This window comes from Miscanthus floridulus, chromosome 4 (genome assembly GCF_019320115.1).
Source record: "Miscanthus floridulus cultivar M001 chromosome 4, ASM1932011v1, whole genome shotgun sequence".
In the NCBI taxonomy this organism is placed as follows: Eukaryota; Viridiplantae; Streptophyta; class Magnoliopsida; order Poales; family Poaceae; genus Miscanthus; species Miscanthus floridulus.
This window is the reverse complement of record NC_089583.1, coordinates 121649237-121710184: the sequence shown is the minus strand read 5'-3', so window position 1 is coordinate 121710184 and position 60948 is coordinate 121649237. Positions and strand designations below refer to the sequence as shown.

Here is a 60948-nt window from a genome sequence, read left to right as displayed (position 1 = left end):
CATGACCGATGATCCAAGAATGCTCAATTCAATCAATGAAAGCAAGAGCAATGGGATTGATAGTATCACATTTGGTGACAATGGCAAAGGCAAGGTCAAAGGGCTTGGTAAGATTGCAATATCCAATGATTTGAGCATTTTTAATGTGCTACTAGCAGAGAGCTTAAACTTCAACCTATTGTCGGTAGCTCAATTATGTGATCTTGGTTTCAAGTGCATATTTGATGTGGATGATGTAGAGATCATAAGTGTAGATGGCTCTAACTTGATATTCAAAGGATTTAGATATGAGAATCTATACTTAGTTGATTTCAATACTAGAGAAGCTCAATTGTCAATATGTTTGATCACTAAGTCTAGCATGGGTTGGTTATGGCATAGAAGACTTGGTCATGTTGGAATGAAACAATTGAACAAGTTGATTAAGCATGACTTAGTTAGAGGCTTGAAAGATGTCACATTTGAAAAGGATAAGCTATGTAGTACATGTCAAGCCGGAAAACAAGTTGGTAATACACATCCCAAGAAGAGCATGATGAGCACATCCAAGGCATTTGAGTTGATGCATATGGACTTGTTTGGACCAACCACATATACTAGCATTGGTGGAAACAAATATGGATTTATGATTGTGGATGATTTCACTAGATACACATAGGTGTTCTTTCTTGGTGACAAGAGTGATGTGTTTACAATATTCAAATCATTTGTCAATGGTATTCACAATGAGTTTGAAACAACCATCAAGAAAATTATAAGTGACAATGGTAGTGAATTCAAGAACACTAGGATTGATGAGTTATGTGATAAATTTAGAATTAGACATCAATTCTCGGCCAAGTATACTCCTCAATCAAATGGGCTAGTTGAAAGAAAGAATAGAACCTTGATTGATATGGCAAGATCAATGTTGAGTGAGTACAATGTGAGTCATTCATTTTGGGCCGAAGCAATCAACACGGCTTGCTACTATAGCAACCGACTCTATTATCACCCCATGATAGAAAAGACACCTTATGAGCTATTGAATGGAAGAAAGCCCAACATAGCATACTTTTGGGTCTTTGGTTGTAAATGCTATATATTGAAGAAAGGCACTAGATTGAGCAAGTTTGAAAAGAAATGTGATGAAGGTTTCTTGCTTGGTTACTCCACTACTAGCAAAGCTTATAGAGTTTGGAATTTGGCTAGTGGTACTCTTGAGGAGGTTCATGATGTGGAGATTGATGAAATAAATGGCTCCCAAGAGGAAGATGAGAATCTAGATGATATAAGAGACACTCAATTGGTCAATGCAATGAAGAACATAGACACTGGTGATATAAGGCCTAGAGAGGTGATAGATGTTGAAGATGATAAGAATCAAGTACTCTCTAACTCAAATGTGCAAGCTAGTGGTTCTCATGATCAAGTCCAAGCAAGCACTAGTGATGGCAATATATAAGATCAACAAATGGCTAGTTCATCATCTCAACCTAGTGATAAATCAAATGCAAGTAATTAAGTGCAAGTGCTCCAACCAACCAATGTTGCAAGAGATCATCCATTGGATACTATCATTGGTGATATTTCAAGAGAAGTGCAAACTAGATCAAGATTGGCCTCATTTTATGAGCATTTCTCATTTGTGTCATCCATTGAATCTAAGAAGATAGATGAAGCTTTGAGGGATGTTGATTGGATCAATGCTATGCATGAAGAGCTAAACAACTTCACAAGAAATCAAGTATGGGATTTAGTTGAGAGGCCTAAGGATCATAATGTGATTGGAACCAAGTAGGTCTTTCGGAACAAGCAAGATCAAGATGGGATAGTAATAAGGAACAAAGTAAGATTAGTGGCTCAAGGTTACACTCAAATTAAAGGTCTTGACTTTGGAGAAACATATGCCCCGGTTGCAAGATTGGAAGCAATTAGGATCTTGCTAGCTTATGCTTGTGCTCACAATATCAAGTTGTATCAAATGATTGTGAAAAGTGCATTTCTCAATGGGTACATAAATGAGCTTGTGTATGTTGAGCAACCTCCCGGTTTTGAAGATGAGAAAAAACCCAACCATATCTACAAGTTGAGAAAGGCTTTGTATGGATTGAAGCAAGCACCTAAAGCATGGTATGAGAGATTGAGGGATTTTCTACTCTCTAAGGGATTCAAGATGGGAAAGGTTGACACCACTCTCTTCACCAAGAAGCTTGGAAATGACTTGTTTGTAATGCAAATCTATATTGATGATATCATCTTTGGATCAACAAATCAAGAATTTTGTGAGGAGTATGACAAGATGATGGCAAGTGAGTTTGAGATGTCTATGATTGGAGAGCTTAATTACTTCCTTGGTCTTCAAATCAAGCAAATAAAGAATGGCACATTTGTGAGTCAAGGAAAGTATATCAAGGACATGCTCAAGAAGTTTGAAATGGATGAGAGTAAAGCTATTAGTACACCAATGGGGACAAGTGGAAGCTTAGATAGTGATGCTAGTGGCAACATGGTGGATCAAAAGATGTATCGGTCTATGATTGGGAGTCTACTCTATGTGACCGCATCAAGGCCGGATGTGATGCTTAGTGTATGCATGTGTGCTAGATTTGAAGCCTCACCAAGAGAAAGTCATTTGAAGGAGAATATTGAGGTACTTGAAGCATACACAACATATTGGATTATGATATCCCAAAGGAGCAAGATTTGAGTTGATTGGATATTCAGATTCCGATTATGCGGGATGCAAAGTTAAGAGAAAGAGCACATCAGGCACATGTCAACTATTAGAAAAATCACTTGTATCTTGGTCATCAAAGAAGCAAAATAGTGTAGTACTTTCAACCACTGAAGCGGAGTACATTTTGACCGGTAGTTGTTGTGCTCACTTACTTTAGATAAAGGCTACTTTGAGTGACTTTGGAATCAAGTTCAAGCAAGTGCCATTGCTATGTGATAATGAAAGTGCCGTAAAGCTCACCAACAACCGGGTTCAACACTTAAGAACAAAGCATATAGATGTTCGTCATCACTTCATAAGAGATCACCAACAAAAAGGGGACATTTGCATAGAGAGTGTGGGCACCGAAGATCAACTTGCCGATATATTCACCAAGCCACTTGATGAGAAGAGATTTTGCAAGCTAAGGAATGAATTGAACATACTTGACTTCTCCAATATGTGTTGATGCACCCCCATTTTATGACATGCCTCTCCTTCGAGCAATCCAAGGTAAAAGTTAATTGGCATGATTAGTGCATCTAGACATATTTCACATTTGAATAGGCTCATTCATGAAAATCAAATGAATTTGATGCTTATATGGTACCACTGTTGCTTGTATGTTTGAAATGATCTAGTGGTAGCATATGACATGTTTGTGGGCTTGTAAACCTAGTGTTTGATTTAGAAAATGAGCTATAAAGTGTTTAAACTCAACATGGTACAAGATAACCCTTATTTGGAGGTGTGAAGAAGCTTGTCCTTGGATCAAACCAAGTTAAACATCTTTTGCAAGTAATCTAGATTGAACCAAATTGGAAAAATGATCCTCATTTCACATGGTTTCACCCCAACATATCTATAATTTGAGGTCACCTTTTGTGCAAATTGTTGACATTAATAATCCTAACCCATATATACTTTAAGCCTTTGTGGTCATTGATGACAAAGGGGGAAAAATAGTGCACAAAGATAATGAAACAAAGGAGGAGAGATAAAATATGACAAAGGAAGGGGTTCAATTAAAATTTTGAGCATACAAATAGGGGGAGCAAGCTCATGAACTCATATGGTAAATTTGAATGTGCATTACATATGTTTGCTTGCATGGCATAAGTTTTAATTTTAAATATCCATGCTTGTGTGGTGTATGCTAGTTGTAGGTTTGAATGTTGAAATGAAAAACTAGCATGCATAGGCTATAGTAACTAGACCTATGTTCATTCTATGAAAACTAGACCCTTATTTGTAATATTGATCTCATAGGGTATTCTAGTTTTTGTGTATGTCTAGTTACTAATGGTGCTAAGGATGGTATAATGGTGCACTCCGATTGGTATCACGCTTCAAAAGTCCATCTCTTATACCTTAGTATCATTTGGTAGAAATTGACTCCTATATTTCCTATCTAAGCATATGTGCAAGCTTCAATCCAAACTCTTAGCACATATGTAGGGGGAGCAATTGCTATCATATGGAGTTCATAAAACTTGCTCATATCCTTCACACATGGTAAATATGCTTGGGCAAGCAACATGGATTCAAATGTACTTTAATTAATATCTTTGTATAAGGGTTGTCATCAATTATCAAAAAGGGGAAGATTGAAAGCTCTAGTTTAGTTTTGGTTAATTGATGAAACCCTAAGTGCTAACCTAGTTTATCAAAGTGATTATGAGATAGGTAGCACTACTCTAAGTGATGAAGCAAAGACGAAGATCATGACAATGGTGATGGCATGGTGATGATCAAATACTCAAACTTGGAAAAGAAGAAAGAGAAAAATAAAAGGCTCAAGGCAAAGGTATAAAATGTAGGAGTTATTTTGTTTTAGTGATCAAGACACTTAGTGAGTGTGATCACATTTAAGATAGATAGTCATACTATTAAGAGGAGTGAAACTCGTATCGAAATACGGTTATCAAAGTGCCACTAGATGCTCTAATTCATTACATATGCATTTAGGATCTAGTAGAGTGCTAACACCCTTGAAAACATTTGTGAAAATATGCTAACACATATGCACAAGGTGATACACTTGGTAGTTAGCACATTTGAGTAAGGGTGAAGAAGACAGAGGAGATGCCAGCGTCGATCAAGTGACCGGACGCTGGATCTGAATGCACCGGACACTGACTGCCTGCGTCCGGTCACGCTGACCTGTCAGTACAGTAGCTAGGGTATACCACCGGACGCTGGGCTGTGTTTGGTCAAGGTGGACCGGACGCGTCCGGTCGAAGAAATACGCCTTGGGGAGCTTACTGGAAACGACCGGATGCTGGGGCTTCAGCGTTCGGTCAGTTTTGCCGGAGCGTCCGATCAGCTTCGTAGCCATTGAAATATGACGAACAGCATTTGAAGCAAGTGACGCGTGGCGTCCATCGGGCGACCGGACGCTGAGGGACAGGGTCCGATCAGTATGACCGGAGCGTCCGGTTAGAGCACGTTTTGCCCAGTGAAGGGGTATAACGGCTCTATTCTATGGGGGCTTCTATTTAAGCCCCATGGCCGGCTGAAGCTCTAACTCTTGCATATTTTCATTGACATAGCAACCTTGTGAGCTTAGCCAAAGCCCTCCCACTCATCTCCATCATTGATCCATCATCATTGTGAGATTGGGAGAGAATCCAAGTGCATTGCTTGAGTGATTGCATCTAGAGGCACTTGGTATTCGTGTTGCGCTGCGGATTTTGCTTGTTACTCTTGGTGGTTGCCACCACCTAGACGGCTCGGTGCAACGGTGGAGGATCGGCATGAGTTGGTGATTGTTCGTGGCCGCCTTCGGTGATTGTGAGGGGAGTTGTACCTTCCCTGGCGGAGCGCCGAAAGGTAACTCTAGTAAATTGCTCGTGTCATTGAGTTACCTCACTTGTGGGTCGGTTCTTGCGGTGTCCTATCGTGTGGACGAGGTTTGTGAAACACCTCTTAGCCGCCGAACCACCAAGTGTTGGTCGACACAACGGGGACATAGCGTGTTGGCAAGCACGTGAACCTCGGGAGAAAATCGATTGTCTCATGTCTTTGGCATTCTCCCGGTGATTGGCTATATATTCATCTTGTGATTGGTTCATCCCCTACACGGCGGTATAATCACCCCACTCACCTATTTACATTCTTGCAAACTAGTTGATACAAGCTCTTTAGTATAATTAGAATTGAGTGCTTGCTTTATCTTTTACATTCATCTAGTTGAGCTCTTAGTGAGTAGTTACATAGCAAGTTTGAGTGCCTTAGTAGCAACTAGAATTGTTGGATAGGTGGCTTGCAACCCTTGTAGAGCTAGAGCAAGTTTGCATTACACTATTTGTCATACTAATCAAATTGCTCTAGTTGATTTATAGATTTTTAAATAGGCTATTCACCCCCCCTCTAGCCATATTAGGACCTTTCAACGGCAACCCAGCCAACTAATCCTAAGCAATTCCCAAACAAACAACGACAACCCCCAAAGAGGGAGCCCATAGTTGCACGTTGTCGCCGAGCTCATCGTAGAAGTGATGAGCAGCTCTGACACCCAATGACGGACAACAACCAATGCCTCCAAACACCACTACACCTAGAAGGAAAACGCAGCACGTCATCGTTTTCTAGCATCGTCGTGTCCCACAACGATGACCTCAAACCAAGGATAACATCAGCACACCGCATAACAGTCAACGATCCTAGGAGACGTGGTCTGGTCGAAACACACCATGTCACCATGCCTCTAGACGAGTATTAAAACGTTCCACTTAAGGCCCTGTTTGGATGCATATGTATTCACTTCAATCCACATGTGTTGGAGTGGAATGGAATGGAACTTAGTTTAGTTCCACTCCACTCCACTTCAACACATGTGGATTGAGATGAATACACGCACCTTATTTGGATGCATGTGTATCCACTTCAATCTACATGTGTTGGAGTGGATTGGAATGGAACTTAGTTTATTTTCACTCCAATTCAACACATTTTAGATTGAGATAGATACATGTGCATCCAAACAAGGCCTAAATCGACCACTACACCAAGGCACCGCGGAACTCCAAGATGACGCCTCTCTAGGGAGAGAAGGATGCCTCGCGTTGCCATCATCCGCCGGAGCAAACCTAGGCAGAGTTTTCTCTGAGAAGAAAGTGCTTTCGACAATGCTTATAAGGAAGAAACGGCATCCATGGTCGTTGCCATCGATGGGTCTAGTAGAAGCCGCCGAAGATTTCGTGCTAGGAGCTCTTTTTATCTCGTGCTAAGAGCTTCCATGCTGTTCTTAATCTGAATTTTGAACAAGGTAGCATGGAACTGCATATATGCAGTATACTACCTACACTAATTTATTCTTAGAGCGAAGGTAACTTATCATGCTCTCATTAGTCAATGGCTGGAAGCTTTTGTGTAATTTTGCTAATTTTCTTTGTTTTCTTCTTTGTTTCATGAAGCCATGTACCAGGTTTCTTGTTTTCAAAAGTTTTAATAAAATCAGTAGGGAAACCCCTCCTGTTTCATCCAAAAAAAAACATACACTATTTTTTTTTAAAAAAAACAGAGCATGCGTGAACGTCGAGAGTTGATTTAGCCCAATCACATCGTGGAATAACTGAGCAGAGCATCAACACAAGACACTGATCAGAATAACCGAGTTTGATACATTTTTATCAAATGGCAGAGGCCTAATTTTCAGTAATGTCATGCCATGCCATGTTATGTGACAGTCAGACACAGGAGAGGGCATTCCCATCAGCACTAGACCAAGTGAAGGATGACAAAATTAAACACCAGCACACACAACTAGACAATCAGAGACCCATCAAGGCCACAAGACAAGGATGAGGCCAACTACTAAGACAAGAATAAGTTCGCAGTGGCAGCACTGTCTGGACGAAACACCGAGCCTGGAAGAACAATTAATTAGGAAATTAACCTACTACCCATCATCTTGCCATCTCTTCACCGCCATGTCCGGCCGGTCCGTTTTCAGGAGCTCGATCGGGTTAATTTGCCCGGCAGCCTTGACACACTTGGTAAAGTAGAAGGACGATGAGATCAGGCGCCCCAGACGGTTATCCCCTGCATCATGCACTTGAACTCGCCGAAGTCGACGCGTCCGTCGCTGTCGCGGTCGACGTTGCAGATCATCTCCCGGACGTTGGCCATGCTGCTGGCCTCGGGGAGTCCCAGCTTCTTGAGCACCTCCTGCAGCTCGGCGGCGGAGATGAAGCCGTCGCCGTCGACGTCGAAGACCTTGAACGCCTCCCGCATCTCCTGCTCGTCCTCCTCGCCGCCCTTGCCGCCGTCCGCCCCGGCGGCGGCGGCGTCGTCCTGCTGGTCCGCGAGCGCGCCGAAGAAAGCGTCCCCGAGCGCGCGGTGGAGCTTGTCGAAGTCCTCGAAGCGGAGGCCCACGGCGCCGTCGGGCACGTAGGCGCCGACGGTGGCGGCCAGGCCGGCGCGGTCGGCGTCCAGGCCCAGCGCGTCCAGCGCCTGCGCCAGCTCGTCCACCGTGATCTCGCCGTCCCCGTTGCGGTCGAACAGGTCGAACACGCGGCGGAGGCGCACCGCGTTCAGGCTCCCGTTGCGGAGCCGGAACGACGCCGACGGTGTCCCCTTCGCCAGCGCCGGCTTCACCACCGCCACCACGCCCTGGTTCGTGTCCATCCTTCAAGCTCTAGGTCGACCTCGACGTACAGATTCTCTCGCTCTCCCCTGCTGGTGTGCTTCAGCGGAGCCGCGCTCTGGCTGCCCTGCGTTCTCTTCTCTCCTTTAATTTGTGTGGTGTCAAAATCGCTTCTTTTATTTCGGGAGGTGCGCGAGGACCGCGCTGGCTGTTTATAGCAGGGACAGGGACCAGCAAGGGGAGGGAGGAGCGCGTCCGGGGGACGCGGACCGAATTGCCCGTGTGCTTCGAAGTCCTCTCTGCCGGGAAATTGATCGCCTACCAAACCAAACATACTACCGTTAAAACTTCCATGCATGATGCATTATTGCATGCAGACGAACGCGCGAATCAAATCGAAGCACTGTTCAGTTTGTTTGTACTGCGTTTCGTCGCAGCTAGGCCCGGTCCAGCAAGCATCTACCGCAAGCTGGCCGGGGTTAGGTGAGGAGGCATCTTTGTCTCGCCGAGAGACCAGATCAAAGCGTCTTTCCAATCCATGGCCACGCCCACGCTGACTGCCATCGCTGCGAATGCTTCTTGTTCCGGAATCAGGCAGCTGGCAACACAGGCGTAATTGGCACTACAGCAGATCGATCGACAGTTTTTGTTTTTCACGTGATGTGCTGCCGCCGATGGCCGATGGTCCAGGCAATTTCGTCGCATTTCCGCCCGTGCTTGGGCTGCTGAGGAAACGAGTGAAGACTGAAGAAGCTAGAGCACAGGGTGGCCACATGCGAGGACGCTCCGGAAAACGTGTGTCCATAACTCCATATATCTCTGTAGTCGTAATTGTATCGACTGAGACTGCAGACTGGTGACCACGACAGCTACACGCTGGGATGAGGGATGTCTGAATCGCGTGCAAAAGCAAAACTATTGTTTCTTCTAAAACGAATCTTTACCGGCCACTGGGCAACTGGGTCGAGTTCGTAATTGTTGACTGACGCCCTTTTCTCGAGGTCATCCGCCCGGTCATTGTTTAGTACGGTTATATATGGTCTCCTTTCTTTATAAGCTCTCCGACAACTGGTTGGCATTTTATACTATGATGAAAATTGATTTGAATTGGGGCAGCATGTGTATCAATTTGTCTAGCTTGATTTAGTCCAAGTTGGTCAGTGTATGGGAAATGCATATGTAATTTTTTTTGGTGATTATAACATAACATAGCATAGCTCATCGCCAAAAATCACAGAAGTGATGTTTGCTAAGAACGTGCAAGGTTAGAAACGAGGAGTGAAGTAACTGAATTCAGAACAAAGAGTAATGAATTAGACTTGCCACATTAATTTTAATGTCATCGAGTGGGATGTATATAGTCATGTAGAGCTCTTCGCCATCTTTTTTGTATCATCGAAATAAAAATCTGAAGTTAAAATTTACACCCAAAAATGCATGCTGATGGTCTGTTGAAATATAAACAATAGGCTAACCAATATCCACAAAAATGAACATGCTGGATAATCAAGCATTCACAAGTTTTTTGTGGGAAGATCGTTCAGCAATCACTGTCCATTAAAACGATGCACTAGTTACAAAAAAAAAAGGTTATGACATATTTTCTCATTTCCACTTATTCAGTGATGAATGGTTTTGGACATCGTTGGATGAACTACTGCACCCTAAGGATGTCGCTCACTTCCATCGAGAGATCAAAATATTCTCTCTCTCTCTCTCACCACAGTGCCGTCGTTGTTCATAACCGGCGCAGGCTTCTTGTTTTGTTAAGCTCTCGTAGCACATTATCAGGCGTGATTGATACAGCGAATCGCCAGATTTTCACGTGAGAAGCGCCCAGTTTGGGCAATTTCATACTCATCAGTGTGGCCATATTTCAGTCGCTATCCAGTCGATCGTCTCAGACTACCGATCAACGATCACCACAACTACGCGCTGAGATCGACGTCTCTCAATTATGAGTTTCTTCCTAACTTCTGTCCACGCGAAAAGTGTCGTTTTTCTTAACGAATCTCTGCCGAACAACAGGAAACCTGATCGAGTTTGTAATTGTTTACTTTACCTTTTCCTGAAGGTCATCCGGTATTTGTTCAGTTTGGCCTACCAGCTCCCATCTTTAAGCAACAAACTGGTGAACCTTTTTCATCTCTGAAAGTGCTTTGAGATGAAAGGGGGCATCTATCGCCATAGTAGACTCTATTCGTACCCAACGTGGTTAGGCGACGACATGGCCATAACTGACAACCTTCAGCATGGAGTTTATGTAGCTACTATGTCAGGTAAGTTTCAGGTATCGGCAGGTTGGGATCAGCAAAGCATTTTTCTTCAGAATTTCAAGGAGTGGATCTGTGGATGCATACATATACAGTCTTTGACGCCAACTTTATGCATTGCTTGGATATGGACTGGCGACGAATCTTGGGTCTTTGGAAAATCCGAGTTGTCCCAGTTCCGAGTCTGAATAATGTAAGAAAGCTGTGTTCTGAATGGACAATTGATGGAAAAAGTCTGTGGTGGAACCGTGGAAGTCTGAATGTCTGATCAGTTTGGGCAGAAGTTTATTAGCGTGTTTCCTTCTTCAATCAAATATTGCAAAAAGCTTTTGCAACACTGGCTCGTCAGGAAGCCCGTGGAGGATCGAGGATCTGAACGTTTACTGAAGTCTCATGTTTCACTGATACTGCAGACAGGATTTGCAGAGCCATTTATCAGAAACGAATAGGAAAACCCTTCTGGGGCCTTGGTTGTCTAGCTCACAAGTCGCTATCATTTCCCCATGAATTAGGAGTATATACTATCTAGAGTCCAGATCACGCCATTATGACCACACAGTCTTCACCTAATCTTGGCTCTCAGCTGCAACATCTATTCTTATCATCCCTGATTACAGGTACTTTAAGCAGACAGAAGAAAGTGCTGATCCAGAGAAGCCAGAATATGCTATGCTAGTATATATGCTAAGTACCATGGAAGTGCCTTTACTTAGCTGATGCTTGCAAATTGCAAACTGCAGCAAGGGCTTGCGTGCATGCGCCACGTTGAGTGTGTATTTTAAAACACAATCCAAATGGCAGAACGAGACAGAGACACCGGTCTGAATATCCCCTACATCTATCCTCCTGTCCAATCTGTACAATGCAATCGCCGTGACCCGTGCGTGACCCTGCAGATTATTAACGATTGGGCCGAAATTCCGTTTCAGCGAGGACCAACGTGGAAGAAAGGAATGAACGAGGTCAAGCCCACGGAACGACCAGCGGCATCAGGCCCAGCTAGCTAGCACCTGGGCTCCACGTTCCTGAGCACAAGCCGCACGCCGTGCTCGGGCTCCACGATGAGCCTGAGCGCCGGCGAGTGCACGTAGGCCGGCGACAGGCTGATCTGGAACCTGGACAGCACGAGCGCCAGCAGGACCTTGAGCTCGGCCATGGCGAAGGCCTGGCCGAGGCAGGTGCGCGCGCCGGCCTCGAAGGGGAGGTACGCGTGCGGCTGCCGCTGGTGGTGCCCCCGCGCGTCGTCCGCGAACCGCCCCGGGTCGAACTCCCCCGCGTCGGCGCCCCACAGCTCCGGGTCCAGGTGCACCGTCGAGACACGGGCACGTAGATGTTGACGCCCGCCGGCACGAGCACGCCTGCCTCGACACCACCGCGCCCGCCGGGTACAGCCGCAGCGTCTCCTGGATCACCGTCGTCAGCTGCAAGTGCAACAACAACACACTTGGTTGAGAGCACGTCGTAGCAAGCTGATAGCCTGATAGGGTACTGTGAGCGCGTGCGTGCGTGCATGCTACTGTGAGTGCTGGCGTGTAGTACGTCGTATGAATTTACCTTCTTCATCTTGTGCAGGGACGCGAAGTCCGGCGCGGCGCAAGCGCACGCCTGCCGCGCCTCGTCGCGCACCAGGTCCTGCCACTCCGGGTGCAGCACCAGGAGCATCATGCACCAGGCGGCGGTCACCGCCGTGGTCTCGTACCCGGCGAAGTAGATGTTCTTGCAGTTGTCCACAACGAACTCCTCCACCGCCGCCACGCGGTCGTCGCCGGCGGACGCCGCGGCGCTGCGGAGCATCGCGTTCAGCAGGTTCCTGTCGTCGTCCCGGCTCTCCCTGACGACGTCCAGCACCAGGTCCCGCACGACCCTGTTGAGCCTCCACGCCTCCCTGTTGGTCCTCGTTGGGAGGAAGCTGAGGCCGGTCATCTCGGCCAGCAGGTTGGGCTTGGACACCGCCTTCTGCAGCTCCCTGATCACCGCGAAGATCCTCTTGCCCTTGACGTAGCTGCTGCCGAAGCACGTCCTGGAGATGACGTCGGCGGAGTAGGCCCTGATGTCGTCGTCGATCTTGAGCTCCAGCTCCGCGCCACCGCCGCGGCCGCCGATCATGCTAATCCTGTCCTCCCACGCCGCCACCAGCGCCGTGGCCGAGCTGACCATGAGGTCCACCATGCCCTTGACCTTGTCCGGAAAGAACTCGGGCGCGATGAGCCTCCGCGCTGGTGCTCCCAGGCCTCGCCGCTGGACTTGAGGATGCCGTCGCCGAAGAGCGGCCGGTGCGTCACCTTCATGTAGGAGCTCTTGCCGAGGTCCAGCGACGACACGCAGAGGCCGAGGTTCCGGACCACGTCTGCCCGGCTGGCGTGCAGGAACACCATGCTCCCGATCGAGTAGGTGAAGATCGGGCCTGCACGCACACGATCAAGCACGCAGCGTATTGAGGCGTTATTAGCATGCAATCACCATCATTTCACTTATTAATTGGTCGCTAATGCATGCTTGGAAACACAAGACGATACATGATCATGGATAGGTCGATGGCGCTTGATGTGACAGTTGACAGGCAGACAGATGGCCGGAATTTGGTTTCGTGGCAGACCGAACGCCGAAAAAGGCAGAGCCGAGCTGACAGCTGAGCCGGCCGGGTCCGGCCAAACGATACTCTCCTCCACTCCAGTACTCCACTCAGGCATGAGCCATGGACGCGTGATGCGTGCGGGAATCGGCAAGTAGGAGTACGTGCTGCTTTTTGGCAGTGCGACAAAGTAGAGGAGAGGACATCAGATCCAAAGGCGCAGCAATCTCTGCCTCACTTTGCGCGGCTGGGCCGGCGCGAGACGTCGAGTCGTCGACGACGAGGACGGAGGAGGAGGAGGACCATCCAGAGCCAGAGGCGCCGAGGACAGGCAGCACCTTGTCGCTTGTGGTGGGCGTCGCGGAAGGGCGGATCGGATCGCTGGATGGACGATCAGATCAAATCTCTGTACCATCTCAGGTGAACCGCTCCGGGAAGATTCAGGTTCACGCAGAGGCAAGCCCGCCAACCGCCATGACCAATGACGGCTACTGTCTATAGGACGGTGATCCACGGCCAGTGCATGCAAGATGCAACCCACCGAGCTGCTGGCCGGCCAACCTGTAGCCAGTCTTCGGGTCCTGGTAGAAACACCGTCAGCTAAACATTGGGCAGACCGCCAGCCATGGAACACTGGGCCAAGTTGCGAGGGCACCCTCTCAGTTTCAATTTTTTTCTATATAAATCCGGTCAAAATTAGAAGAAAATTCATTTAGAACGGAGCTAGAACCATTTAATAATTTGCCGGCCGGGTAGGTCCATTTGGACAACGTAGTTTCAACTTTCAGGGAGTCTGAAGCCCTGGTTGCATCAGCTGAAACAAGTTGCTAGATTGCTTAAAAAAAGCACTACCTGATCCAAATAATCCAACTTACAGTCTATTTTGAACTATTCGACCACCCGGTTTATGAAAATCTATTAGCTGATTCTCACTAGCGATTGGAGTTTGTAAAAGGGTTTACCTGATCCAAACGGGACCATCGTCAATGCTCGATGATGATCTCTATCTATCAGATGACAGGCATTGACTAATAATAATCATTTCAATGGAATCCTCAAAAGAGTCCCACTCGCTTGGTGATAAAGATAAACTGAGTTCTATTTATCCGGCAAATCTGTGGGTTGTGTCCTGTCCTGTGTGCTTCTGTCCGGTCACGGAGGGAATGAACAGAACAGAACAGCTAGCTACGGCCACCCCTGCCCCTGGACGCGCTGTGGGGCGCCGTCCTCGCCCCCACCGGGCCGCGAGCCCGCCGCTCCGCCCACCCGGCACCCCGTGCTCCACCACTCCCTCTCCAGCCCTAGATCTGCCGCTGCCATCGCCACCCGCACCACCCCGACGCCCGCGACCTCCGCCTACGATGACGCCGACTCCTAAAAACACGGTTGCGGCCACTGCCCGCTCACGACGCCGCACCCGGGCCTGAATCCGGCGTCAAGGTACGATGTCAAGGTACGGGGGCGGAGGCCTGCGTGCGCAAGACGGCGGCCATCTCGGTCGTGCTCCAGGGGCAGGACTCCACCGGCGCCCCACCGCCCCATCCACCGCCGGAGCCAGCCGCGGCCGCCCCAAGGCCATGCGCGGAGGATCCGCCACCTGCGCCGGACGCCGTGCCAGCCCAAACGAGTTCCCCCGCCGGTGCCGAGCCCGTGGGCTCCACGCAGCCTCACCAAGGGCCCCGATCCGGCGTCACCCCACCCACTCCGCCCCTTCGACGCCGCCGGAGGCTGCTGCTGCCGTGGCCATCACCGTCGCGGCCGTCAAACGCGCTGAGGCCGCTAGGCCGGGTGCGGGCACCTCGGCCATTCGTGGGGAGGCCACGCCGCTGCCAACATCGCCTGTGGATTCCACTCCTTCCTCTACAGTGTTGACGGCGCCACCCATGCCGCCTCCGCCGCCGGGGGCGGTCACCGTTGACACGAGCTCCCCAGAGCCCTGCGGGGGAGCCGTCTCTGGCACCCCCAACCGCCGTCAGGCGCAGGCGCAGCCGCTTCCCAGCCCAAATCGTGGCTGGTGGAGGACGAGTCGCTGGTTCTCGTCGAGGACGTCACGGATGACGAGGACGCCTCGGCGCCCAGTTCGTCACAACGGCCTGATCCGGCGTCGGGGCTCGACATCTTCCTCGTGCACCCCTCCGCGCCCAACCCGTCGTCCTCTCTGTCCCCCCTCGCCTCCCCCTTCCACCCTAGGGATGGATCGATGGGGCGTTCCAAGGCTCGTCGTTGGGAGGATGAGGACCTTGACGACTCTGACGCAGAGAGGTCGCCCGTCACCTCCCCAACCTCCTACCTCGACGCAGTCCGCCAGGGGTCGCAGTTCCGGACGTCGCCTTTGCTAGAGCGTGCCAAGCCACGCCTCACTCGCGACAGTGCTGCTGCTGAGCGGGGTAAGCGCCCCCTGGCTGAGAGGGCCCGACCAGCCTACGTCGCAGGAGGTGCGCACAACAGTGCTACTGGTGCTGGCGTTCTGCACGGGCGACGCAACCGCAGGAATCGCCGGCCACGGCGCTGCCCCCAGCTGGTGCACAGCCTGCCTGCTCGGCCTGTGGATGGCCATGTCCCTGCCCGACAGCGCCTCGGACGTCGCGGAGGGGGCTCCGCCCGCCATCGCATCTCCGCTTCGGATGCCGACGACTGGCGTGAGGTCTTGTCACAGGAGTCGTTAAGCGGTGCCAGAGGGGCATGCCCCGCCCGCACTCCATCGGTGAACCAGTGGCCCCCTACCCGCTATTCGACGGATCTACGCGGGAAGTGCTTCAACTGTCTGTCCACCGCGCACTGGGTGGCAACCTGCAAGCTGCCTCCGATGCAAGGGGTTCCGACACCTTGCGCGGGACTGTAAGCAGCGGCGAAAGGTGCATACTTCCGGCTCCGGCACAGTTGGTGCTCCAGAAGGCCGGCAACGACGCCCTATCTGGGAGCGTATCTTGGGCAACCGACCGCGTACTCAGGGCGACACGTTGAGCGCGGCTGGGGCTATGCCGGGTGCAGCACCTGCTTTGCCAGGTGCGACCACGCGCGGTAGCGGTGGGCGCAGACGGCGGAGGCATTGGAGACGTTGGCGCCGACTGAAGGGGGACGACACCGCTACGGCAACGAGTGTCGCCACCGATAGTCACGGGCGGTCGACAGGGGCCACCCAAACGGCATCGGACTTCACCTCGGTCGCTACTGGAACTGAGGCAAGGCACGGTGGGTTGACCAACGTGACGGGCATGGTTGAACCCGACCCGTTGACGCTCACGTTGTACCTAGGCGCCACGCAGGATCGCGACATCTCGGAGGACCCGATGGTTGAGGAGTTCTCAGCCTCGCTCGTCGGCAGTCAGATCGTCGCGTGGCCTTCCCTTGAGCACCTCCCGTCAACTTCGGCGACCCCCAGCTTTCGGATGAGGCACCGACGGTGGCGGCCCCCTGCTGGAGGATGCGGTAGCCTCCTGTGTGTTGCGGACACCACCCCCACGCCCCATTCGGTGGGCAGTGGACTTGCCAAAGACACACACGGTCAACCTCACGGTGGATGACCCTTCCAGTTCATCACTAGGGGTTACCCATCAGGCCGTGGACAACGACGACTCCGCCAAACGACGCCTCGACAGCTTCATCAACAATGTCACGCGTAAGAGGGACTCTTCGCTGATTCGCGAGCCTCCCAAACAGCCTTCTGCTAAGCCGGTACTGCCGTGGCGGAGTAGGCGGTTGACGGCTCTGAGCCTCTCCCGAGTGCCAGCTTCCAAGCGAGTTGAGGTGCTGATCTTGCAGCATATGGGATACACCAGGGATCCATCTGCGCCATCCGCTTCGGAGTTGGAGGCCTTTGACAGGCTCTTCGACGGCAACCTGACTACATCCGAAGCCGAGGCGCTGGACAAGCTCTTCCTGGCCGTTGGAAAGGCACCGTCCAGGCAGCCGCAAAGACGCAAGGCCACAAAGCTGCATCGATATTGGTTGTTTCCTTTTATGTAATATCAAAACATGAGGTCTTTTGCTAGGATGGTCCAGCTTCGGCTGTGTTAAGTCGATCTCCTTTGGCGCTCGATAGAAGCGCGTGGTACGTTTCTTTAAACTCTTCTCCTTAATATAATGGCATATTCGAGAAAAAAAAAGAACAGCTAGCTACCTCAACACATTATCATATCATTTGCTCCATAACATTGCGCGCACTGTGGAATCATTTTATTTGCATTTGTCTCGCTCAAAAAGAGACGGCCAAAAAGATGGGATTCTGATTGAAAAGAAAGCCAAGCGTTGGCTACCATTCAACTGTTTCCTTACTGTCTTTTAATATATATATATATATTTCTCTCTCTTTTTGTAGGCACCATTCAGTGGTTTTCAGAAAGAAAAGCTCACCTTGAGTATATGACACTACTCCGGTCTGGTCAAAGAGATAAAAAGTGCGGCCTAGCGATATTATTAGCGCATTAACATTTGAAGATTTTGTTTTAGGGAAAGCGCATGCTAGCAGCTCAATTATTGTTCTCACTTGTTTTGGACCAGATTGTCATTTCACTTGAAGCATATACCTATCTATCTCTAGACTCGATGGTATAGCCAGAATAGTTCCCACCCACGCACTGTTCAATTATTGTTTCTTCTTTCGTGCTGATATATATCAGGTTGCTATACATTCCTGTTTTGATGAGTCAAACCTTTTAACGAGATGTACACAAATTATTATTATCAATATTTTGCATCTCCTGGTATGTTTATTATAAAATATATTTCAATATTAATCTAAGGGCATGTTTGGATTCTCCGTTCTAAAGTTTAGTTGAGAACTAAAATTTTAGACCACCTTTGTTGTATAAAATTTTGTGAGATGATCTAAACTTTAGATATCACTTTAGATCTTCTGTTTGAGCCTGAAAAGGTAGGGTGGTCTAAAGTTTAGTGGCTTTATACTATAAGATATGGGATCCAAAGAGGGCCTGATAGCACTTATCAAACAACATAAAATATTAGGATGTTATTATATATATTTCGTCAAACTTTAAAAGATTTTTTGACTTCTGAAAGCAAGATGTGTAGTTATTTTAGAACGAAAAGAGTAGTTTATTTGGATCGATAATGACACCATCCTAGTTACTTTGTTGCCTCCACAATCAAAATCTACTTGGAAACAAATCACTAAAACAAATCTACTTTAAGGCAACTGATCAAAATTTGTAAACAAATCATTAAAACTTTACACTTGCTACTTCCCTAGCTCCATCTTAAAGTGCTGCTTGATTAATTAGGCCCGTTTGGTACGGCTTTGGCTCTTAATTTGCCACAGTGCATGGAGGTACGATAGCCGGTGAATAAAAAATGGTGGCTTCACACGGATTGGAGGAGAAAGGAAAACAGTTTGGCTATAGTGCAGTATCGAAGAATCAGAGCCAGAGCTAGGGCCGAGCCATATGAAGTTGTACCAAACGGGACTTTAGCTTTGCCCAAACTCCGATATCAAGCTTTTTAATTAGACACCAAACAACATTAGCAGCACCAGCATAGTTTCGTCGTTCATCGTGTGCTATGAAAGTGCATCTAATATATATTTTTTATCCTTTTTTTTGTTAAAGTTGGGGAAAGTTCATGACCTATGATAATTTGCATGAATGGAAGGGATCGAGTAGTAATTTGCACCAAACCGTGGTCAGTTGAAAGTAACCGCTTGATCGCGAGCATTAACCGCCTAATAAGGCACCGTTCGGTTAGGCCATTCCTGGCCGTTCTAGGACACGAACAATTCCAAACTAATACAAATTATCGAAGAGATCGATCGGCTGGGAATCAATTCCCTGCAAAGGAACGAACGAAGCCTAAAGGGATAATAACAACCAACACACATGCACGGACGAGCGAGCGAGCGTTATGCATGCGCCTGCGATCGTAACGTACCGTACTCCTTCCTCCACCTCTCGTAGTGCGGGAACAGCGCCTGGCGGTAGTCGTGCACGCCGCCGCCGCTCTGAGCCGCCGCCGCCGTGGTCGTCGTCGTCATGGCCCGCCTCATGTCGGCGCGGTTGCCGTAAGCACGTCTCGCTTCCAGCTCGCTACCAGACAAAGGAATCGTCCTGCTGGAACCCTACAGTACTCCTCGGTCGGTTCCAAAAAAAAAAAAAAACGTTCCATTACTCAGGCAGAAATGAAGCGTCCATCCAAATGCCTTTCGTGACCCGCCCAATTTTCTGTTGGGGGGGGGGGGGGGGGGGGGGGGGGGGGGGTGGGGGGGGGGCGTTAGTTGTTCCGGTTTTGTTTCCTCTGCATGCATCTATGTGAAATACATCGAACTGCAAGCACCAACAAGCAGCTAGCTCACCGGCAAGTCTGAACCTGCTGATCCAGCTAGCACCTCCGTTCTCCGTGTGTTCATCAGCGTAAGTCAGGCTCAGTCCACAGGCAGGGGCACGCGTACGGCACCGGGTGGTGTGATATGCATGAGATCGAAGAGCCTGGGACGAAGTCCTCCACCACCGCCGACTTGAACGCCACCGAGCTCTGCCCACGGTACAAAGCGCCTCTGCAAAAACGGTCCCGTCCACGTCAAGTTACTAGGCCCTATGTATGTATATATAGGTGTGTTGGGCCGGAGCAGCTATGTGTAATTGCGTCGCCAATGCCCACGGTACGCCGCGCCTCTGCAAACAATGAAGAATTGAAGAGAAGAGAGACAGTAGCGTGCGTACCTCATGATGAGACGGTCGTACCACGAGAAGCCGGCGGCGGCGAGATTGGCGGCGGTGCAGGAGCCCAGGGTCTCTTCGTCCCTCCCAGTCACCAGGAACACCCTGAACCCTCGGCTTCTCAGCGTCTGGAACAGCCATTGCATCGCAGGTGTCCCCGGGCAGATCGCCCTGCTCGCCCACGCCCTGAAAGCCAAATAATCCATATCTAGACTGATAAGGCCGTGCGCGATGGAGGACAGCTAGGACGATTATTGTCCAGCTGTCCAGGCAACAGTAAGAAAGAATAATTGAAGACTTCGCTTCGAAGGCTCCTTTAGACGATAAGCATGAATGATACTCCCTTCGTGCTATAAAGCGAGACGTCGGGCGCATTCATTCATCATCGAAGAGCCAAGCATCGAACCGAAGACCACCAGCCTCAGACACGCACTCTCATCCACCACCCACTTCATCAACTCTCCACTCACACATACACCATGAAGACATGATCTCAGAAGAACTCTGAGAATCATCCACCTGTAATAGTAACACTCCGCTTATTTAGTAGCCACTCCACCGTTGTAAATTAGAGAATAAAGGAGGTCCCCGTGATCTTTCTACGCTTGTAAAGTAATTCCTAAGGTTTGTGCTAAGTGCTTGGGGTTTCCTGAAAGGAAAAGCCGTATGTAAGCTTGCTCTGTGAAAATAAATTAAGCTTTTCTATTTTAACCCCTGCCTTCCTTTAAGCTTGTTCATATGGGACGATGTCTCTATGCTAGGGACCCTAGAGGAGAAACCTCTGCGTGTGTTGTTCTCGTGTTAGCCCTAGTAACGGCGTTTGTAGAGAACCCTGTGTGCGCAGAGAAGTGTTCCCTTCGGGTGAAACTGTCTGGGGAGACGATAGAGCCTGAGTCTTGTGTGTGCGTGGCTGTGGATAGCGAGGGAGGAGACCGGGTTAGCTTGGTTCTGAAGCGAGCTAGTGATGCATACGGTGAGTACCGAGTAGAACTGTCACAAGCATAGTCGCACGACCGGCCGAACTGTTGGTCTCGCCAGCCTGCAAAAGATCCTGCCAAATATTTATCCGCATACGCATATTCGCTAATCGCGAAAGCGACATCCCACCATATTTGCAGAGGCCCATTGCCTTGAATAGTAAAGTGGTTGAGCCACTCTCGGATGAGTGCTCGCGTATTGTTCATATTTTGAATTTAAATAGTACCACGAATTTGAATAGTAGCCGTGAATTTAAATAGTGCTATGAATAGTAAGTCGAAATTTCAAAATTTGAATTTTGAAACCTTGGTGAGTAAGCCCCGTGTAGCAGTGGTGGTATCAGAGACTGGTTATTAAAATTTGAATTAAAGGGATTTACTTATATTGCCAAGTTTAAACAATTTATCACTGCTACATGGGGCTTACTCACCGAGGATTCAAAATTCAAATTTCGAAATTTCAAGTACTATTCATAGCACTATTCAAATTCGCGGCTACTATTCAAATTCGGAATATGAACAGTGCGCGAGCACTCACCCGGGAGTGGCTCAACCACTTTACTATTCAAGGCACCGGGCCTCTGCAAATATGGTGGGATGTCGCTTTCGCGATTAGTTAACCGCGATTAGCGAATATGCGTACGCGGATAAATATTTGTTAGGATCTTTTGTAGGCTAGCGAGACCAACAGTTCGGCCGGTCGTAGACTATGCTTGTGACAGTCCTACTCAATATTCTCCGTATGCATCACTAGCTCCCTTCAGAACCAGGCTAACCCGGTCTCCTCCCTCGCTATCTATAGCCACGCACACACAGGACTCAGGCTTTATCGTCTTCCCAGGCAGTTTCACCCGAAGGGAATACTTCTCTGCGCACACAAGGTTCTCTACAAATGTCACTGCCAGGACTAACACGAGAACAACACACGCAGAGGTTTCTCCTCTAGGGTCCCTAGCATAGAGACATCGTCCCATATGAATGAGTTTAAAGGAAGACAGGGATTAAAACAGAAAAGCTTAATTCATTTCCACAGAGCAAACTTACATACAACTTTTCCTTTCGGAAAACCCCAAGCACTTAGTACAAACCTTAGGGATTACCTTACAAGTGCAGGAAGATCATGGAGACCTCTTTTATTCTTTAATTTACAACGGTGGAGTGGCTACTAAATAAGCAGAATGTTACTATTACAGGTGGATGATTCTCAGAGTCCTTTTGAGATCATGTCTTCATGGTGTATGTTGAGTGGAGAGTTGGTGGAGTGGGTGGTGGATGAGAGTGCGTGTCTGAGGCTGGTGGTCTTTGGTTCTATACTTGGCTCTTCGATGTTGAATAAATGCGCCCGACGTCTCGCTTTATAGCGCAAAGGGAGTGTCCTTCATACTTATCGTCTAAAGGAGCCTTCGAGGCGAAGTCTTCAATTATTCCTTCTTACTATTGCCTGGACAGCTGGACAATAATCATCCTAGCTACAGTAGAATGACTATATATTCCTTTTGCATTATCCTCCATCGCGCACGGTCTTATCCTTCTGGATATGAATTATTCTTTGGTATTATCTTCCACGCCCGAATAATTGATGTTGCAAACATCAAATCAAGGGACACGGCAATGTAGCATTATCTGTTGTCTTCCCCCAGCCAAATTGTTGATAACACCTTATCAACATAAGGAATATATTTCCTATATAGAAATTTTCAGCATATTGAAATCTAATATTCTGGTCTTTGTTCATGACTACGGATATCCAATATCTCATCATCGTTTTCCTCATAGTCTGATATCTGTATATTCATTTTTGACTCATAATCTTTCTTAATATTTACTTCATAGTCTTTTATTATATTTTCAAAATTTTCATCTATTTCATCTTTTATTTCTTGTAAGATTTCTTCTTTTATATCTTTCTTCCATTGAAGAGTTATTGACTCTATTTTTTTTCATCTTAGTATTAACATATTCTTCATTCAATGGATTTATATCTTTTTTACCACCTCTTTATATGTATGCAGTCTAGACGATCATTCTTCTCTTATATTTGGCCCTGCCCATATTGGTTTTATTTTATTGACCTTCCTATATTTCTGGATATAATCTTTGGTTGCTGGTTCTAAGAAATAGTTTACTCCCAGAATACTTCTTGCATATGAAAGAGCTTGATCAACATCTAAATATTTTTTTTCAAGACACTCCTCCATCGTTTTCTTTTTCTATTTGCTGAGCTATAACTTCTTCAAATGATATATAAATTTCTGGTGTTTTTCCCCTATATATAACATATATTGATTTTTTTCTCTATATTGCTAGATGGTTCTTTTGGTTATATTTTTCTATTAATCATATGAAAATATTCAGCCAAACTATTTAATATTGCTAGCATATAATCTTTATCTTCTCTTTTATTGTTATATTGGAACAAAAAATTGTCTAGAATGCATTTTTGTATATCATCTAGAACAATATGGTCTTGAGGCTTTAATTTATAAGTATTTGGTGGAAAAATTCTTAGCTTATTATCAATTCCAAAGCTGAAACATTCACCCCCAATAGGGCTTATTCCTCTCTTCATTCCTACAAAATAGAAGATCGTGAAAATATATCAGGTAATGTATTATCTTTACCTTTTATATGCTCAAATATTACTTTATAGCTATTTTCAGTAATAATATCTTCAAATAAAACCCATCGTCTAGTTGAACTTTTCTTACTATTGACTTTATTGTAGTATCTGCATATAGCTTCACAGTCTGTCTTAACTGTGAACTCTTTAAATCCTAGATATAATCTAAAAGCATTTATTGTATTGATAACATCTAAAATTTCTCTATCCATACTGTTTATTGCTTTTAGCTTATATTTTTCTAAAGCATACCTGCATATTTTTTCTTCTAACTATGGAGAGTACTTTTATGGTTTTTGCTTTAATATTGCACCACATCCTAACTTGGATGCATCTGTCTCTATAATGAAATAATTATCATCTAAAGGTAACTCTAGGGGTTTTAAATCTTTGATCTTTTCTTTAATAGTTCTTACTAACTTTATATCTTCAGAATTAAAATGTTTTTGCCCATTTTTTTTCTTAATTTTGTATACAATGGACCAGCTAGCTCAGCTAAATTTTCAATATAATTTTTAGCATAATTTACTATTCCTATGAATTGTTGCAGTGTTTTGTTATCATTCATGATATCTGGAAATTCTAAGATTTTCTTTGTAATATGATCTTGTAAATAAAATTTTTCCTCTCCTATTTCATGACCTAAAAAATTTATCTTTTCCTTACATATCTCTATTTTCCTATTAGACAATATTAACCTATGTTGTTCTACCTTTCTAAAGAAGGTTTTCAGATGAGCTATATGCTCGTTATAGGATTTTGAGAAAACTAATAAGTCATCAATATAAACTAATATGAATTCTTGATTTTCATAAAAAATATTTTACATTTTTCTTTGAAATAGAACGGAGGCATTTTTTAATCCTAAGGGCATTACTAGCCATTCAAAATAGCATTGAGGACATGTGAAAGCAATCCATTGTATTGATTCTTCTGCTATTTTTATTTGCCAAAACCGAGCTTTTAAATCAAATTTTGAGAAATATTTACTTTCTTGTATTCTATTTATCCATTCTAGCTTATATGGGATATTATAAACATCATCTATAGTATTATCATTTAGTCTTTTATAATTAATAACCATTCTTGACTTTTCTCTAGCTATTTCAGAATGATTTCTAACTATAAATGAAGCTGATATATGAGGACTTCGGCTTTCTCTTATAGCTCCTAATTTTAATAATTCTTCAATATGCATCTTACATTCTTCTATATCTTTAGGTGTTGTTTCTATAGGGCTTATATTGATTATATAGTCAGGATTTATTATGTTAATTTTACATATTATACCATTTTTATCCCAATGCATTATTGGTATTTCTCTGATTATCTGAATAGCTTTCAATTTTCTTATAATTTTATCTATATCCTTTTTAGATTTTATATCTTTATACCAATTTGGTGCTAATGATTGCAGACTCATACATTATATGCATGAGTTTGCTATATGAAATTCTTCTATATTTTCACCTAGCTCTTCATCTATATGATTATTAGGGATCTTTTCATCAGATCCTTGGAGTTCTAGGTTGGTCTTTCCTAGATTAGAATTTATAATCTTTCATATTTATATTATATATGGAATGTTGTCTTGATAACGAATAAATGTTATACCTTGCTCATGTATGATGGTTGTTTGTAAAGAGAATTGTAAAAATCTTAATCCTAATATCATATCATCATGTATCATAGATAGATCTCTTATTGTAATTTCATCCATTATATATTTTGTGTTATTTATTTGTACTTCAACATCATAAGCTAGTTGATTATGAACCTTTTTTTATCCCAGACATATCAGTAGATATTTCTGTTTTATCTTGATCTATTGTATGAACTATTTCTGGGCATTTTATAAAATATTTATCATGTATAATATTTTTTGTACAACCGGTGTCTACTAATACTAATATTTTATAGGATATGTTAGGCATTAATTTAACTTTTACAGGTACTCTTATTCCTATAATCTCTTTAAATGGTAATCTAACTATATATTTGCTACCAAAGTTTATTATGGCTTATTTTAATTGTATTGCGTTATCATTTTTTTATTTAACATTGCTTGATCCTTTAACTTGGTAAGGCCTTTATAATTTTCTTCTCTATTATTAGCTTCATTGTTTTCTATTTTACTCTTTAGCTCTTCTAATTCTGCTTCTAAGCTATTTATTCTATTCTCTAAATTTCTGACTCTGCTTGCTAATAATTTATCTTCTGATTCTAGTTCTACTTTTTGTCTCCATTTTTGGTTAGTAATTCTTGAACATGAAGCACATGCTTGCTTTAAACATTTACTACATGTAAGTCTATTTTCTTGACTAGGATAAAATATACAAAAAGCATATTTTATATTATAATCCCCTCTTTCTTTTATCCAATCATGCTCACAGTCATCTTGATTCATCTTGATTCATTAATTCTATTTTTGTTTCTATGGGATTATTAATATTTTTAGATATTATATCTAACCCTTCCATTGCATTATCTAGATTGTGTAACTCTTTATTATCTAAAGAGTATAAAATCTTGGTAACTTTGAGCATTATTTTCTTCTTCTTCATAACTTTCTAATAAAAACTCATTATTAATCTCCCATTGCTCTTCTTCATTTGTAATGTATTCAATATTATCCATCTGCACAACTTCTTTGACTTTATAAGACTCTTTGTCTTTAGTTTTTAACTCATCTTTCTATTTCTTTATCACAACAGGTGTTTTAAAATATTTATTCTTTAGTTCTCTATCTTTCTTTATATTATCAATTCTATATATTTCTCGTCTAAAGTAGAGTTTTTTTCCTCTTATAGCAGACCATTCACATAGCATAGATGTATTATATTCTTCAGGAATCTTACTTAATTTTTTCTCATAATATTGAATCTGACTATCTAAAGTTTCCATTATAAATAAAGTATCTGACTGAGGTTGTACTGATAAATTGTTTAAACTTGGCAATATAAGTGAATCCATTTAATTCAAATTTTAATAACTAGGCTCTGATACCACTGCTACACGGGGGCTTACTCACCGAGGATTCAAAATTTAAAATTCAAAATTTTGAGTTACTATTCATAGCACTATTCAAATTCGTGGCTACTATTCAAATTCGGAATATGAACAATACACGGGCACTCACCCGGGAGTGGCTCAACCACTTTACTATTTTAGGCACCGGGCCTCTGGAAATATGGTGGGATGTCGCTTTCGCGATTAGCGAATATGCGTATGCGGATAATTATTTGTCAGGATTTTTTGCAGGCTGACGAGACCAACAGTTTGGTCGGTCATGCGACTATGCTTGTGACAGTCCTACTCGGTACTCACCATATGCATCACTAGCTCGCTTCAGAACCAGGCTAACCCGATCTCCTCCCTCGCTATCCACAGCCACGCACACACAAGACTCAGGCTTTATCGTCTCCCCAGACAGTTCAACCCGTAGGAAACACTTCTCTGCGCACACAGGGTTCTCTACAAACGCCGCTACCAGGGCTAACATGAGAACAACACACGCAGAGGTTTCTGCTCTAGGGTCCCTAGCACATAGAGACATCGCCCCATATGAACGAGCTTAAAGGAAGGCTGTGATTAAAACAGGAAAGCTTAATTTATTTCCACATAGCAAGCTTACATACGGCTTTCCCTTTTGGGAAACCCCAAGCACTTAGCACAAATCTTAGGGATTATCTTACAAGCGCAGGAAGATTACGGGGACCTCCTTTATTCTCTAATTTACAACGGTGGAGTGGCTACTAAATAAGCGGAGTGTTACTATTACAGGTGGATGATTTTCAGAGTCCTTCTGAGATCATGTCTTCATGGTGTATGTGTGAGTGGAGAGTTGGTGGAGTGGGTGGTGGATGAGAGTGCGTGTCTGAGGCTGGTGGTCTTCGGTTCGATGCTTGGCTCTTCGATGATGAATGAATGCGCCCGACGTCTCGCTTTATAGCGCGAAGGGAGTGTCCTTCATGTTTATCGTCTGAAGGAGCCTTCGAGACGAAGTCTTCAATTATTCATTCTTACTGTTGCTTGGATAGCTGAACAATAATCGTCCTGGCTACAGTAAAATGACGGCATATTCCTTTTGCGCTATCCTCAATCGCGCACGGATATATAACTACTACCCTGTAGCCGGCTACAAAATAACTTATTCTGTAGTCACTTTGAGTTACGATAATTACTATGTTAATTTACGAGATTATAGCAATTTCATGTTAAGTGGTTGACTATGACGTTATGGTAAATATGTCCATGCGTTATTGTAACCTAACTATCATAAATATGTATTGATATTATTGTAAATTAGTATATAAAACTATCGTAAATGAAGATGGCTACGGAATAACTTACTGAATATACTCCGTCAGCACTCAGCACGACGACAACTAGCTTGCTTGCTCTCGCTTTCATAGATCGATGCATGCAGTGCATGTCCTCGATCGATCGTACGTACCCGAACTGCTTCGTCGACGTCGAGCACCCTGGCGTCGCGGCCGTCGTTGCCACCGGCGGGCGGCGCGACCTGGGCGGCGTAGGCGGCCGCCTCCTCCGCGACGGCGCCGACGTCCCGGTAGTACTGGCCCCAGGGCATGTACCCGCGGACGTAGCCCACGCACTGCGCCGGCACAGCGCGCCACCCCTTGGCGTTGTTCGCCTCCACCATCACGCGCCATGTGAGACAGTACGGGTCGTCGCCGCTGATCGGGGGCCAGAACCACGGCGCCCCCTCGGCGGCCTCCAGCCATGGCAGGACCAAGGCGACGGCCAGCGTCGCGAGGAGAGCGGATGTCGTCATCATCGAGCGCGCCGCCATTAGAGCAAGTATTATGGTTCAGTCGGCTGCCGGCTGGATAAACACCAGTGTGGACAACATTTAATACAGCAGCAGCAGCATTGATATAACACATGCAGCCAACCAACGGTAAGTGCAGCAATAGCGTAGCCAATGAAGCTGCATGCGCGCGCATCCGCCGGCTTTCAGTCGACGTTTAGCTAGCCGCCCGCTCCACTCTCTCTCTCCTTTTCTCTCTCCGCCAGCAGTGATTTTTCTGACGTGGCTGTGCTCCCCGCCGGCCTTGCTGGCTCCTTAATACTTGCTCTTATTGGATTGGAATTGGATCGTCTCGAGCGCCGGACCTTAGCGACTGCTGCCTGCTGCTCCTATAATTCAGTGTCCGGCCGCCAAAGACGACAGACCTCAGCAAAACTAAAGCAAGCAGTGTACGTGCGCCTAGCTTAGCTAGCTAGCCGAGATCGATGAGCAAAGCAGAGCTGGTGATGCATGGGTTTTATAGAATAGGGTGGTGCACACTAAAGCTTGTTGCTCGACAAGGCTGCAGCATTGGTCGGCGACTTTGCCCGGTGCATTTGAAAGCCAGCAAAAGCAGGGGCTACGGCGTACCGCGTACGTGCGCGCGTACGACGACAGCTACTCTAGCAACACGTGGGTACGAGTACGATGCCTTTTGGATTAGGTCCAGTGTGTGAATCCACCACTCGCGGCGCCGGTCGTCCGTGACGCCATTGCTGCCGCGCGCGCGCCATTTGCTCGCTCCGCCGGCGCAACACGTGGGCACGCCCAGTGCCCTGCTACGTGCTACATCTTGACCTTCTTTCCTCTGCGAACAGTAAGATATGTACAAGTATTGTGCTGTAATTGGAGTACGTATCACATCGTGACGCACGCGCAATGGAAGCGAGCGAGCGAGAGGAGAGTATATACCTCGTAGTACTACTAAACATAGTAATTTGACCACCGAAAGACGGGTCGATACGACGACACCAAGGTAGTGGCATGCATTGGCGAATATAGTGGCATGCTAGCTTAACTGTGTGTTTCCAGATTAAAATTATACAATGGTGTCAGTGGACAGTGTCTATATGGTGCTCGACCACATGAATATGTATAACCTACCAGTAGCTAGCTACGTGACTACTGTCTTCCGCCTAAGTGTAAGTACAATAATAGTCTCCCGTGGAGGGAGAGAAGATTTAAAAAATAAAAAAGCCTAGCACCCGCAATGGGTGACTCTAGTAAGCTAGCTCTTAGCATTTTTTTTATATTTTAATAGGAGAGAGAGAAAAGCCAGCTTCTGGTTAAGAGATAGGCTCATACACATATTCTAAAAATACGTTAGTGTCATGTGGGTCTAATCATACTATATGCCATTGCTAAAAACTAATACTATTGGAGATATTGACTTAAAGCTAGTATCTGACTCTTAGTTTGGTGGGTGCCCTTAGAATGCACATCATAAAAGAATGTGGGGACAAGTAGGTCAGACCCTGTTAATTGCTTGGACAGCATGCGAGCTAATTGATTTATCCGTTACTAGCGTGTTAGTTTTACATGCTCTCTTTCTCCTCCATGTCTGACGTCAACTAGCTATTTGGACACCCATCGGAGGCATCCTTACAGCTAAACACAAATACTGATGCGGAGAAGAGAAGAGAGATGAGTTTGACTCCCATGCAAGCAACCAGCTAGACACGAGAGCCTATACAATTCTAGGCCTAGACATAACTGAATGTGAGGAGGATTAGGAAACGGAAGCTAGAATATGTGTAAAAGTAACAATAAAAAAAATTCTTGTAGATAAATAAAAGACCGTGAATATATAACTTAGGTTTTATAACTTAACTAAAAGCTAAATACTTGGTTGTATCATTGGACTTGCTCTAGCCGAAAAGAAGTCAAGCTAGTAGTAGTCGTCATGAAATATTTGCAAGTTGACGGTTGAGTGCCGGGCGACGAAGCAGCATGCAAAAGCTAGCTAGCGGCAGGGCATGTGACCAGCTAGCAGTCGTCCCTGATCTCATTGCTGGGAACCAGTACGACACCACTGGCAGATCAAGTGGCGACGATGTTTCCATGAAATGTCTTCAGCATGCATGTCCATATCATGTATATGCATCAATACCGGATCAAGAGCTTTGCCGAGTGCCGAGCACACTCAACAAAGACCAAAAAAACACTTGGCAAACGACACTTGGCAAACCCTTTAACGACAAACACTAGTTTGCCGAGTGTTTTTTATCGGACACTCGGCAAAGACGTTGCCGAGTGCAAAAAAAAAAAAAAAACACTCGCAAACTTTTTTTTCCAAAAAATAAATAAAAAGGCACGCCGCCATCCACGCCCGCACCACCAGCACCGCCGTCGCCATCCACGCCCGCCGCCACCATCCACGCCTGGGGTGCGCCGGCCACCACCACCACAGCCACCACCACCACCACCACAGCTGCCGGCTGACAGGGAGAAGAAGAAGGGGAGGGGAGGGGCCGCCACCATGGAGCCCGCCGTCAGATCCATGGATCCACCGCCACCGGGATCCAACCCACCGGATCTGCCGTCGGAGGACACCTATCCGCTGGATCCGCGCCGTGGTGGCTCCATCCCACCGGATCCGCGATGCCACCCGCCGGTGGAACCATGGAGGGAGGGGAGGAGGGCGGATCTGCACCGCCACCCGCTGCTGCTGCTGCTCCGCATCGCCGGGAGGGGCCGAGCCGCCCTGCGCCATCGCCGGGAAGAAGAAGGGGAGGGGCGGGATCCGACGGCCGCCGGCGGGGAAGAAGAAGGGGAGGGGAGGGGCTGGATCCGGCGGCCACCGACGGGGAAGAAGAAGGGGAGGGAGGGGAGGGACCGGATCCGGCAGCCGCCGGCGGGGAAGAAGAAGGGGAGGGAGGGGAGGGGCCGGATTCGACAGTCGCCGAAGGGGAAGAAGAAGGGGACGGAGGGGAGGGGCCGAATCCGGCAGCCGCCAGCGGGGAAGAAGGGGAGGGGCCGGCCACCGGCGGGGAAGAAGAAGGGGAGGGAGGGAGGGGCCGGCCGTCGGCGGGGAAGAAGAAGGGGAGGGAGGGGAGGGGCCGGATCCAGCGGGTGCGGGGGACTGGGGATGTGAGGGGCAGGTGGGTGCGGGGGACTGGGGATGTCTAACGGTATATGATCTTTAATGAAACGTCGCTACTTTGCACTGCTCTGGAAATTATCGTACACATAGTAGCTCCTGTAAGAAGACGCTATGAAAATAAAACCAATAAGCTAGCTGCACAAAAGACAAGCGTGTTGCTATTTGCATTCAAATTTCTGCGATCCCATCATCGGACCCAATATATGCCCCATAGTAAGCATCCATTTCACTATTTAGTTAGTTTGACACACCACTAGCAAAATACCCGTACACTACTTGTTCCAGACTTGATATGCTAATTTAAAAATAGGCACTAAACACACTGAAAACTAAACATAATGATTATGATTATAGACATGTAAAGGCATGGAAACAATACAATTCTAGCATAGCAAGACGACGAGGAGCTTTATATACCATGCCCGCTGGATGGATTGGACTGGAGTATCATGTATTTTTTTAGAGTAAAATGCACCGGATGTTCATTAACTTTCGGTGAAGTATCATCTAGGTCCATCAACTTTGAAACTGTATTTTTTGGTCCATTAACTTTCGTTTGGTGCCATTTAGGTCCATCAACTTTGAAACCGCATTTTTTGGTCCATGAACTTTTAAAATGGTTCACTATAGATGTACGCATGCATCCATGCACGTCGGCTTCGGCCTCCGGTCTTTGCGCGCGTACAGCAGGCACTGCATGGACCTCCGGCGGCGGGTACCTGCTCTGTCTGCTCCTCGATCGAGCCCGCCCGGCCGCTTGGTGCATGCGTGACCTGGCCGTTTGCATTGGCTCGTCGTTTCTGGAGCGATTTGGGTGATCTGCCGCGCGCGCTTGCATTGCAGGGCTGAACCGGTGTGGCAAGAGCTGCCGGCTGCGGTGGACCAACTACCTGCGCCCGGACATCTCAAGCGCGGGCCCTTCACCCCCGAGGAGCACAATTCCATCCTCCAGCTCCACGCCATAGTCGGCAACAAGTGAGCCAAGTCTCAACTCATTCATACGTAGGCTGTACGGTGTGCCTCTCTCTTTCTCCCTGCTCACGCGCGCTCAGTACGTGCCGTCAAAAGTAGGAGTACGCTCTTCAGCAGTGCGTTCTGTATTTTGGATGCTCACTGTGACTCTGCAACTCATCACTCATGTGCATTCATGTAACGAACATGCATCTGGAGCACACGAAAGCCAGCCTCGCTCACGTGCTGGAACGTTGTGATCTCAGGTGGTCCATGATCGCGGCACAGCTGCCGGGCTGGACGGACAACGAGATCAAGAACTACTGGAACACGCACATGAAGAAGCAGCTCCGCCAGGATGCGCTCGCTGTCGCCGTCGCCGGCGAGGGCGCTGCTGCCGCCCAGCTCGCCAGGGCGGCGGCCGCGTCGTCCTGCCCCGCCGCTCGCCACATGGCCCAGTGGGAGACCGCCCGCCTCGAGGCCGGGGCGCGCCTATCCCTGCTCTCGTCCTCGGCCACAACAACGATCACCTCCGCCACAGCCTCCTCGTCGTCGTCCACCGCCGTCGCCGCCGAGCACGTGGCGGTGGCGCCCGACATCTTCCTGCGCCTCTGGAACTCCGAGGTCGGGGATTCTTTCCGCGGCGCAGCCGCGCAGCAGCAGGGGCATGGTCCGGAGGCGAGTGCGGCGGCAGCTGGTGTGCCGGCGCAGGCGCTGCGTGCTGAGCTCGGCGGCGACGATTCCTCGGCCGCGTCGACCTACGGGACCGAGGCTACGGCGGACGACGACTACCGGGCGTTCCTGGACCTGGCGATGGAGGACTTCGCGTTGCTGCAAGGCCGGCTCGGCGCGTTCTCGGTGTTCCCGCAGGCCGACGTGTTCGCCGACGCGCCGTGCTGCCTGTTCGCTCCGTTTGAGTAACTTTGCTCGATCTCATTATCAGTCACCAGAGTAGTAGACTAGAGGTACGTGACCGCGTTCTGCATGCGTTCGTCTGCGTACGCGTACGTACATACATGGTATACGTACACATGCCGCCTGAGCTCGCCACCGCCTGTTCACGTTCAGTTCACCTCCCCCGCTACACGCCACCCAGACTCTGCTCGCGTCGTCCCATCGCCCTGAGCCACGGCATGAAACTCGCGCCGGTTGTCGAGCACGTGAGCGATGGCGGCTGCCGATGGAGCTGTAGAGTGACCAGATGATCCGGTCCTCCTCCGTGTAGCCAACTCGTCGTCGATGAGAGATGCTCTCGTTAACGTGATCCTCGTGGCCAGCCACGACGCGACGAGCGGTCCGTGGACTACGGGAACGCCGCCGGAGGTCCATGCAGTGGCTGCTGTACGCGCGCAAAGACCGAAGGCCGAAGCCAACATACATGCATGCATGCGTGGACCTGTATTGAACCATTTTAAAATTCATGGACCAAAAATACAGTTTCAAAATTGATGGACCTAGATGACACTTTACCGAAAGTTAATGAACCTCCGGTGTATTTTTTTAATAATATCTTTTTAATGATTAATTGGCCGCAGGAGTGACTGGGGCATCGGCCCTTGGGGCGCCGACATATTACTATCGGCCTTTCAGCAGGGAATCGTGTCATACCACCTATCGGGCGCGCGGGGGCCGATAAGTATATGTCGGCTGTCCGGTGGCCGATAGGCGCTAAAATACCACGTACCATGCATAACAATACCATTCGGTTTTGGAAATGCTACACGCGGAAAGTGCCATGCATGGCTTAGGATGTCGGACACAAATGTCCACGATACAAAATAGATATACACATATATAATACTGTACAGTACATGCTAGATACTACTGCCAGTACTCTCAGCACAGAGCCCGTACGTCATCGGCGAGCTCGCTCTGCAGTCTGCACCCATATGATGCACCTTTCTGTCAGGGATAACGGAGATCCTGATCGACGGATCAAACACAAACTTTTTCGAGCTACCGAGATAGACCACACACTAATGACCTGTTTGGGTTGGATCACAGACCGGTCGAGTCATCCGAACCTTATAACTTTGTTTGGATTGAGGTATGAAATGAAGTCATCTGGGTAAGGGCCGCGGTTCATTTTCTAGAATCAACTCGTCCGTCGGAAAAGCAAGGAGCCACTCCATCCGGAGCCACCTTGACCCGAACAGTTTGATCCGGCAAACCAAACAGCCTATAAGTCGATCTGTTGGTTCGTCTGTTTTCTTTAGTTTTAATGATTAATTGGCTGCAGGATGGACCGGGTCGCCGTTCATGGTGAACGCGTACCCGTACTTCAGCTACAACGCGGCGACGCTGAACTACGCCGTGTTCCATCCCAACGCCGGGGTGTACGACCCCGCGACGAAGATCAACTACACGAGCATGTTCGACGCGCAGATGGACGCCATCTACATGGCGATGAAGAGGCTCTGGTACGGAGATGGGGTGGAGATTGCCGTCGGCGAGGCGGGGTGGCCGACCAAGGCGGAGGCCGGGCAGGTCGGGGTGGGTCTGGAGGAGGCCAGGGATTTCAATGCCGGGATGATAAGGGTGTGTAGCGTCGGCAAGGGCACGCCGATGATGCCGGGGAGGAGGCTCAAGACGTGCGTGTTCTCGGTGTTCGATGAGAACCAGAAGCCCGGGTCGGTCGCGGAGAGGAATTTTGGGATCTTCAACACGGATTTCACGCCCAAGTATGATCCTGGTCTCCTCCGTCAAGGATCGGTGAGTTATGCTACTACTCCGCTCTCGCTCATTTTTGTTTGTCTCGTGGATTCTTGAGGACTTCTGTAATTTATTTTATTATTACTATCTGAACACGTCCAAGTATATGATCTTTAATGAAACGTCGATGCTTTGCACTGCTCTGGAAATTATCATACACATAGTAGCTCCCATAAGAAGACGCTATGAAAATGAAACCAATAAGCTAGCTGCACAAAAGACAAGCGTGTTGCTATTTGCACTCAAATTTCTGCAATCCCATCATCGGATCCAATATATGCCCCGTAGTAAGCATCAATTTCACTATTTAGTTAGTTTGACACACCACTAGCAAAATACCAGCACACTACTTTTCCAGGCTTGATATGCTCATTTAAAAATAGGCACTAAACACACTGAAAACTAAACATAATGATTATGATTATGGACAAGTAAAGGCATGGAAACAATACAATTCTAGCATAGCAAAACGATGAGGAGCTTTATATACCATGCCCGCTGGATGGATTGGACTGGAGTATCATGTTTTTTTTAATAATATATTTTTAATGATTAATTGGCCGTAGGATGGATTTGGGGCTGGACGCCTGTCGGCCCCTGTGGCGCCGAAATATCTCTATTGGCCTTCCACAGGCCGACAAGGCCATCCCTGGGGGCCAGAAGTACCTGTCGTCTGTCCAGTGGCCGATAGGTACCACTACCTAAATTCTTGGTTGTATCATTGGACGTCTCTAGCCGAGAAGAAGTCAAGCTAGTAGTAGTCGCCATGAAATATTTGCAAGTTGACGGTTGAGTGCCGGGCGACGAAGCAGCATGCAAAAGCTAGCTAGCGGCAGGGCATGTGACCAGCTAGCAGTCGTCCCTGATCTCATTGCTGGGAACCAGTACGACACCACTGGCAGATCAAGTGGCGACGATGTTTCCATGAAATGTCTTCCGCATGCATGTCCATATCATGTATATGCATGAGTATGATCGAGTCCGATCCAGGACGACAAGGCACATGCATGGTCGTGTGCGATAATATTGATCGACGAGATATTGCCCGCGTCGGCGCGCACAACCGGAGAGATCGATATGATATTTGATACGTGGAGCTGCTTTAGTTTGTCTGCGTGCACCGCCGTGGCGTCGCAGTGGTCAAAACGTCGTACGGGATCCGCGATCTTTCCCACGTCGACATGCACAAACCTGCAGAGAGCGATATGCATGTGGACCTGCTTTAGTTCGTCTGCATGCGTGCGTGCACCGCCGGCGGGCCGTCGTCGGCGTCGCAGAGGTCAAAACGCCGTACGCGCGGATCGGAGTTGAGTACGTAATATATGCCCCGGCTGGAAACGCAGAGATTCGTTCGGTACGTACGGTGCTTATTGGATGCGTTGCCACTTACTTAGGACTTGCTTGCTTGCTGAGCGAAAGGTCGTCGCTGCTTCATCGATGAGAGACCACGCACTGAGCAAAAGGGAGCTTGCATTGCATTTGCCGGGCCCGCGGGCTCTCTGGGGGTGGTAAACTGAAACACGAACAAGAGAGGATGTATGCCACTCGGCAAGGAATTAATAAGTGACACATGCATGCATATACTCTCTTCAAGTATTCAATTATTCTATAAATAGTGGTAGGTCAAACAATCTAAAGTTTGACCAAATCCATATTAAAAAAATAAAGTAAAATACATTAAAAATTCATTAACTTCTAAGGAGATGTCGTATAAGTCTATCAAATCCCAAACAGGGGCGGAGCTTTGAGGAGGCGATTCTGGGCTCTGGCCACTTCTTGCCTGCAACAATTTATGAAAGCCTAGTTGTCTAGCTTCCCTAGTATAAATGCAATTATGGGATCCGTCCAGAAAAGAATGCAATTATGGGATCTGTACCGGTCAAAGTAACTCAAGTTTGACCGAGTTTATAACAAATAATATTAGCATTTATGTCTCGAAATAAAATTTGTTATGAAAATATATTTTATAACTTATCTAACGGTACTTATTTTATATAATAAATGATAATAGTTTTTTATATAAATTTAGTCAAAGTTCAAGGTGTTTGACTCCTCGGTAAGCGAGAATTGCATTCTGTCCCGACGGAGGGAGTAGATACTATAAAGCCTATCACCATGACTCATTTTGTCATGATGTCTAGTTAGCTATCCTTTTTTATATTCAGATCTCAGGTGCAAATTGCAATAGTCATGCCAGCTATTCTGCACAAAACACAAGCCAACTATCCTTGTTATAAATCACTCCTGTTTTTCTATGAATACACGTGTCGTGGTGATTTCGACTTTACTATAGAAATTAGGACAACAATGCTTATCTATAGATTAGCCCTCCTTGATATTTGGTCATGCTCCGCCACTGCTCCCAAAATACATTTTCAAGGGGGTATCCTCTAGCAGCGGTGGATCCAGGAAATATTTTAGTGGGCTGAATAACACTGTTGCTCGATCTTAAGTCTCAGCCCCTCCTACACTATAGAACTTTGCCTAAAAATTTATAGGTGCTCCATAGAGTTCCACTGCTCCGGTATGGGTAGGGGGGCTCGAGCCCCCCCCCCCCCCCCCCCCGGACCTAGCTAGATGGCAACTCATTAAAAGTTATTGGACCTCTAATATATTCTACGCTAAAAGAATACTGATGCTATCATACCAAATGAGTATTATTAGATTTGTCATGAAATATATTTCCATGCAGTATACCTATTTAGAGTTTATATGTTGATACTATTTTATATAAACTTAGTCAAATTTAAGATAACTTTGATCAGACTTAAATAAAACTACATCTTTATTGGAACATAGGTAGTGAATTGGCCACGATATATATAGATGATGCGAACTAATTAGTGAGGCGGTTGCGCTAAGATACTATGGACCTTAAGGCAGATATGTTGCCTCGCACATCGGGGTGTGGAATGTGGGGAGTGGAGTATCATAGTATTACCGGACTTCTAATAATTTATCCTCCAATGTGTATGTATTGGAGGAACCAAATATTATTATTTTTGGATACATGAGAGAGTTGCTATAGCGTTACCGTAATATATCTAGCGCCAATATCTATACGGAAGATGGGGCCCACATATGTATAGAGAAAAAAGATTGTTTGAGAAGTGATGGTTGGGATGTAGCCATGCTATACCGAGGGGATGCAACTCCCTCTTTTATTTGAGAAGATGAGAGAAATATCGGTGGTTATGTAAAAAATAATATTGGAGGACTCCTAGAGTAAGGAAAAAATATAGTTATTCTCAGTATGATAGTTTTATGAGATACGAGGTATCGGTGAACTGCCGAAGATGATTTTATATAGCTACATATTGCGTGGTGTGGATCATAGGACCACCACCATCATCATTTAATCGAATCGCAAATTAAAAGGCCACACCTACTATGTATAATTAAGCAAACGCAAGGAATACGGGACCGATCATGTGCTGCCGGTGTAGCTAGCCTACTAGCAGCAGTTAGTTAGGACTAGGAGTCGTCAGCCAGCAGATGATGGTTCACGCACTGCTGTCACCGTGATATGGACGCAACGAAACCCACGTGTACAGTACAGGCGGCCGCCGCCGGGGTCATGGACACTGCTACACAAACTTTAATGGAGGCGGGCGTTTTTTATTTTCCACGGCGGGCAAAGCCGTCCGTCGCGGCCTAGAGGCCATGGTAAATCGTGGCTTAACCGCGGCGGGCGGCTTTGCTCGCCGCGGTTAACCGATTTACCGCGTCGGGCGGTGTAACGTGCCCGCCACGGTAAATATACTTTTACCACGGCGGTCACGTTGAACCGCCCGCCGCGGTAAATTATTTTACCGCGGCGGACACGTTACACCGCCCGCCGCGGTTATGTTCGTTAGCCGTGGCGGGCATTATTATTTGCCCGCCTCGGTAAATTATTTTCTAAATTAAAAAAATACAGCAGGCATATAATTAAATTCAAATTCAAATTCAAATTCAAATCACATCCAGATTTCACAGATTAAACTTAAAAAGTATGCAGGCATTACACATGAGATAATATACATATATATACATTCACTTAGTCGTTCTTGTCATCGTTAATTCATTACATTTACATATTAAAGTCGTTATACATGCCCTAAGGAGTAATCTTGTGGACGCATCATCGTGGGCCATTTCCTCAGCCTCTCGTACTCTGGTAAAATCGCTAGCTGGCTGTTCTTATTGAAGAACGTGCTCCCTTCAAGCACGTATTTGTCTAAGACAAACTTACATATGTCCGTCTTTGTCTGTTTGAAGGAGTGTTGGGTGCTCTGCACGTCTCTTCACCAGTTCAATCCATTCTTGAGCACACCTACTGCTGTTGTACTGCTTGCACTCCCTCAGGTACTCACAGACGTAGAAGCCACAGGTTTGTGATCCTACCGGTTGTTTGGCACACTGCATGATCGATACACAAGCATTAGAATACAGGCATTAGAACGCTTATGAACAGAAAGCACAATTAAACCTTTCAAATACTTACCGGAAAGTTGCGTCTGATTTTGATGCGGTTCTTATGCTTAGCCTTAAAATTCTCTGTTCTTCGATCATAGCATTCAGGATCCTTCACGTACTCCTTATAAGCGCTATACGAAATGTACTAGTATTAGGCAGGGCATTAGAACGTATATGAGAAGACAGTTCAGTCACTTACACTCTGAAGGCAATCTTCAAAGGCCTTGTACCCTTTTAAGTTTGGCATTCTCAACGAATCAAATACGCAGGCCCTGCCATCCTGAGGGTAGATGATAAATGCAACCCAGTGACCCTCGAGGCCTTGGCTGCATCATTGAAACAAAATACAGGTTACGATGAGAAATAATAATACTAGCTAGCTACCAACTTATCTCTACAGGCATGTCTTCGACTTACCCAAAGTGGTAGGCAGCTACGATACACCCATTTCTCCTGATCTTCTTCATTGCTCCTAGTATGTACCTTGAAATGTTCAACTTCTCATTGTCCATCAGTTTCTTCCTATGCGCCTCTCTCTGTCGCTTGGTCAAGTCTTTCATGGTTGGATGATTGTCATCTAGGTGGTAACCAATGATGACTCTTTGAGCAATATGCATTGGAGATAGATAGATAACATCAAGTTTTAGTTCCTTGGATATATAGGCCATCAACCTGCAAGGACAAGCCATCGTGGCATATATAAGTAGTCTTGACCGATTCAAAGGCAGGTGATATGTGAAACTCGCAATTCATCACTTACATAGAGAACAAGGTGACTTGGGCGATGTCAAGGTCTTGTTCCCAGTAGTAGTCTGTACATGTCGTGGAAGTCCACGAGGAGTTCTACATCATTGCCGGGCAAGTGGAAGTACTCCGCCACAACCTTGACTAGAAAACCATGTAGGCCTAGCTTTTGCCGCTTCCATGTACCAGAGATGAAACCTCCTTGTCTCCCACCTTTCCTCGTCGACGAGCTGGGCCTTGGTTATCATGAACTTCCCATGCTCGTAATGGCCAGGGGCAGTCATCCGATTCAGGAAATAGATGGAAAGGTGATCTCGGCCCGGGATAGAAATGTTAGTACCATATTATGGCAAAGAAAAGTTATTAGCAAATTATGCTCGCCGCTACCATACCTTTCGAACTCAAGTGAGTATGTGACATGCCCTTGGTCGCCTTTAGTCTTCGCCGGCGGTGGAGGACAGTGGCTTGTGCTCGCAATGGCAGCAGGCGGTGTCTTTGCCCCCGGTTCCTCCGTGCCTCCCGGTCCTTTGCTTGTGCCCTTAGACGGACTATCGGGAGGTGGAGGTGGACTTGTTGTTGGAGGAGGAGAACGAGGGTGAGGGCTTGTGCCTCGGGGTGACTTCCTTCCCTTGTCATCCCCGCCATTGCCTTCGTCATCGCCGTCGCCGTGATTCGGATCATCGAGGGGGACAAGATCCTGGCAACGGATGGTTGTGATGCTGGTGTCGCCATCGGCGTAGAATTCGGCGTCGAGAGAATGATCTCTATGTCGTCCTTGTTCCACAGGACTTCGGAACCAATGGCAGCTCCAAGGATCGTTACCCCTTGTGCAGTTGGATATTCCATTTCAAATTCTTCGTATTGGGTCGCATACCATGTAAGTATCACGGCAGCATAGTTGGCAGGGATCTGGTCTTGGATGAAATCTTTGATATCTTCTTTGGGGTGCATGTAACCCTCACCCACGGTCAACTTTTTCGCCCTGCCGAACGGGATGTTGAGGTGGACGCGCATGGGTTGCCGGATGTCGTCGATGGGGTGCCTTGGGCGATCCTCGATCATCGGCAGTGGCTGCCCTTGTGTCTGCCCTTGTGGAACTTGAGGCACTGGCCACGCCAGCCTGGCGAAGCATCTGTGACCTCATCGACACCATATCTGGGTCATTGCTCGTGAAGGCTTCTTTTATGGACCGACTGATCATTTCGGCCACGCCTTGATCATAGCCCTTCTGAAAGATGCCCTCCTTGTACCTCTGCCTTGACCGGTATGTGGCAGCGTTGGATTGCCAAGACTCCACTGAGTTCTAGCTCATCTTCGACGACATGCCACGGACGCGGCCACAGGTGCTCGGGGGTTCCCAGCGCCAGGGTCAGCAAGTCCTGGCCCCTGCGAACCTCGAAGCTGTCCTTGGATTTAGCGGCCTCGATGAGAGCCCTCTCCACCTCCTCGAACTTGGGCTCATTGAACTTGCTCGCGCCCTCCTTGAGCTTCTTTGGCTTGCGGGCATAAATGAAGTCCTTAGCCCTCAAGTCTACACCGTCGTACGGATCGGGAAGCCCGGCGGCAGCTCTAGCCCTTTCTTCCTCCCGCCACTGGGGCCTCTTACCAGCAAACCCAGTCATGCCCAAGTGGTGGGGGTGCAGGTTCTTCTTCGCGAGTGCGCTGAACTTGGCGCTCTTTGCCTTTGCCTCTTCTGTTGTTCTTTGTTTGTAGAACTCTTCCCAGTGATGTTCCTTCACCATAGTGTATTTGACACAGGGTGACTTGCCTAGCTGCAGGTAGTACCTGGTCAGCATGGACTTGAAGTTTCTAAAGGCTCTTCCTACCACGTGCATGACCCACTCCCTGCACTTGTTCCAGATCGGTGTCCTCGGGATAATGGAAGCTCCTCATCACCTCACCCCAGATATGTGTCTTGTAGTCGACCGGGACATTGTTCCACTCCTCCCAAGTGATCTCCACCTTGTCCTTGACTATACATGCCACCTGGTTGCTGAACTTGACAAGGACCGTGGGTGGCGACAACGGGTTTCCCTCTGGTCCCACCTCATGGATCACATGGACTTCGCCGTGGATTTCCCTCTGGTGCCTCCCGTGTTCCCCCCTTCTTAGCTTTGTCCTCTGACCACTAGACTTGCCTGAAGTGGTTGGAGATGGAGCGGGGGGTTCTTTGTCACTGACTTAGTTCCTCCTCGAAATTCAATTCTCGAGGCACCACCGGCATCTGTTCAGGGTTTGGAGACCGCGCACTTTCAACTTCGTCGTCCCTCGGTTGGTAGGTCGGATCATCTTTGTCCTCTGTACGACGTTTCTTTGTTGGCCTCGGGGTCACGGACACTTGGCTCTCGAGGCTAGTTGATGATGATGCACTAGGGGTAGGGTCGCGCCATTCGCTTATCGGTTCCTCCGCCATTGGAAAGCTACAATGAATACATATTTCAGTTGTATAGACACAGTTATAGAGTAGTAAAGTAGAGTAGTACTAGAGTAGTAAAGTAGTAGTAGTTGGCTCAGATTTGCCCCATTGTCATCACATCGCTTTTAAACTGGTTGCTTGTATCTGGTATACAAGCCATCCTAGTTTAGCGGGGGGCACTCGATCATCATCGCCGCTGCCTCAGCATAAAAGGGTTCACATCATTGCATATGCCACTGCCTCAGCAATAAGTTTAAAAGTTCATCATTGCATATGCCAAAAAAGGAACCAGCCCCATTAAACAAAAACCTTTCACAAATCAAAAATAGGAGCAGCAGTAGTAGAATAGTAGTATAGGAGGGAGTAGAGGAGTAGAGGAGGAGGGAGTAGTAGTAGGCAGTAGTAGTAGTACTAGTAGTAGTATACTAGTAGTAGTATACTACTAGAAAGTAGTAGGCAGTAGTAGTAGTATACTAGTAGTAGTACAGGAGGGAGTAGAGGTAGGCAGTAGTAGTAGTATACTAGTAGTAAAGGAGGGAGTGACCAATTTATCTCAAAATTCTCACAAATTATATCAAATTTGGCAAAATTGCAGCAGAGTGACCAATTCATCTCAAAATTCTCACAAATTTAGCTCAGAATTAGTTTAAAGGCAAGGTGCATCATAGGCAGTGGCATATGCTCAGAATTTTGTCATAAATTTCTTTGGCATCATAGGCAGCAAAAAGAATTGAATTCAAATGCTACGGTTCATCAAAAGCATCATAGATCAGTAGTATAGCAGTTCAAAATTCACCAAGTGTAGTATAGCAGTTCAGTTGAATTCAGAGTAGCAGCAGCAGTAGTAAGACAACAGTGGTAGAGAGAAATAGGTAATACAAGTACCATTTTGCATCAAGCAGTAGAGTACCAGTAAGGGGATAAGTAGTAGCTAGCCATCTCAAAAAACTTTCACAAATCAAAAAATTTGCATCAAGCTATAGAGTGTAGGCAGTAGACAGTAGAGTGTAGGTAGTAGAGTGTAGGCAGTGGATTAATGGGCATCATGGCAATTGGCAACAGCCATACTGCCAATGACAAGCAAGAGAGGCAAATGCCAAAAAAGTTCATCATTGCATATGCCAAAAAAGGAACCAGCCCCATTAAACAAAAACCTTTCACAAATCAAAAATAGGAGCAGCAGTAGTAGAATAGTAGTATAGGAGGGAGTAGAGGAGTAGAGGAGGAGGGAGTAGTAGTAGGCAGTAGTAGTAGTATACTAGTAGTATAGGAGGGAGTAGAGGAGTAGAGGAGGAGGGAGTAGTAGTAGGCAGTACTAGTAGTATACTAGTAGTAGTATACTAGTAGTATTATAGGAGGGAGTAGAGGTAGGCAGTAGTAGTAGTATACTAGTAGTATAGGAGGGAGTAGAGGAGTAGAGGAGGAGGGAGTAGTAGTAGGCAGTATACTAGTAGTGTTCACAGGCAAAAGCTATAGCTGTGCGTGTCCTGTCAGATTCAAGTGAAATACGATGAAGGTCATTCAGTAGTTCATACAACTGCAAAATAACCTCACAGTATCTATGCCCCCAATTGGAGGTCTGATTACTGAAAATATATAACTGATAGCAGATTGAATAAGTATTCACATGAAAGGAAAAATATGCCATTTAACTGTACTAGAATATAGTAAAAATATCTTAGATACATGAGACATGCAAACCAAGCAGCAGGATTATACAGACATGTTTTATTTCATTATTTGTAGACATTCCATATGCACATTACTAATCGAAGTTGTCAAACTATTTTCATGAACAGTTATTTCATAATTTTGTCTGTAGTAGTCGAGCACGCAAACCATGCAGCAGGGTAATACAGAAATGTTGCTTAATGTGTAGACATTCCATATGCAAATATAATAATCAAACTACTAAAATTGTTTTCATAGTTTCAGTTCATAAATAAAAAAATGAAATCCCAAATGCTATGTTTACTCATTATACAAAATCCAACCTTGTACACAAGAATGCAAGTCCACATCACAGAAGTTTACTTAGACATCAGTCCTGATGCGGCACAGCACAGTTTTGACTCTATCCGAAAAGAGCCAAGTATAAATTGGCACTTCTAGTTAAAATCATGTATTTGTATGCATTACTAATGCCAATTGTGTGTAGCTTATTGTACAACTGATTATTTCACTACGGAAACCATGGACATACAAGTCAAAGAGGCTAGGCCCTAGGGTCTATGGCCCACTGGATATGGACAGATCTAAAGACCATCCAAATACCATGTTCAGTTCAAGAAAAAGGAAAATATCTTAGCACGAAAAACCTAGTCAATTGTAAGCAGGGCTACAAGTTATCTTAGAAGTTGAGAAAATGTGTTCCCAAAAGTTAGCAATGCCAAAACTAAAGAGAACTATTTCTCAAATACTAGGAAAACTACCAGAGGATCCATAACAGTAAGCGCACAGAAATATATTAAGACCAGACTATACCTCAGTAAAGGGGAAGAAATAACCAATTCAATCTTCTCTGCAAGCCCACTTTTCTTCACGTGCTCGAAGAGGGGATTGAGCCCAGCGTAGAGGAGCTCGGCGGCCGGAGCAACGGTTCCGGGGACGGGGCCCAGCGTGGAGGAGCTCGACGGCCGGAGCAACGGTTCTGAGGACGGGGCCCAGCGTGGAGGAGCTCGGCGGCGGCGCGATACTTCTCAATGGCCGGCGCTAGGGTTCCTGGTGACGGGGCACTGGAGGAGCATAGGGGGCGGGGCGTGGGCAAGGGAGAGGAGGACAGGGGCGCGGACCTGGGCACTGGGGAGGAGAATGGGGGCGGGGGTCGGTGCGCGGAGGAGCTCAATCGGCGGTGGAGATGGCGGCGGCGGCGTGAGATTTTGGTAGCCCTTCGGGGTAAAACTGAACCGCAGCGAAAGACTTAGAATGTTGAGGGTGGGGACGGCTTATATAGGTTGCGATTAACCGCGGCGGGCAACAGTAACAGCCCGCCGCGAGAAATGTTTACCGCGGCGGGCGGTTAAGTTGCCCGCCGCGGTTAATCTATTAACCGCGGCGGGCTCTGTTATATGCCCGCCGCGGTAAAGATCATCAGTTCAGAATTCATTAGCTATTTTAAGTCTCATGAAGATGAAACTAGTCTATACTAACATAATTCATTAGCTATATTCATTAGTCTATACTAACATAATGCATTAGAATTCAAAATCGAATACAAATATAAAAATAAATATAATATCAATGATATCCCTCCATATCCGATATATTTGCATCCCTAACAAGTAATAGGGACATTCGCACCAACACTCAACAACCACCTATCTATAAGCGCTGAGTGATAAAAAGAACCCTTGGCTTTTTATTACATATATGTCTCTGGATACATATAGAGTCCACTACATTATTACATATATATATATATATGTCTCTAGGGATACATAAATCATTTTGGTGCAGGTGCTTTCACCGTCCTCTTCTCACCATCGGGGCGGGCCCACGGCATCATCCTGGACTTGTTGAATCGGTCCTCGACGGCCTTGATCTTCTTTGGATGATCGGTAAAAAGCTCGAGCTCTGCGTAGTTGTTGTATTGTTCGGGACTCTGCACCCCATCAGCTCCCACAATCCGCTGCTTTCCGGACACAACCACATGCCTTTTTGGGTCCTCTGCATATATATAGTAGGCCACTTGTGCGACATTGGTTGCTAGTACCCACAGGGTCATCTTTGTAGCCGATACTTTTGAGGTCCACGGTGGTTAGCCCATAACTGTCCACTGCAACCGCATTCGGTTTGACCCACTGGCAACTAGAAGACGGTTATGCGTAGGTTCTGGCCGTAGTCAAGTTCCCATATTTCTTCAACTTGCCCATAGTATTGCCTCCTCTGGCCCGTGTACTCTTCTTCGCCCTCGTATCGAACACCGCAGTTCTGTGCCGAGCTCTTCTTGTCCTTGTCTTTCGTGTGGAACCTGTAGCCCTGGACGTCATACCCTTGCCACGTGGTGATTTGGCTGGATGGGCCTAACACAAGCCTCTTAACGGTCTCCGTATCTTCATCAGGGCATCCTTCAAGGGGTATGTGTTGCTCTTTGAGCCACTCTACGAAATTGCTCTTGTGATGGTTCTGGACCCATGCCTCCGTGCGTTGTCCATCATTAGCGGCGCGGATCTCTTCCAGGTTCTTTTCAATATATTTCTCCATGCTCACTAACTGATGAAGGATGCTTGTAATGAGCTTCTTGCACCATTCGGTTTGCCACATCGGTGCGCACTTTTGGCCTGTGCACCCCATCCCTGAGGTTTTGCCTTCGTGGTGATGGACAGGCAACCCAATCACCCTCCCATCTCTTATGTACCTCATACACCAGTTCACGGCCTCCTCCGTTGTGTATGCCTCGATCATAGAGCCCTCCGGGTAAGCGCGGTTATGGACGTATCTGTTGAGGGTGGACATGAACCGCTCGTACGTCCACATCTGGTGTAGGTACACGGGGCCTAATTGATGGATCTGATCGACCATATGCATCATTAGGTGTGGCATAATATCAAAGTAAGATGGTGGAAAGCACATCTCGAGCTGGCAAAGGGTCTCCGTGATGAACTCCTTTAGGGCAGGCAGCTCAGCCTTATCAATGACCTTCTAGGGTGATGCGATTAAAGAAGTATGACATCCGTGTGATGACCATCTTCACGTACTCTGGACGGATAGCCCTAATCGCAATTGGTAGGAACACCGTCAGCATGACGTGGCAGTCGTGTGAGTTGTAGCCGGTCATTATGAGGTCTTTCATGGAGACCAGGCTCTTGATGTTGGAAGAGAAACCAGTCGGCACCTTGATACCCCTAAGCAACTTAAGAAAAGCCGTCCTCCTCGTCTTGCGTTAGGTTGCAGGCCGCACCCGGGATATTGACTTTACCGTTCTGAGGCGGTCCCGGGTGAAGGTCCGGCCTGATGCCCAGATTGACAAGATCCGTCCGTGACTTAATACCATCCTTTGTCTTGCCCTTGATGTCCAGCAGGACACCGATCGTGCTTTCGAAGACATTTTTCTCTAGGTGCATGCAGTCGATGGCATGGGGTGTATTCAGTGTTTTCCAATACGACAGGTACTTGAAGAAAATTGACTTCTTCTTGAAAGGAACGACGGAGGGGACTTCCTCCAGTCTGGTCCCGCTTTCGCTTCCTTGTCTGCTTGCTTCCCTCTTCAGGCAGGCTTCTTCTTCTTTCCAAACTCCACCTGATCCATGTCCTTGACCATCTCATACACCTTTGTCCCCCAACTAGTCTGCGTTGGTTGATCACGCTGCGGCTCGTCCTGATTGTCAAAGTATTTGTTCATAATACTTCTTCTATACCTGTGATTTTTTTGCGAGGAACCGTCTGTGCCTCGTGTACACCATCTTATTGGATCCCTTAAGGTAAGTGTAGCAGGTCCCATCGATGCAAATTACGCAGCCGGTCCTTCCCTTTGATCTGCCCCGACAGTGAGAAGAGACCGGGGTAATCGGTGATGGTGACAAAGATGATTGCTTTTAGTGTGAACTTCTCCTTACGGGATGCATCCACCATCTGGACCCCAACATCAAATAGTATCTTCATTTCCTCCATGAACGGCTCCAGGAACACATCTATATCGTTGCCGGGCTGCTTCGGTCCTAGAGATAAGCATGGTCAGCATAAGGTACCTACGCTTCTGACATAGATGGGGAGGTAGGTTGTACATGGTGAGCACGACAGGGCCAAGTGCTTGTGCGAGCTGCTAAGCTCACCGAACGGGTTCATCCCGTCGGTACTTAGCGCGAACCTAACATGCCTGGGCTCCTTGCCAAACTCCGGGTAGGCCTCGTCGAAATCCTTCCACTGCTTGCCATCGGATGGGTGCCGTAGCTTGCCATCGTCGTTCAGGCGGTCAGCTGATGCATGCCAGGACATGAGCTTGGCATCGTCCGGGTTCCCGAATATTGCACGCAGGCGATCGGTCACGGGCAGGTACCACACCGACAGTGCTGGACTTTTCCTGTGCGTGTAACCCTCTTCTTCATCGTCCTGCTGAGCCGAGATCTGTTTGGCCACACTGCTCTTCTTTGCCCCCTTCTTGTTCTTCTTCTGACCACCCCGCAAGCCTCCCTCGTCTTCTGCATCCACGCGACAACCAGCATTTTTCTTGTACCGACTAAAGCCGCAGTGCGGACAACTCGTCAAATTCTCATACTCATTGCCCCTGATACAGGATGCAGTGGTTAGGGCATGCATCAAACTTTCTAAGCTTCATCGCCACTGGCCGGATCAGCTTCTTGGCCCGATAAGTATTGGCGGGCACCTTGTTAGCCGTTGCGTACGTGGTGGCAAGGTAGCTTAACAACTCATTGAAGCTAGTGTCAGACCAACCATGACGAGCCTTCAACATCAACATATGGAGGTTAAAACGGAGCGCCGTGCACTCCTTTGGACAATCGCCGCCGTCCTTATAGAGAGGATCAACTGCCGCCTGTTTCAACTCTCTGAAATTCTCCAACCACTTTGGGCAACCCAACACAACGTCGTCTTCATCGAAGTGTTTGACTAGATCTTCAACAAGCTGCACATCCTCGGGTTGGCTCACAGTATCCTGACCATCACCACCGTCGCCGGCTTCGTCGGCCATGTCTTGCATTAGATCATCCACCGTGATGTAATCACGACAACTGTTGTCACTAGTCGGCTGGCGCAGCTGCTGCGGAAGGATCTTTATTCACCGGTGGTGCTGTCGTCGTCGGCGTCGAAGAGCTCACTCCAGATGCACCGCCACTCGCACCAACTCTTTCGCCGTGAAATGTCCAGACTGTGTAGCCCTCGATGAAACCATACATGATCAAATGAGTTTGCACCTCGCTGTCTCGGTGGGCTTTCAGGTTCTTGCAACGAGAACATGGACATATGGTTGTCATCCGCTTCAGTCTCTCACGGTGAGCTTTACCAGCCGCAATAAACTTCCTTAATTCAAAGAGGTACCGCGGATCATTCACTCTATCGATCCGGTACATCCATTCCGATCTATCCATCATATCTGCGAACATTATCCATCACAATCAACATTAAATAAAGAAGAATTAGGAGAAATTGATGTTTTTTACGTCCAAAATCATGAAAAAGAGAGGAAATGACGATGTGAAAGATGAAGCATGCATCTATGATGAATCTAAAGTTAAAGAAATACATGACATCATTTTTTCCATTAAAATTGATCTAGATCTAGATCTAAGAGAACTCTAGGTGATGGAAATAGAGAGAGAGGGTGGAAGGAGAGAGGGAGAGCCTTTATGAACCTCTTATGATGTCCTCCTCCCTCAAATCCAAGCCCTTCAACTCAAATCAAAAGTTTCCTCAAATTTTAGGGCAAAGCCTCCCCCCATGAGTTTTGAGAGAGGAAGACCCGTGGAGAAGATGGAGGGTCTGTGCTATGTATTTGTACAGGCTTTACCGCGGCGGGCCAACATAAAACGCCCGCCTCGGTAAATCAACTCTTTACCGCGGCGGACAGTTTAAAGAGCCCGACCATGGTAAACCGTATTAACCGCGGCAGGCGATTCATACCGTCCGCCGCTGGTAAATAACTATTTCCTGCGGCGGGCAGGTAAGGTTGCCCGCCACGGTAAACCAATTTCCCGCAGCGGGCGCCTCGGTGGCCGGCCTCGCTGGCCGGCCACCGGTTAACCGTGGACGGGCAAAAAAAGTGCCCGCCACGGAGCGTATTTTGGATCACGCTACGCAAATTGATTCCTGTAGTAGTGGGAAAAGGAACGAATAGGTAGGATGGCACGACACATAGTACTGGTTTCCTTTGCGCCCGCGACTATTTCCTTTCTAAATTTTAAGTAATCTGGGGCGTCGCAGAGAGAGAGAGAGAGAGAGCACAAGAGAGACACGCGTCGGCCTGCCTGACCGCGTGTGTCATGGTGTGCTTGTCAACGACACAAGGTCTCGTTCGGTCCCAGCTGGTGTTCCCTTGCCGTGCATGGCAGCCAAGGACGGCGACGGCACATCCTACCAGGCACAGCCACGTAGTACGGGCATGCAACGGCAGGCAGACCGTCCGCCAGAGCATCCAGCGTGCCCGTGTAGGGATAAAAAACGGTCGGAAACGGTCGAAAAACCTCTCAATCATTTTCTATTTCTACATTTGAATACGAAAACGAAAACGAAAGTGGTAAAGCCGGACACCAAAACGAACACAAACTTACGGAATATCAAAAATTTCGAAAACGAACTAATTCAAGCGGAATTATGTCGAACACGGTCGGTATACGAAAAATCAATACGGAATATTGACCCGTAGGACCAAGTGCATAACAATTAATAAGTACATAATAATTAACAAAGTCCTACAACTTTCTTAAAAAGTATCTCCATTCAACACGATGTAAGGAAGAAATGATTTATTTAAGGCAACAAGCGCTTGTACGCGATTAATATATCGCTGACTTTGTTTAATTTTTTTGAACATCTTCAAGACATCAAATGAAAAAACTAAGAACTAAAAAGTTGTAGATCTCGTCGAGAGCTACAATTTTCATACAAAAATCATCTTCATCTGAGATTGTATGAAAAAGATATGATTTTTCTAAGGTTAGACTTGTAGTGGGCCAAATTTGGTTCAAACTGAATTTTGAAACCGAATTTCGAATTCGGGATATTCCGAATTAAAAGTAGAAAAGTAGAAAACAGTCGAAAAAATATCTAAACCGTTTTCGTTCCGATTTCTATTTGGCGTTCCGAATTTCGAACCAAATTCGAATTTGTCCGAAAATACGAATTCGATCGGATTAAATGTAGAAAACGATACGGTTCGGCACGGGATATTTCCGTACAGTTTTCATCCTTACCCGTGCCATGCTGCCGTCGGCAATGGTCCCCGCGGATCCACGCGACAGTAGCGAGGGGTCGACCGGCCGACCGGGGGACGTGGATGGAAGGAAGGAATGGCGGGCCGAGGAACACCACGCGACAGAACCGACCAATTTATTAGAACACAAGTAGAATGGCAGCCTGCAAGCGGTCAGTACTATTATACTTGAGCCCATATAAATCCAGGTAGTCCGTCGAGTACCACAAAAGGTCTCGATTCAACCAACATACGACCAAGATCGTACATAATTCAACATACATATCACACGTTACATAAAATTCATAAATACAGTTCCATACATCATAGTACGATTAAAAGTTATTACAAACCAAGTTCAGGTAAAATAGTAGCGGAAGTAATTAAAGTTTGAAACCAACATCTTCATCGTTGTTCAAATACTGTGCCAGCTCATGATCACAATCCCACAAAAGCATATGAGAGGGATTAATAAGAGATGCCTGCCCAGGGCTTACTCCTTGTCCACAGCGAGACAAAAGCAGTTTTTGCAATAGCCATGATAAACTGTACCATCTGCAACAATGGGAATAAAACCCTGAGTACGAGAAGGTACTCAGCTAGACTTACCCGTCATAAACCAAAAATAAAGTGATTCTAAGGATTATACAAGGCTTTATAAGTGGAGCTAGCTTGACAACATTTTGCATAAAAAGACACTAATTCAGCTATACATTCTATAATTCGGTCATCAAGTTAATTATAGCTATTCATCTCTAAATTAGCAACTAAACATGTGCCAAACATGTGGTATATCATTTAGTATCATACATTAGTAACCATAACCGGTATAATAATTCAATGTTCATCCGGACCATCATATTTCATAACATCGTTACTACAATGAAGGGGCTCCGTCAAGTTTATCACTATACAGGAGAGACGGCCATTCGAATCGATTGCAACTAGCTGGGCTGTATTCCTAACACAAACCCAGGTCTACCAACCACGGTAGTCCTTAGGTCACATTTGGTACAATTCAGGTCCATATTTCGCGGGTTTGATCAGCGCCGCACAATCAGGGACGACCAACTGCCAGGACGATCAGGACTACCCTGTCCTTGGGCTCACGTCTAGCTCCCCGCACATCCTTACTACCATCCGGAGTGCGCACTCTTACAGAAATGCAAGTGCCAAATGCAAAAGCTTAACATTAGGGTGTTAAACACCACACCACGTGGCTCCGTCGCTCTGGCAGTACACGTCTGACGTCTCACTCGGCCAGAGGTGGCCAAGAAGAGCAGGGAATAATTTGCATTCCCCGTTGAACGTAACCCCGCTGTCGCCGAGTGCACTGCCGGGGTCTGGTCTTGGGGATTCCTCCGCTCTTCTTTTCATAGCATGCTTTCGCAGAGAAAGACGACGGACCTACCTCTGCGTATACTTGGCCATGCAGCCCGAGCCCGTCAGCCCGGCCCAAGGCCCGTTTTTTTCGGCTCAGCCCAAGCACGGCCCGGCCCGACTGGCTAGCGGGCCAGGGCTGGCATGGCCCGGAGGAGCAGGCTGTGTCCTGGGCCTTACCCCAGGCACGTGGGCCGGCACGACACTGGCCCGCTCTGTAACCGGAGGCCCGCTAGCGGCCCTGGCCTGCTCGTCTGCCGCGGGCCGCAGCCTCTTCCCCCGCGTAGCCCCACTCTCCCACCCCTGAACCCTAACTCTCTTCCCCTCCCCCTCCCCTACCGCCCCGCACAGTCCCCTCCCCACGCGGTCGCGCCGCACTCACTCCTCTGCGCCGGCAGCACCGCACTCCGCCCTCCCCCTGCGAAACCCTCCCCTATGACTTTGCTCCTTCCCTCCTCGCGGCCGCGCCTCGGGAGCAAGTGCGCCGGCCCCAGGGACGCCGGCCTTGGGTGCGATCTATCCGGCCCGGGTGTCGTCGGTCCCAAGCTCCGCGCCTCGGGTGCGCTGCCGCGGCCTGCGAGGCCGCCGGATCCGGCTCAAGCAGCTGCCTGCCTGCCTCGCTTTCCCCGCCTCTCTCTCGTCTCTGCGGCCTCCTCCATGCACCGCCGTTGGCCTCGAGCGCGGTAGCTGGCTTCAGGGCGACCGGATCTGGCGTCCCGTTGCCTGCTCCGATGGTTGACGCTGCGGATGTGCCTCGAGGCCAGGGCGAGCGCGCCGGCGTCGACCGTCGCCACCGCGCTTCCGTGCTGCCCCTCGCCCCCTACTGCCCCTCCTGTTCTTCCCTTTCCTCTCTCTGATGCCACCGACGCGGCCGGCGGGACCCTCGACCTCAACGCCGTCATCGCCTGCTGAAGCGGGACCTTGGGCTGGCTCGGCCTCCCTGACAGGCCGTGCTTACCGGGCCGGACCGGCACGAAAAACAGTCCAGCAGCCCGTGTCTAGGCCGTTGGCCAGGCACGAAGCCCAGCTCGGTACGGCCCGAGAGGCACGGCGTGCCGTGCCGGCCCGAACCTCATCGGGCCATGCCTAGGCACGGGCCCGTGCCGTGCCGGGCCTGGGCGGGCCCTTTGGACATCTATACCTCAGCGTCTGCCAGTTGGGTTGCTTGTTCGCTGCCACCTGCACGCGCACGCGCTCGGCGCTCACCGCTCACCACTCACCAGTGCGCTGCCTGCCCCTGCTTTTTGCTTAACGCTGCAGTGCAGTGCAGGCAGCCAGGCACGCGTGGGCGGGGATGACTTCTCCACAGTACCACTTGGATGCATACGTGGCAAATAGTACCATGGATAACTATAGCATTCGTTTTTGGAAGTGCTACACGCGGAAAGTGCCATGCATGGCTTGGCTGTCGGACACAAATGTCCACGATACAAAATAGATATACACATATATAATACTTTACAGTACATGCTAGCACAGAGCCCGTACGTCATCGGCGAGCTCGCTCTGCAGTCTGCACCCATATGATGCACCTTTCTGTTTTCTGTCACGGATAACGGAGATGCCTGATCGATGGATCAAACACAAACTTTTTAGAGCTACCGCGAGATAGACCACACACTAATGACCTGTTTGGGTTGGATCACATACCGGTCGAGTCATCCGAACCTATAAATTTGTTTGGATTGAGGTATGAAATGAAGTCATCCGGGTAAGGGCTGCAGTTCATTTTCTAGAATCAACTCGTCCGTCGGAAAAGCAAGGAGCCACTCCATCCGGAGCCACCTTGACCCGAACAGTTTGATCCGGCAAACCAAACAGCCTACAAGTCGATCTGTTGGTTCATTCAGTTTTCTTTAGTTTTATTACTCGACACAAGGGGAAAAGATTTCTAGGTATGTAAAAACTCTAGAATGCAGTAGGTCTATGTTCTAATAAGGGCGTCCCCGACGATTCCCAAATAACTAGTTTATGAAGAATTCCATTGGCTATAAGAACATCTACAGCAATCTCCCAATACAACTTCCCCAATAAGACGGTATCAGGGTAGCCCAATATCACTTTTTAGATTTATTGGAGAAGATGTTGTAGCAGTACCACAATATATCTTCCCCAATAACCATATGAAAGGTGGGTTCCACTAGGAAGTGTAAGAGAAAATATGGCTGAAAAGTAGTAGTTGGGATGGTCCCCATAGTATTGGGGGAGTTGAATCTCCCCCTTTCGTTGATGGGAGATGAGAAAAATATTAGTGGCCACCAAAAAAGGGAGAGGTATTGGAGAATTGCTGGAGCAAGAAAAAAGCATAGCTATCCTCAATATGACAGTTTTATGGGGACATGGGAGGTATTGGGAAACTGCTGGAGATGCTCTAAGGAGAGAGATCAAATAGCTAGTCTAGCACGATCTTTCAAAAATACATCTCTCACAACTTATATAACTCTCCACTACTGTATTTATTTTTTATTATTATTATGTCTCATCTACCTATCTATTTACAAATTGGCATCGTGGACGCCCTAACAAGACGGTCGAGTTCTGCAGGAATCACCGGTGGTACCACGTCCTGCAGGCAACAACGAGTGCCACTTTTCAGCGGAAAAATGCGGCACTTAAATGCTACTAGATGCATTATATTCCCAGTGCGACCATATGCCGCTCAACCACTCGACAGTAGACACAATCAAAGCCGTTAGTCATATACCATCATTTGTACTCATACCACTGCTACTACAATTACATCGCTAACGATGCAGAGAAAAAATGATTAAGACAGCAAAGACAAAAAAAAAAACGATGATGAGAGTGACACCTGCATGCACTTACGGACGAAATAACATAGTACGTATGTAGGGTGCGTATCACATGACAGAAAATAAAAATGGATATCTGTACACAACAGTGGCAGGAAGAACGTCGAGATCAGGACCTAGGATATACATGCCACCTGTCGGGTTCATAAACCCGGGGTCCTTCGTGGACCGGCTTCTACGCCAGGGCTCGGCCCAGGAAAACAACATGCAGTTCATGGTGCGGCCCAAGAGTCTAAAACACAACGGGCCAGAAGGGCAGTCCGGTCGCCGACCGGAAGGTCTACCCAAAAGAACAAACGCCCGCTCGTCAACTTCTTCGGCCCACCTCTCCGACCGTAGCACTCTTTGCGGATTTGGGGTGTCCATCAGCCGTCGGTGCTCATTTGGCATGTCCCGTGGCCAATTGTCCCTTTAAAAATAGGCACTAAACACACTGAAAACTAAACATAATGATTATGATTATGAGCATGTAAAGGCATGGAAACAATACAATTATAGCATAGCAAGACGATGAGGAGCTTTATATACTATGCCCGCTGGATGGATTGGACTGGAGTATCATGTTTTTTAGAGTAAAATGCACCGGAGGTCCATTAACTTTCGGTGAAGTGTCATCTAGGTCCATCAACTTTGAAACTGTATTTTTAGGTCCATTAACTTTCGTTTGGTGTCATCTAGGTTTATCAACTTTGAAACTGCATTTTTGGTCCATGAACTTTTAAAATGGTTTACTGTAGGTCCACGCATGCATACATGCACGTCGGCTTCGGCCTCCGGTCTTTGCGCGCGTACAGCAGCAATGGTGTAATCTGAGAAGAAGGGATCTGGTTTTCGAAGAAGTTCAAGTCTACCCTTGGTTAGTTTGGTCTTAGGGTTCACGATGTTTGACTTCTCAGTCTCCTGTTTCTGGATCTGTTGGTCATACGCCATATTTTGGATAATCGTTATCTTGTTGTTTCTCCATTGCCCTCATCTATCCCGACTTCTAGAGTAAGCCTGGTTGTAATAGGTTGCTCTTAACCATGTAACTTTAAATCCTGATGTAATTTAGTGTTCGACGTCGTGTAATCTTTCATGTAATTCTAGATTTACGAAATGTGTTGTAGTTTCGTCCTAAGGGGAGTGGATCATAATTCACTCTTTTGTAAACCCTCGCGTTAGGAGACGTAGTTGTGTTGTAGTTTTTGCTCTTTCCACCTATAATGTAATCCTAGCCAATGTTGTGCTTTGAATCTAAGTGTGTTAGTTGCTTGAGCCCAACTCCATCGAATACTTCTTTCGATTAACATGTCATTGATTTGCTGGCCTAAAATAGGCACCATGTAATGACAACCAACCTCTATGTCGTTTACAACATTGTAATGAAAAAAACCATGTTACATTTCCTTCCTATATTTTCCCATTTAATGTACCAAATAGACCAACCTTTCGTAGCAACGCGATGAGAAAACATATTAGACATATGAGCCATATTTTCCAAGATTTTTCCTATACCATGCACATCACTCGCAGCGAAGTGCGGGCAGCAGTGGCTAGTTAGAGATATGAAGGTACGCCATCTAGGCGGCCTCCTAGGGTGTCCACGTATGTTCCATTTAGTTGGTACACTAGATAGAAATTCCATGACTCAGACGAAGCGCGTCACAACCAGCCTTCCTCCGTGCATTCGGCAGTGGATAGATGAAGCAAGTCGACGCATTCAATGAAAAGGCAGTGGTGAAGTTGACCCATCTCAGATAAAAGGCAGCCTTCGCTGTCGACCTCTGGTTGGGCTGGCTGAAAAATATCTGCCTCTCTACTCGCTTCTCCCTGGCTCCGCTCTCTACCTCACTGCTCCTCCCTTTCTCTCTCTTCTTTGCGGTGCGGGCATACGGATGGACGAATCCGGCGGAGGCTCTACTAGGGCGGCACAGCGGCCCCGACGTGCGGCCTCACCTAGGGCGGGCCCCACGCGGAGGCGGCGCGGGGTGAGCGCGCAGCGGGCGTGGTGGCGCAGCGTCCCGGCATCATGGCCTCAGCAATGGCGGGCTCCCACGCGGAGGCGGTGCTGGGTGAGTGCTCTCCCCGGCACGGTGGTGCGGCGGCGGGGTGGTCCCCAAGGGTGGACGTGAGCTCAGGCGGGTCCCCCTCTCTTCTTTACCTGCACGGCTGCACCATGGGCTGCTCACTGGTGGCTGCTCCGACGACTCCACAGCCGGATCTGGTGCCTCCATAGCCAGATCCATCCATCCTGGTAAGTCTCCTTATCTCCTTTCTTCTTGTTTGCCTGCCTCTATTTCCTTTAAGTTCTTGATTTGCTGGTAGTTATCCTCTCACCAAGAGATTTGTCAAGTTTGGTTCCAGCTGAACGAGTCCACTACCACTAATATGACAGATATTTGAATTTAATTTTCGTTGTTTAGAGTTCTGCTATTTATTTGCTCATATGCCTGCTAATTAAAGGATTATTTTTAGCATTTCACAGGAGCTCGACCCAATGTGGTAAACAAGAGCACTAATTATGAATTGAACAAAGAACTTACACTCTGCAGTTTCTATTAGACTGGTATGCATTCACCTCCATATCTTATCTCTCTTTCCGTTCTTAATTTACTGTTTGTGTTCTTTTCCCTTTGTCCTTTCCGAACTAAACTAATTTGGACGGATGAGGCAAATATTTGAACAGTGCATTATCATCCAGCGTGGCATCTATCGTCTGAACAACACATACAGCTAGCCCCAATGCACGTCTTGGCATAGCCGTCGCAGAAGGATAGAACGTAGGCCTGAGGAGTCCATGCATCAGTGTTCAGTGGGGTGTACGTTTTCCTGCAGTTGTAGCCGGCGGCCCATCGCATTTACGTGTACGGTTATTTACATTTCTTGCGAGAGCCCACGTATGTCCCCGGATCCAGCGGCAATGTCTCGACGGAATAGTTCAGCTTCGGTCAGGAGCTGCGTCTATAGGTATCGGAGGCAATCGGGTACGTCCGTTGACTCAGTCAAAGGCCAGCCAGCGCGCGTCCGTAGTCGTAGGTACGGTGTACCTGCAGATTTCAGATTTACGCAGCGGTGGAAACTTGACCAGAGCTGGAGCTGAATAGGATGCTCGATGTGAATGTGCATGCAGAATTGAAGAGTTACAGTATCTATCTACAATCTACTACTAGTAGGAATCTAGGATGCTTGATGTGAATGTGCATGCAGAATTGATAATACTGTACTCCTTCTGTCCCATATTATTATATGTCGTTTTTGGTTTCTGTGCCATAAGTTTGACTCGATTTATAGAAAATATGTACAAAATTTGTATCTCCTAAATAAATTTATTAAAAAAACTAGATTCAAAGATCTTCCCAATGATATTAATTATGTACCATAAATATTAATATTTTTGTAATATATATTTTATCAAAGTTGTTTCTCGGGAAGCGAAATCGACGGATATTTTGGGACGGATGGAGTACATCAAAAGCAGCACAGTGTAGGATCGGAACGTCTTTGGTGGTCACAACGTCACCTGTGGAGGATATCAAGCTTTTTTTAGCAAATATGTTCATGCCTTGCGACGAGAGAAAAAGAGCTATAAATGTATTATTGAAAAAATGAGGATGGAATGTTATATATCTATTTATTTTTTACTCCCTCTATAAAAAAATTAAAGATATAATTTATTTTACGATGACCATGACATTCATAGTATAAATTGATATTGGCAATAATATGACAATGTTTTATTAAGTCTGTATCAAATTAAAATATAATCTTGATAGATTTTTTCTTTCATTGTAAGCCACATGAATATTTACTCGTAAATATATTATAACTCTATTTTTATATTATCTATGTGTTGGTAGAGTTAGCGAGATCCACGACTTCTTTTTAATTTTTTATATATTCGTTCAATTCAGATTAAACTCCTTGTGGGAACGAAGCAACCAGGAAGATTATATAGCTGGCCTCATTCAATTGCTGTGTGTTCTGCATGCCACAGTTCACAACAAAACAAATTGACATAAAAGAAAAGGTGTGGCTGCCTGTGATCGAATTACTAAATCTGTCATGTGCACACGAATTCGACAAGCAATGGACGACATCCTACCTAGCTTGGGCCTTTTGTTCCCACTGACATATTGATCACAGTTACATCCTGTTTGGATATTGGTATTGAGCTTGGAATTGGGGAATTGGTATTGCATCTCTTCAATACCACACGTTTGGATGCTTTGGCATTCGATATTGGAATTTGACCCCCAATTCCAATTGGTATTGTCACAACACAAAACAACGCACCTCCAATACAGACCGGATGAGCTCGGTATTTGCTGGAATCGGTACCTAGGTGTGTAGGGGGCGGAGCCCGGGCATAGAGGGGCGAACCTCGCCGGCGTGTGGGGAGGGCGGAGCACCGGCGCTCACGGTCGTGCCGTTTAGGGGGCGGAGCTAGGGCATGGAGGGGCGAACCTCGCCGGAGCGTGGCGGAGCACCGACGACGCTCTCACAGTCATGCTGTGTAGGGGGGGGGGGGGGGCGGAGCCGAGGCATGGAGGGGCGAAGCTCGCCGGCGCGTGGGGAGGGCGGAGCACTGGCGGGGCGTGGAGGGGGCGAAGCTCGCCAGCGGGGGATACTCCGCGAGTTCGCCGCGCGTGGAAAGGGCAGGCTCCGACGCATGCTCGGGTGAAGCTCGCCTGCGTGTGCTCCGGTGGATCTGAGCGTGTGGAGGTGGTAGGGTCGCCGGCGGTGGAGAGGAAGGGACTCGCCTGCCAGAAGGAAGACGGAGGTTTGGTGGAGATTTCGATTTCCTAGGACCAATTTAAAGACATCCAAACACCTGGAATTGGAATCACAGTCCAATACCATTTTAGCGTGGTATTGATTTGGAAACCCAATTTCAATGCCAACATCCAAACGGACCCTTAATGGATTTTGTGTCCACTGAACCCTGCTAGCTGGAAGCTTTAATTTTGTACTGATAGCCTGACATGTGGATAGATAGGTTGGGGCGGCAAGACCGCAGGAGCAGGAGAAGGCAATACAAAGCTGATCCATGTCGGGCCTCGATTCACGCTACGATTACAGCCGAGAACGAAGAATTACCGTGAGGCACAGAGCCATGAATGAGACCAGTACAAAATTGAAGGCTGGATCCGTAGATCAGTCTAACGTACTTGCATGACATGGACCACCGGTAGTATATCTGTGGAAAGCGAGGCATACATGATACATTCCTGGACCATCAGCTGATCAGCCCCACTGCACAACCTCGTAGCCGTTGCCCAAGGAACAGTATTTTGTGTCACGAAATGACAGTAGCGTAG

General features: G+C 47.3%; 3 protein-coding genes and 2 pseudogenes across 3 annotated transcripts; 2 read left to right on the top strand and 3 right to left on the bottom strand.

Moving 5' to 3' along the window:
• Positions 1 to 7300: 7300 nt before the first annotated feature.
• On the bottom strand, positions 7301 to 8482 carry LOC136552932 (probable calcium-binding protein CML32). Its single transcript, XM_066544506.1, has one exon. The coding sequence runs from the start codon at positions 8327 to 8329 to the stop codon at positions 7721 to 7723; it is 609 nt and encodes a 202-aa protein (XP_066400603.1). The 5' UTR covers positions 8330 to 8482; the 3' UTR covers positions 7301 to 7720.
• Positions 8483 to 11108: 2626 nt separating this feature from the next.
• On the bottom strand, positions 11109 to 20167 carry LOC136552931 (cytochrome P450 714B1-like; annotated as a pseudogene).
• Positions 19491 to 28214, bottom strand: LOC136549240 (acid phosphatase 1-like). The gene is made up of 3 exons (XM_066540487.1): positions 27855 to 28214; positions 19805 to 20043; positions 19491 to 19638 (listed from the first exon to the last, which is right to left on the bottom strand). Exons 1-3 carry the CDS (start codon positions 28212 to 28214, stop codon positions 19491 to 19493), a joined length of 747 nt encoding a protein of 248 aa, XP_066396584.1.
• A 3746-nt stretch (positions 28215 to 31960) lies between these two features.
• On the top strand, positions 31961 to 33186 carry LOC136549239 (transcription factor MYB17-like; annotated as a pseudogene).
• Positions 33187 to 34524: 1338 nt separating this feature from the next.
• Positions 34525 to 35034, top strand: LOC136549238 (glucan endo-1,3-beta-glucosidase-like). The gene has a single exon (XM_066540486.1). It carries the CDS (start codon positions 34525 to 34527, stop codon positions 35032 to 35034), a length of 510 nt encoding a protein of 169 aa, XP_066396583.1.
• The last annotated feature ends 25914 nt before the right edge of the window (positions 35035 to 60948 follow it).

Coding starts and splice junctions, on each gene's coding strand:
- LOC136552932 (XM_066544506.1), bottom strand. CDS start 8,329: ATGGACACGAACCAGGGCGTGGTGGCGGTGGTGAAGCCGGCGCTGGCG.
- LOC136549240 (XM_066540487.1), bottom strand. CDS start 28,214: ATGGCGGCGCGCTCGATGATGACGACATCCGCTCTCCTCGCGACGCTG. Junction 20,044..27,854: donor ACGTCGACGAAGCAGTTCGG/GTACGTACGATC, acceptor TAATCGTCCTAG/CTGTCCTCCATCGCGCACGG. Junction 19,639..19,804: donor TACGACCGTCTCATCATGAG/GTACGCACGCTA, acceptor CCGTTTTTGCAG/AGGCGCTTTGTACCGTGGGC.
- LOC136549238 (XM_066540486.1), top strand. CDS start 34,525: ATGGTGAACGCGTACCCGTACTTCAGCTACAACGCGGCGACGCTGAAC.